Genomic DNA, 72089 nt, shown 5'->3' on the forward strand with positions numbered 1-72089 from the left:
CCTTGTCTCTCCCTCTCCCTTGTCTCTCCATTCTCTCTCCCTCTTCCTTCTCTCTCCCTCTTCCTTCTCTCTCCCTTTTCCTTCTATCTCCCTTTCCTTCTCTCTCCCTTTTCCTTCTCTCTCCCTTTACCTTCTCTCTCATTTTGCCTTCTCTCTCCCTTTTCTCTCCCTTTTCTCTCCCTTTTCTCTCCCTTTTCTCTCCCTTTTCTCTCCCTTTTCTCTCCCTTTTCTCTCCCTTTTCTCTCCCTTTTCTTTTCCTTTTCTCTCCCTTTTCCTTTTCTCTCCCTTTTCCTTTTCTCTCCCTTTTCCTTTTCTCTCCCTTTTCCTTTTCTTTCCCTTTTCCTTTTCTCTCCCTCACCCTTCTCTCTCCCTCTCCCTTCTCTCTCCATCTCCCTTCTCTCTACATCTACCTTCTCTCTCTCCGTATCCCTTCTTCCTCTCCCTATCCCTTCTCTCTCTCCCTATCCCTTCTCTCTCCCTATCCCTTATCTCTCCCTTTCCTTGTCTCTCCCTCTCCCTTCTCTCTCCCTTTTCTTTCTCTCTCCCTTCTCTCTCCCTTTTCTCACTCCCTTCTCTATCCCTCTGCCTTCTCTCTCCCTTCTCTCTCCCTATCCCATCTCTCTCCCTCTTCCTTCTCTCTCCTTCTTCCTTCTCTCTCACTTTCCATGCTCTCTCCCTTTTCCTTGTCTCTCCATTCTCTCCCTTTTCCTTTCCCCTCTCCTTTCCTTCGCTCTCCCTCTCCCTTCTCTCTCCCTCCTCTCTCCCTTGTCACTTCCATCTCTCTCCCTCTCCCTTTTCTCTCACTATCCCTTCTCTCTCCCTTTCCTTGTCTCTCCCTCTCCCTTGTCTCTCCATTCTCTCTCCCTCTTCCTTCTCTCTCCCTTTTCCTTCTATCTCCATTTCCTTCTCTCTCCCTTTTCATTTTCTCTCCCTTTTCCTTTTCTCTCCCTCTCCCTTCTCTCTCCCTCTCCCTTCTCTGTCCCTCCTCTCACACTTGTCTCTCCCTGCTTTCTCTCTCTCCCTTCTCTCTCCCTCTCTTCTCTCTCCCTCTCCCTTCTCTCTCCCTCTCCCTTCTCTCAATTTTTTTCTCTCTTACTCCCACTCTATCTCTTTCACTTCAACCCGTCTCTTGCTCTCACACACATTTCTTTCTTCCACTTCTCTCTCTCTCTTTTTCTTTCTCACACCCTCTCTTTCTCTCCCTGCTCTCTATTACTCTCCCTGACTAGCATCCCTGCTCCTTCTAAATCACCTGTATTTTACTCTCACAAATGTCCTTTCTTTCTCTCTCTCTTTCAAGGACTACCACTCTCCCCTCTCTCTCACAAACCCCTCTCTCACTCAGTCTAAGCATTGTTTATTTAGTCCATCAGTGAAAGAGGGTCCTCAACTGCATTGCTCTAAAGGGGATTGCATTATATTTTTTCACTTATCTTGGGTAAAATTTATTTGCAGTATGAAAATAGGTAAGTTCGTCTATCAAGATGATGTTCACAAAGGACATACTAACAAGGAGGTAAGTAGTTGAGGTAAGTGAGTACACCTACACAATGCATTGCTTTTATCTCTCAGGATATAAAGCTTTGAGTTGATTTCTCTCCCTTTACACGAGTGTGCCCTTTTAGAGTCAGGCAGTGAACTCTTCGCTACTGTCCCATCTGCAGCGCTAGCTCGACTGTAAATTGGGGGAAGAAAGCATACCCCTTTACGGACGATAGACAGTAGTGCTTCTTCACTCCTAGCATACGGCAGAGGAGAAGCTCCGCTCTGTACAAAACGGATCTAGTCCTCAATGTCCAAGTACTTAGTAGTGAGGTAAAAGCTAGCTCTTTACCTCTAAGGGTGCCTCTCGCTAACATGCAACGAATGCAAGAGTTTTCAAATTTTTGAATGACTAACTGCATATAAATGCAACATGTCAATTGGATAGGGAATAGAATATATACAACAAAATAGAAAGGGCAGGCTCACAGACTGATTCCATGCCCTCCCTCACCCGCTCTTGACCCATGTTCACTATCACCCACCACCTCATCCACCTTCACCCTCACACTCATCCACCTTCACCCACCCACCATTGCCCCCTCACCAACACCTTCACTCACCCACACCTTCACTCATCCCCCTACCTCACCTACATTCACCAACCTTTAACCCCACTTAAACACACCCTCCCTCTTCCACCTTAATCTTCACCCTCCCTCACCCATGTTCACTCTACCTTACTGGCCTCAACCTTACCTACAAAGCCTCCTATACCCATATTAACCATCCCTCACCCACCTTCAACATCACCTTCCCACACCCTCCTTCACCCAACCTCCCTCACCCACCTTCTACCCTCATCATCCATATTAAAATTCACCTTCACCACCCTTACCTGCACACCAATACCCAGCCTCACCCTTGCCCACTCACCCATACCTGAACTGACCCACACTTTTTTCACCCACCTTCATCCTCACCCTCCCAGACACATTTACTCACCCTCCCTAATCCACCTTCAACACCACCTACCCACTCTCTTCATCATCCACCTTCCCTCAAAAACCTTCAACCTCCTTACCCACACCCACCATACATCCCTAAACCTCCCTCACCCACCTACCCACAACCTCCCTCACGTTCTTACCCACTTACACTTTTTCTTACCACACTTTCAACCCCAAACCACACCCTCCCTAAATTGTTCAGAACTTAACTCTCATTGGCCAAGTACCTAAATGAGTCACATAACTAAAAATGTTCTATTCTTTTTTCACCAAACACAAATACAAAAATAATCGTAAGGGTCAACCCTAACCCTAACTTTCAACGCTAACCCTAACTCTTCTCTGATTGGTTAGTACCCAAATGAGTCACATACCTAAATTTTCGTATTCCCCTATAACCCTAACCCTAACCCTAACCCTAACCCTAACCCTAACCCTAACCCTAACCCTAACCCTAACCCTAACCCTAACCCTAACCCTAACCCTAACCCTAACCCTAACCCTAACCCTAACCCTAACCCTAACCCTAACCCTAACCCTAACCCAAATAGAAAAATAACCCTAACTTTCAACCCTAACTTTCAACCCTAACTTTCAACCCTAACTCTTCTCTGATTGGTTAGTACCCAAATGAGTCACATACCTAAATTTTCGTATTCCCCTATAACCCTGGGCCAAACAAAAATAGAAAAATAATCCTAAGTGTCAACCCTAACTTTCAACCCTAACTTTCAACCCTAACTCTTCTCTGATTGGTTAGTACCCAAATGAGTCACATACCTAAATTTTCGTATTCCCCTATAACCCTGGGCCAAACAAAAATAGAAAAATAATCCTAAGTGTCAACCCTAACTTTCAACCCTAACTTTCAACCCTAACTTTCAACCCTAACTTTCAACCCTAACTCTTCTCTGATTGGTTAGTACCCAAATGAGTCACATACCTAAATTTTCGTATTCCCCTATAACCCTGGGCCAAACAAAAATCGAAAAATAATCCTAAGTGTCAACCCTAACTTTCAACCCTAACTTTCAACCCTAACTTTCAACCCTAACTTTCAACCCTAACTTTCAACCCTAACTCTTCTCTGATTGGTTAGTACCCAAATGAGTCACATACCTAAATTTTCGTATTCCCCTATAACCCTGGGCCAAACAAAAATAGAAAAATAATCCTAAGTGTCAACCCTAACTTTCAACCCTAACTTTCAACCCTAACTTTCAACCCTAACTTTCAACCCTAACTCTTCTCTGATTGGTTAGTACCCAAATGAGTCACATACCTAAATTTTCGTATTCCCCTATAACCCTAACCCTAACCCTAACCCTAACCCTAACCCTAACCCTAACCCTAACCCTAACCCTAACCCTAACCCTAACCCTAACCCTAACCCTAACCCTAACCCTAACCCTAACCCTAACCCTAACCCTAACCCTAACCCTAACCCTAACCCTAACCCTAACCCTAACCCTAACTTTCAACCCTAACTCTTCTCTGATTGGTTAGTACCCAAATGAGTCACATACCTAAATTTTCGTATTCCCCTATAACCCTGGGCCAAACAAAAATAGAAAAATAATCCTAAGTGTCAACCCTAACTTTCAACCCTAACTTTCAACCCTAACTTTCAACCCTAACTTTCAACCCTAACTTTCAACCCTAACTTTCAACCCTAACTCTTCTCTGATTGGTTAGTACCCAAATGAGTCACATACCTAAATTTTCGTATTCCCCTATAACCCTAACCCTAACCCTAACCCTAACCCTAACCCTAACCCTAACCCTAACCCTAACCCTAACCCTAACCCTAACCTTCAACCCTAACCTTCAACCCTAACCCTAACTTTCAACCCTAACTTTCAACCCTAACTTTCAACCCTAACTTTCAACCCTAACTTTCAACCCTAACTTTCAACCCTAACTCTTCTCTGATTGGTTAGTACCCAAATGAGTCACATACCTAAATTTTCGTATTCCCCTATAACCCTGGGCCAAACAAAAATAGAAAAATAATCCTAAGTGTCAACCCTAACTTTCAACCCTAACTTTCAACCCTAACTTTCAACCCTAACTTTCAACCCTAACTTTCAACCCTAACTCTTCTCTGATTGGTTAGTACCCAAATGAGTCACATACCTAAATTTTCGTATTCCCCTATAACCCTGGGCCAAACAAAAATAGAAAAATAATCCTAAGTGTCAACCCTAACTTTCAACCCTAACTTTCAACCCTAACTTTCAACCCTAACTTTCAACCCTAACTTTCAACCCTAACTTTCAACCCTAACTTTCAACCCTAACTTTCAACCCTAACTTTCAACCCTAACTCTTCTCTGATTGGTTAGTACCCAAATGAGTCACATACCTAAATTTTCGTATTCCCCTATAACCCTAACCCTAACCCTAACCCTAACCCTAACCCTAACCCTAACCCTAACCCTAACCCTAACTCTTCTCTGATTGGTTAGTACCCAAATGAGTCACAAACCTAAATTTTCGTATTCCCCTATAACCCTAACCCTAACCCTAACCCTAACCCAAAAATAGACAAATAATCCTAACTTTCAACCCTAACTTTCAACCCTAACTTTCAACCCTAACTTTCAACCCTAACTTTCAACCCTAACTCTTCTCTGATTGGTTAGTACCCAAATGAGTCACATACCTAAATTTTCGTATTCCCCTATAACCCTGGGCCAAACAAAAATAGAAAAATAATCCTAAGTGTCAACCCTAACTTTCAACCCTAACTTTCAACCCTAACTTTCAACCCTAACTTTCAACCCTAACTCTTCTCTGATTGGTTAGTACCCAAATGAGTCACATACCTAAATTTTCGTATTCCCCTATAACCCTGGGCCAAACAAAAATAGAAAAATAATCCTAAGTGTCAACCCTAACTTTCAACCCTAACTTTCAACCCTAACTTTCAACCCTAACTTTCAACCCTAACTTTCAACCCTAACTTTCAACCCTAACTTTCAACCCTAACTCTTCTCTGATTGGTTAGTACCCAAATGAGTCACATACCTAAATTTTCGTATTCCCCTATAACCCTAACCCTAACCCTAACCCTAACCCTAACCCTAACCCTAACCCTAACTTTCAACCCTAACTTTCAACCCTAACTTTCAACCCTAACTTTCAACCCTAACTTTCAACCCTAACTTTCAACCCTAACTCTTCTCTGATTGGTTAGTACCCAAATGAGTCACATACCTAAATTTTCGTATTCCCCTATAACCCTGGGCCAAACAAAAATAGAAAAATAATCCTAAGTGTCAACCCTAACTTTCAACCCTAACTTTCAACCCTAACTTTCAACCCTAACTTTCAACCCTAACTCTTCTCTGATTGGTTAGTACCCAAATGAGTCACATACCTAAATTTTCGTATTCCCCTATAACCCTAACCCTAACCCTAACCCTAACCCTAACCCTAACCCTAACCCTAACCTTAATACCCTAACCCTAACCCTAACCCTAATACCCTAACCCTAACCCTAACCCTAATACCCTAACCCTAACCCTAACCCTAACCCTAACCCTAACCCTAACCCTAACCCTAACCTTCAACCCTAACCTTCAACCCTAACCCTAACTTTCAACCCTAACTTTCAACCCTAACTTTCAACCCTAACTTTCAACCCTAACTCTTCTCTGATTGGTTAGTACCCAAATGAGTCACATACCTAAATTTTCGTATTCCCCTATAACCCTGGGCCAAACAAAAATAGAAAAATAATCCTAAGTGTCAACCCTAACTTTCAACCCTAACTTTCAACCCTAACTTTCAACCCTAACTTTCAACCCTAACTTTCAACCCTAACTCTTCTCTGATTGGTTAGTACCCAAATGAGTCACATACCTAAATTTTCGTATTCCCCTATAACCCTGGGCCAAACAAAAATAGAAAAATAATCCTAAGTGTCAACCCTAACTTTCAACCCTAACTTTCAACCCTAACTTTCAACCCTAACTTTCAACCCTAACTTTCAACCCTAACTTTCAACCCTAACTCTTCTCTGATTGGTTAGTACCCAAATGAGTCACATACCTAAATTTTCGTATTCCCCTATAACCCTAACCCTAACCCTAACCCTAACCCTAACCCTAACCCTAACCCTAACTCTTCTCTGATTGGTTAGTACCCAAATGAGTCACAAACCTAAATTTTCGTATTCCCCTATAACCCTAACCCTAACCCTAACCCTAACCCAAAAATAGACAAATAATCCTAACTTTCAACCCTAACTTTCAACCCTAACTTTCAACCCTAACTTTCAACCCTAACTTTCAACCCTAACTCTTCTCTGATTGGTTAGTACCCAAATGAGTCACATACCTAAATTTTCGTATTCCCCTATAACCCTAACCCTAACCCTAACCCTAACCCTAACCCTAACCCTAACCCTAACCCTAACCCTAACCCTAACCCTAACCCTAACCCTAACTTTCAACCCTAACTTTCAACCCTAACTTTCAACCCTAACTTTCAACCCTAACTCTTCTCTGATTGGTTAGTACCCAAATGAGTCACATACCTAAATTTTCGTATTCCCCTATAACCCTAACCCTAACCCTAACCCTAACCCTAACCCTAACCCTAACCCTAACCCTAACCCTAACCCTAACCCTAACCCAACCCTAACTTTCAACCCTAACTTTCAACCCTAACTTTCAACCCTAACTTTCAACCCTAACTTTCAACCCTAACTCTTCTCTGATTGGTTAGTACCCAAATGAGTCACATACCTAAATTTTCGTATTCCCCTATAACCCTGGGCCAAACAAAAATAGAAAAATAATCCTAACTTTCAACCCTAACTTTCAACCCTAACTTTCAACCCTAACTTTCAACCCTAACTCTTCTCTGATTGTTTAGTACCCAAATGAGTCACATACCTAAATTTTCGTATTCCCCTATAACCCTGGGCCAAACAAAAATAGAAAAATAATCCTAACTTTCAACCCTAACTTTCAACCCTAACTTTCAACCCTAACTTTCAACCCTAACTTTCAACCCTAACTCTTCTCTGATTGGTTAGTACCCAAATGAGTCACATACCTAAATTTTCGTATTCCCCTATAACCCTGGGCCAAACAAAAATAGAAAAATAATCCTAACTTTCAACCCTAACTTTCAACCCTAACTTTCAACCCTAACTTTCAACCCTAACTCTTCTCTGATTGGTTAGTACCCAAATGAGTCACATACCTAAATTTTCGTATTCCCCTATAACCCTGGGCCAAACAAAAATAGAAAAATAATCCTAAGTGTCAACCCTAACTTTCAACCCTAACTTTCAACCCTAACTTTCAACCCTAACTCTTCTTTGATTGGTTAGTACCCAAATGAGTCACATACCTACATTTTCGTATTCCCCTATAACCCTGGGCCAAACAAAAATAGAAAAATAATCCTAACTTTCAACCCTAACTTTCAACCCTAACTTTCAACCCTTACTTTCAACCCTAACTCTTCTCTGATTGGTTAGTACCCAAATGAGTCACATACCTAAATTTTCGTATTCCCCTATAACCCTGGGCCAAACAAAAATAGAAAAATAATTCTAACTTTCAACCCTAACTTTCAACCCTAACTTTCAACCCTAACTTTCAACCCTAACTTTCAACCCTAACTCTTCTCTGATTGGTTAGTACCCAAATGAGTCACATACCTAAATTTTCGTATTCCCCTATAACCCTGGGCCAAACAAAAATAGAAAAATAATCCTAAGTGTCAACCCTAACTTTCAACCCTAACTTTCAACCCTAACTTTCAACCCTAACTCTTCTCTGATTGGTTAGTACCCAAATGAGTCACATACCTAAATTTTCGTATTCCCCTATCACCCTGGGCCAAACAAAAATAGAAAAATAATCCTAACTTTCAACCCTAACTTTCAACCCTAACTTTCAACCCTAACTTTCAACCCTAACTCTTCTCTGATTGGTTAGTACCCAAATGAGTCACATACCTAAATTTTCGTATTCCCCTATAACCCTGGGCCAAAAAAAAATAGAAAAATAATCCTAACTTTCAACCCTAACTTTCAACCCTAACTTTCAACCCTAACTTTCAACCCTAACTTTCAACCCTAACTCTTCTCTGATTGGTTAGTACCCAAATGAGTCACATACCTAAATTTTTGTATTCCCCTATAACCCTGGGCCAAACAAAAATAGAAAAATAATCCTAAGTGTCAACCCTAACTTTCAACCCTAACTTTCAACCCTAACTTTCAACCCTAACTTTCAACCCTAACTCTTCTCTGATTGGTTAGTACCCAAATGAGTCACATACCTAAATTTTCGTATTCCCCTATAACCCTGGGCCAAACAAAAATAGAAAAATAATCCTAAGTGTCAACCCTAACTTTCAACCCTAACTTTCAACCCTAACTTTCAACCCTAACTTTCAACCCTAACTCTTCTCTGATTGGTTAGTACCCAAATGAGTCACATACCTAAATTTTCATATTCCCCTATAACCCTGGGCCAAACAAAAATAGACAAATAATCCTAAGTGTCAACCCTAACTTTCAACCCTAACTTTCAACCCTAACTTTCAACCCTAACTCTTCTCTGATTGGTTAGTACCCAAATGAGTCACATACCTAAATTTTCGTATTCCCCTATAACCCTAACCCTAACCCTAACCCTAACCCTAACCCTAACCCTAACCCTAACCCTAACCCTAACCCTAACCCTAACCCTAACCCTAACCCTAACCCTAACCCTAACCCTAACCCTAACTTTCAACCCTAACTTTCAACCCTAACTCTTCTCTGATTGGTTAGTACCCAAATGAGTCACATACCTAAATTTTCGTATTCCCCTATAACCCTGGGCCAAACAAAAATAGAAAAATAATCCTAAGTGTCAACCCTAACTTTCAACCCTAACTTTCAACCCTAACTTTCAACCCTAACTTTCAACCCTAACTTTCAACCCTAACTCTTCTCTGATTGGTTAGTACCCAAATGAGTCACATACCTAAATTTTCGTATTCCCCTATAACCCTAACCCTAACCCTAACCCTAACCCTAACCCTAACCCTAACCCTAACCCTAACCCTAACCCTAACCCTATAACCCTGGGCCAAACAAAAATAGAAAAATAATCCTAAGTGTCAACCCTATCTTTCAACCCTAACTTTCAACCCTAACTTTCAACCCTAACTTTCAACCCTAACTCTTCTCTGATTGGTTAGTACCCAAATGAGTCACATACCTAAATTTTCGTATTCCCCTATAACCCTGGGCCAAAAAAAAATAGAAAAATAATCCTAACTTTCAACCCTAACTTTCAACCCTAACTTTCAACCCTAACTTTCAACCCTAACTTTCAACCCTAACTCTTCTCTGATTGGTTAGTACCCAAATGAGTCACATACCTAAATTTTTGTATTCCCCTATAACCCTGGGCCAAACAAAAATAGAAAAATAATCCTAAGTGTCAACCCTAACTTTCAACCCTAACTTTCAACCCTAACTTTCAACCCTAACTTTCAACCCTAACTCTTCTCTGATTGGTTAGTACCCAAATGAGTCACATACCTAAATTTTCGTATTCCCCTATCACCCTGGGCCAAACAAAAATAGAAAAATAATCCTAACTTTCAACCCTAACTTTCAACCCTAACTTTCAACCCTAACTTTCAACCCTAACTCTTCTCTGATTGGTTAGTACCCAAATGAGTCACATACCTAAATTTTCGTATTCCCCTATAACCCTGGGCCAAAAAAAAATAGAAAAATAATCCTAACTTTCAACCCTAACTTTCAACCCTAACTTTCAACCCTAACTTTCAACCCTAACTTTCAACCCTAACTCTTCTCTGATTGGTTAGTACCCAAATGAGTCACATACCTAAATTTTTGTATTCCCCTATAACCCTGGGCCAAACAAAAATAGAAAAATAATCCTAAGTGTCAACCCTAACTTTCAACCCTAACTTTCAACCCTAACTTTCAACCCTAACTTTCAACCCTAACTCTTCTCTGATTGGTTAGTACCCAAATGAGTCACATACCTAAATTTTCGTATTCCCCTATAACCCTGGGCCAAACAAAAATAGAAAAATAATCCTAAGTGTCAACCCTAACTTTCAACCCTAACTTTCAACCCTAACTTTCAACCCTAACTTTCAACCCTAACTCTTCTCTGATTGGTTAGTACCCAAATGAGTCACATACCTAAATTTTCATATTCCCCTATAACCCTGGGCCAAACAAAAATAGACAAATAATCCTAAGTGTCAACCCTAACTTTCAACCCTAACTTTCAACCCTAACTTTCAACCCTAACTCTTCTCTGATTGGTTAGTACCCAAATGAGTCACATACCTAAATTTTCGTATTCCCCTATAACCCTAACCCTAACCCTAACCCTAACCCTAACCCTAACCCTAACCCTAACCCTAACCCTAACCCTAACCCTAACCCTAACCCTAACCCTAACCCTAACCCTAACCCTAACTTTCAACCCTAACTTTCAACCCTAACTCTTCTCTGATTGGTTAGTACCCAAATGAGTCACATACCTAAATTTTCGTATTCCCCTATAACCCTGGGCCAAACAAAAATAGAAAAATAATCCTAAGTGTCAACCCTAACTTTCAACCCTAACTTTCAACCCTAACTTTCAACCCTAACTTTCAACCCTAACTTTCAACCCTAACTCTTCTCTGATTGGTTAGTACCCAAATGAGTCACATACCTAAATTTTCGTATTCCCCTATAACCCTAACCCTAACCCTAACCCTAACCCTAACCCTAACCCTAACCCTAACCCTAACCCTAACCCTAACCCTAACCCTAACCCTAACCCCTATAACCCTGGGCCAAACAAAAATAGAAAAATAATCCTAAGTGTCAACCCTATCTTTCAACCCTAACTTTCAACCCTAACTTTCAACCCTAACTTTCAACCCTAACTTTCAACCCTAACTCTTCTCTGATTGGTTAGTACCCAAATGAGTCACATACCTAAATTTTCGTATTCCCCTATAACCCTGGGCCAAACAAAAATAGAAAAATAATCCTAACTTTCAACCCTAACTTTCAACCCTAACTTTCAACCCTAACTTTCAACCCTAACTTTCAACCCTAACTCTTCTCTGATTGGTTAGTACCCAAATGAGTCACATACCTAAATTTTCGTATTCCCCTATAACCCTGGGCCAAACAAAAATAGAAAATTAATCCTAAGTGTCAACCCTAACTTTCAACCCTAACTTTCAACCCTAACTTTCAACCCTAACTCTTCTCTGATTGGTTAGTACCCAAATGAGTCACATACCTAAATTTTCGTATTCCCCTATCACCCTGGGCCAAACAAAAATAGAAAAATAATCCTAACTTTCAACCCTAACTTTCAACCCTAACTTTCAACCCTAACTCTTCTCTGATTGGTTAGTACCCAAATGAGTCACATACCTAAATTTTCGTATTCCCCTATAACCCTGGGCCAAACAAAAATAGAAAAATAATCCTAAGTGTCAACCCTAACGTTCAACCCTAACTTTCAACCCTAACTTTCAACCCTAACTTTCAACCCTAACTTTCAACCCTAACTTTCAACCCTAACTCTTCTCTGATTGGTTAGTACCCAAATGAGTCACATACCTAAATTTTCGTATTCCCCTATAACCCTGGGCCAAACAAAAATAGAAAAATAATCCTAAGTGTCAACCCTAACTTTCAACCCTAACTTTCAACCCTAACTTTCAACCCTAACTTTCAACCCTAACTTTCAACCCTAACTCTTCTCTGATTGGTTAGTACCCAAATGAGTCACATACCTAAATTTTCGTATTCTTCTATAACCCTGGGCCAAACAAAAATAGAAAAATAATCCTAAGTGTCAACCCTAACTTTCAACCCTAACTTTCAACCCTAACTTTCAACCCTAACTTTCAACCCTAACTTTCAACCCTAACTCTTCTCTGATTGGTTAGTACCCAAATGAGTCACATACCTAAATTTTCGTATTCCCCTATAACCCTGGGCCAAACAAAAATAGAAAAATAATCCTAAGTGTCAACCCTAACTTTCAACCCTAACTTTCAACCCTAACTTTCAACCCTAACTTTCAACCCTAACTTTCAACCCTAACTTTCAACCCTAACTTTCAACCCTAACTCTTCTCTGATTGGTTAGTACCCAAATGAGTCACATACCTAAATTTTCGTATTCCCCTTTAACCCTGGGCCAAACAAAAATAGAAAAATAATCCTAAGTGTCAACCCTAACTTTCAACCCTAACTTTCAACCCTAACTTTCAACCCTAACTTTCAACCCTAACTCTTCTCTGATTGGTTAGTACCCAAATGAGTCACATACCTAAATTTTCGTATTCCCCTATAACCCTGGGCCAAACAAAAATAGAAAAATAATCCTAAGTGTCAACCCTAACTTTCAACCCTAACTTTCAACCCTAACTTTCAACCCTAACTCTTCTCTGATTGGTTAGTACCCAAATGAGTCACATACCTAAATTTTCGTATTCCCCTATCACCCTGGGCCAAACAAAAATAGAAAAATAATCCTAACTTTCAACCCTAACTTTCAACCCTAACTTTCAACCCTAACTTTCAACCCTAACTTTCAACCCTAACTCTTCTCTGATTGGTTAGTACCCAAATGAGTCACATACCTAAATTTTCGTATTCCCCTATAACCCTGGGCCAAACAAAAATAGAAAAATAATCCTAAGTGTCAACCCTAACTTTCAACCCTAATTTTCAACCCTAACTTTCAACCCTAACTTTCAACCCTAACTTTCAACCCTAACTTTCAACCCTAACTCTTCTCTGATTGGTTAGTACCCAAATGAGTCACATACCTAAATTTTCGTATTCCCCTATAACCCTGGGCCAAAAAAAAATAGAAAAATAATCCTAAGTGTCAACCCTAACTTTCAACCCTAACTTTCAACCCTAACTTTCAACCCTAACTTTCAACCCTAACTTTCAACCCTAACTTTCAACCCTAACTCTTCTCTGATTGGTTAGTACCCAAATGAGTCACATACCTAAATTTTCGTATTCCCCTATAACCCTGGGCCAAACAAAAATAGAAAAATAATCCTAAGTGTCAACCCTAACTTTCAACCCTAACTTTCAACCCTAACTTTCAACCCTAACTTTCAACCCTAACTCTTCTCTGATTGGTTAGTACCCAAATGAGTCACATACCTAAATTTTCGTATTCCCCTATAACCCTGGGCCAAACAAAAATAGAAAAATAATCCTAAGTGTCAACCCTAACTTTCAACCCTAACTTTCAACCCTAACTTTCAACCCTAACTTTCAACCCTAACTCTTCTCTGATTGGTTAGTACCCAAATGTGTCACATACCTAAATTTTCGTATTCCCCTATAACCCTGGGCCAAACAAAAATAGAAAAATAATCCTAAGTGTCAACCCTAACTTTCAACCCTAACTTTCAACCCTAACTTTCAACCCTAACTTTCAACCCTAACTCTTCTCTGATTGGTTAGTACCCAAATGAGTCACATACCTAAATTTTCGTATTCCCCTATAACCCTGGGCCAAACAAAAATAGACAAATAATCCTAAGTGTCAACCCTAACTTTCAACCCTAACTTTCAACCCTAACTTTCAACCCTAACTTTCAACCCTAACTTTCAACCCTAACTTTCAACCCTAACTCTTCTCTGATTGGTTAGTACCCAAATGAGTCACATACCTAAATTTTCGTATTCCCCTATAACCCTGGGCCAAACAAAAATAGAAAAATAATCCTAAGTGTCAACCCTAACTTTCAACCCTAACTTTCAACCCTAACTTTCAACCCTAACTTTCAACCCTAACTTTCAACCCTAACTTTCAACCCTAACTTTCAACCCTAACTCTTCTCTGATTGGTTAGTACCCAAATGAGTCTTACCTAAATTTTCGTATTCCCCTATAACCCTGGGCCAAACAAAAATAGAAAAATAATCCTAACTTTCAACCCTAACTTTCAACCCTAACTTTCAACCCTAACTTTCAACCCTAACTTTCAACCCTAACTTTCAACCCTAACTCTTCTCTGATTGGTTAGTACCCAAATGAGTCACATACCTAAATTTTCGTATTCCCCTATAACCCTAACCCTAACCCTAACCCTAACCCTAACCCTAACCCTGGGCCAAACAAAAATAGAAAAATAATCCTAAGTGTCAACCCTAACTTTCAACCCTAACTTTCAACCCTAACTTTCAACCCTAACTTTCAACCCTAACTCTTATCTGATTGGTTAGTACCCAAATGAGTCACATACCTAAATTTTCGTATTCCCCTATAACCCTGGGCCAAACAAAAATAGAAAAATAATCCTAAGTGTCAACCCTAACTTTCAACCCTAACTTTCAACCCTAACTTTCAACCCTAACTTTCAACCCTAACTCTTCTCTGATTGGTTAGTACCCAAATGAGTCACATACCTAAATTTTCGTATTCCCCTATAACCCTAACCCTAACCCTAACTTTCAACCCTAACTTTCAACCCTAACTTTCAACCCTAACTCTTCTCTGATTGGTTAGTACCCAAATGAGTCACATACCTAAATTTTCGTATTCCCCTATAACCCTGGGCCAAACAAAAATAGAAAAATAATCCTAAGTGTCAACCCTAACTTTCAACCCTAACTTTCAACCCTAACTTTCAACCATAACTTTCAACCCTAACTCTTCTCTGATTGGTTAGTACCCAAATGAGTCACATACCTAAATTTTCGTATTCCCCTATAACCCTGGGCCAAACAAAAATAGAAAAATAATCCTAAGTGTCAACCCTAACTTTCAACCCTAACTTTCAACCCTAACTTTCAACCCTAACTCTTCTCTGATTGGTTAGTACCCAAATGAGTCACATACCTAAATTTTCGTATTCCCCTATAACCCTGGGCCAAACAAAAATAGAAAAATAATCCTAACTTTCAACCCTAACTTTCAACCCTAACTTTCAACCCTAACTTTCAACCCTAACTTTCAACCCTAACTCTTCTCTGATTGGTTAGTACCCAAATGAGTCACATACCTAAATTTTCGTATTCCCCTATAACCCTAACCCTAACCCTAACCCTAACCCTAACCCTAACCCTAACCCTAAATTTTCGTATTCCCCTATAACCCTGGGCCAAACAAAAATAGAAAAATAATCCTAAGTGTCAACCCTATCTTTCAACCCTAACTTTCAACCCTAACTTTCAACCCTAACTTTCAACCCTAACTTTCAACCCTAACTTTCAACCCTAACTTTCAACCCTAACTCTTCTCTGATTGGTTAGTACCCAAATGAGTCACATACCTAAATTTTCGTATTCCCCTATAACCCTAACCCTAACCCTAACCCTAACCCTAACCAGTGTCAACCCTAACTTTCAACCCTAACTTTCAACCCTAACGCTTCTCTGATTGGTTAGTACCCAAATGAGTCACATACCTAAATTTTCGTATTCCCCTATAACCCTAACCCTAACCCTAACCCTAACCCTAACCCTAACCCTAACCCTAACCCTAACCCTAACCCTAACCCTAACCCTAACCCTAACCCTAACCCTAACCCTAACCCTAACCCTAACCCTAACCCTAACCCTAACCCTAACCCTAACCCTAACCCTAACCCTAACCCTAACCCTAACCCTAACCCTAACCCTAACCCTAACCCTAACCCTAACCCTAACCCTAACCCTAACCCTAACCCTAACCCTAACCCTAACCCTAACCCTAACCCTAACCCTAACCCTAACCCTAACCCTAACCCTAACCCTAACCCTAACCCTAACCCTAACCCTAACCCTAACCCTAACCCTAACCCTAACCCTAACCCTAACCCTAACCCTAACCCTAACCCTAACCCTAACCCTAACCCTAACCCTAACCCTAACCCTAACCCTAACCCTAACCCTAACCCTAACCCTAACCCTTTTCTCTCCCTTTTCCTTTTCTCTCCCTTTTCCTTTTCTCTCCCTTTTCCTTTTCTCTCCCTTTTCCTTTTCTCTCCCTTTTCCTTTTCTCTCCCTTTTCCTTTTCTCTCCCTTTTCCTTTTCTCTCCCTTTTCCTTTTCTCTCCCTTTTCCTTTTCTCTCCCTTTTCCTTTTCTCTCCCTTTTCCTTTTCTCTCCCTTTTCCTTTTCTCTCCCTTTTCCTTTTCTCTCCCTTTTCCTTTTCTCTCCCTTTTCCTTTTCTCTCCCTCTCCCTTCTCTCTCCCTCTCCCTTCTCTGTCCCTCCTCTCACACTTGTCACTCCCTTCTCTCTCCCTCTCCCTTCTCTCTCCCTCTCCCTTCTCTCTCCCTCTCCCTTCTCTCAAATTTTTTCTCTCTTACTGCCACTCTATCTCTTTCATTTCAACCCGTCTCTTGCTCTCACACACATTTCTTTCTTCCACTTCTCTCTCTCTCTTTCTTTCTCACACCGTCTCTTTCTCTCCCTGCTCTCTATTACTCTCCCTGACTAGCATCCCTGCTCCTTCTAAATCACCTGTATTTTACTCTCACAAATGTCCTTTCTTTCTCTCTCTCTCTCAAGGACTACCACTCTCCCCTCTCTCTCACAAACCCCTCTCTCACTCAGTCTAAGCATCGTTTATTTAGTCCATCAGTGAAAGAGGGTCCTCAACTGCATTGCTCTAAAGGGGATTGCATTATATTTTTTCACTTATCTTGGGTAAAATTTATTTGCAGTATGAAAATAGGTAAGTTCGTCTATCAAGATGCTGTTCACAAAGGACATACAAACAAGGAGGTAAGTAGTAGAGGTAAGTGAGTACACCTACACAATGCATTGCTTTTATCTCTCAGGATATAAAGCTTTGAGTTGATTTCTCTCCCTTTACACGAGTGTGCCCTTTTAGAGTCAGGCAGTGAACTCTTCGCTACTGTCCCATCTGCAGCGCTAGCTCGACTGTAAATTGGGGGAAGAAAGCATACCCCTTTACGGACGATAGACAGTAGTGCTTCTTCACTCCTAGCATACGGCAGAGGAGAAGCTCCGCTCTGTACAAAATGGATCTAGTCCTCAATGTCCAAGTACTTAGTAGTGAGGTAAAAGCTAGCTCTTTACCTCTAAGGGTGCCTCTCGCTAACATGCAACGAATGCAAGAGTTTTCAAATTTTTGAATGACTAACTGCATATAAATGCAACATGTCAATTGGATAGGGAATAGAATATATACAACAAAATAGAAAGGGCAGGCTCACAGACTGATTCCATGCCCTCCCTCACCTGCTCTTACCCTCCTTGACCCATGTTCACTATAACCCACCACCTCATCCACCTTCACCCACCCACCATTGCCCATTCACCAACACCTTCACTCACCCACACCTTCACTCATCCACTTTCAACCTACCTCACCTACATTCACCAACCTTTAACCCCACCTAAACACACCCTCCCTCTTCCACCTTAATCATCACCCTCCCTTACCCACGTTTACTCTACCTTACTGGCCTCAACCTTACCTACAAAGCCTCCTATACCCATATTAACCATCCCTCACCCACCTTCAACATCACCTTCCCAAACCCTCCTTCACCCAACCTCCCTCACCCACCTTCTACCCTCCATCATCCATATTAAAATTCACCTTCACCACCCTTACCTGCACACCCATACCCAGCCTCACCCTTGCCCACTCACCCATACCTTAACTGACCCACACTTTTTTCACCCACCTTCATCCTCACCCTCCCAAACACATTTACTCACCCTCCCTAATCCACCTACAACACCACCTACCCACTCTCTTCATCATCCACCTTCCCTCACAAACCTTCAACCTCCCTTACCCACACCCACCATACATCCCTAAACCTCCCTCACCCACCTACCCACAACCTCCCTCACCTGCTTACCCACTTACACTTTTTCTTACCACACTTTCAACCCCAAACCACACCCTCCCTAAATTATTCAGAACTTAACTCTCATTGGTCAAGTGTGACTAAATGAGTCACATAACTAAAAATGTTCTATTCTTTTTTAACCAAACACAAATACAAAAATAATCATAAGGTCAACCCTAACTTTGAACACTAACCCTAACTCTTCTCTGATTGGTTAGTACCCAAATGAGTCACATACCTAAATTTTCGTATTCCCCTATAACCCTGGGACAAACAAAAATAGAAAAATAATCCTAACTTTCAACCCTAACTTTCAACCCTAACTTTCAACCCTAACTTTCAACCCTAACTTTCAACCCTAACTTTCAACCCTAACTTTCAACCCTAACTTTCAACCCTAACTCTTCTCTGATTGGTTAGTACCCAAATGAGTCACATACCTAAATTTTCGTATTCCCCTATAACCCTAACCCTAACCCTAACCCTAACCCTAACCCTAACTTTCAACCCTAACTTTCAACCCTAACTTTCAACCCTAACTTTCAACCCTAACTCTTCTCTGATTGGTTAGTACCCAAATGAGTCACATACCTAAATTTTCGTATTCCCCTATAACCCTGGGCCAAACAAAAATAGAAAAATAATCCTAAGTGTCAACCCTAACTTTCAACCCTAACTTTCAACCCTAACTTTCAAACCTAACTTTCAACCCTAACTCTTCTCTGATTGGTTAGTACCCAAATGAGTCACATACCTAAATTTTCGTATTCCCCTATAACCCTGGGCCAAACAAAAATAGAAAAATAATCCTAAGTGTCAACCCTAACTTTCAACCCTAACTTTCAACCCTAACTTTCAACCCTAACTTTCAACCCTAACTTTCAACCCTAACTTTCAACCCTAACTTTCAACCCTAACTTTCAACCCTAACTCTTCTCTGATTGGTTAGTACCCAAATGAGTCACATACCTAAATTTTCGTATTCCCCTATAACCCTAACCCTAACCCTAACCCTAACCCTAACCCTAACCCTAACCCTAACCCTAACCCTAACCCTAACCCTAACCCTAACCCTAACCCTAACCCAAACAAAAATAGAAAAATAATCCTAAGTGTCAACCCTAACTTTCAACCCTAACTTTCAACCCTAACTTTCAACCCTAACTTTCAACCCTAACTTTCAACCCTAACTCTTCTCTGATTGGTTAGTACCCAAATGAGTCACATACCTAAATTTTCGTATTCCCCTATAACCCTGGGCCAAACAAAAATAGAAAAATAATCCTAAGTGTCAACCCTAACTTTCAACCCTAACTTTCAACCCTAACTTTCAACCCTAACTTTCAACCCTAACTCTTCTCTGATTGGTTAGTACCCAAATGAGTCACATACCTAAATTTTCGTATTCCCCTATAACCCTGGGCCAAACAAAAATAGAAAAATAATCCTAAGTGTCAACCCTAACTTTCAACCCTAACTTTCAACCCTAACTTTCAACCCTAACTTTCAACCCTAACTTTCAACCCTAACTTTCAACCCTAACTCTTCTCTGATTGGTTAGTACCCAAATGAGTCACATACCTAAATTTTCGTATTCCCCTATAACCCTGGGCCAAACAAAAATAGAAAAATAATCCTAAGTGTCAACCCTAACTTTCAACCCTAACTTTCAACCCTAACTTTCAACCCTAACTTTCAACCCTAACTCTTCTCTGATTGGTTAGTACCCAAATGAGTCACATACCTAAATTTTCGTATTCCCCTATAACCCTGGGCCAAACAAAAATAGAAAAATAATCCTAAGTGTCAACCCTAACTTTCAACCCTAACTTTCAACCCTAACTTTCAACCCTAACTTTCAACCCTAACTTTCAACCCTAACTCTTCTCTGATTGGTTAGTACCCAAATGAGTCACATACCTAAATTTTCGTATTCCCCTATAACCCTGGGCCAAACAAAAATAGAAAAATAATCCTAAGTGTCAACCCTAACTTTCAACCCTAACTTTCAACCCTAACTTTCAACCCTAACTCTTCTCTGATTGGTTAGTACCCAAATGAGTCACATACCTAAATTTTCGTATTCCCCTATAACCCTGGGCCAAACAAAAATAGAAAAATAATCCTAAGTGTCAACCCTAACTTTCAACCCTAACTTTCAACCCTAACTTTCAACCCTAACTTTCAACCCTAACTCTTCTCTGATTGGTTAGTACCCAAATGAGTCACATACCTAAATTTTCGTATTCCCCTATAACCCTGGGCCAAACAAAAATAGAAAAATAATCCTAAGTGTCAACCCTAACTTTCAACCTTAACTTTCAACCCTAACTTTCAACCCTAACTTTCAACCCTAACTCTTCTCTGATTGGTTAGTACCCAAATGAGTCACATACCTAAATTTTCGTATTCCCCTATAACCCTGGGCCAAACAAAAATAGAAAAATAATCCTAAGTGTCAACCCTAACTTTCAACCCTAACTTTCAACCCTAACTTTCAACCCTAACTCTTCTCTGATTGGTTAGTACCCAAATGAGTCACATACCTAAATTTTCGTATTCCCCTATAACCCTGGGCCAAACAAAAATAGAAAAATAATCCTAAGTGTCAACCCTAACTTTCAACCCTAACTTTCAACCCTAACTTTCAACCCTAACTCTTCTCTGATTGGTTAGTACCCAAATGAGTCACATACCTAAATTTTCGTATTCCCCTATAACCCTGGGCCAAACAAAAATAGAAAAATAATCCTAAGTGTCAACCCTAACTTTCAACCCTAACTTTCAACCCTAACTTTCAACCCTAACTTTCAACCCTAACTTTCAACCCTAACTCTTCTCTGATTGGTTAGTACCCAAATGAGTCACATTCCTAAATTTTCGTATTCCCCTATAACCCTGGGCCAAACAAAAATAGAAAAATAATCCTAAGTGTCAACCCTAACTTTCAACCCTAACTTTCAACCCTAACTTTCAACCCTAACTCTTCTCTGATTGGTTAGTACCCAAATGAGTCACATACCTAAATTTTCGTATTCCCCTATAACCCTGGGCCAAACAAAAATAGAAAAATAATCCTAAGTGTCAACCCTAACTTTCAACCCTAACTTTCAACCCTAACTTTCAACCCTAACTCTTCTCTGATTGGTTAGTACCCAAATGAGTCACATACCTAAATTTTCGTATTCCCCTATAACCCTGGGCCAAACAAAAATAGAAAAATAATCCTAACTTTCAACCCTAACTTTCAACCCTAACTTTCAACCCTAACTTTCAACCCTAACTCTTCTCTGATTGGTTAGTACCCAAATGAGTCACATACCTAAATTTTCGTATTCCCCTATAACCCTGGGCCAAACAAAAATAGAAAAATAATCCTAAGTGTCAACCCTAACTTTCAACCCTAACTTTCAACCCTAACTTTCAACCCTAACTTTCAACCCTAACTTTCAACCCTAACTCTTCTCTGATTGGTTAGTACCCAAATGAGTCACATACCTAAATTTTCGTATTCCCCTATAACCCTGGGCCAAACAAAAATAGAAAAATAATCCTAAGTGTCAACCCTAACTTTCAACCCTAACTTTCAACCCTAACTTTCAACCCTAACTTTCAACCCTAACTCTTCTCTGATTGGTTAGTACCCAAATGAGTCACATACCTAAATTTTCGTATTCCCCTATAACCCTGGGCCAAACAAAAATAGAAAAATAATCCTAAGTGTCAACCCTAACTTTCAACCCTAACTTTCAACCCTAACTTTCAACCCTAACTTTCAACCCTAACTCTTCTCTGATTGGTTAGTACCCAAATGAGTCACATACCTAAATTTTCGTATTCCCCTATAACCCTGGGCCAAACAAAAATAGAAAAATAATCCTAAGTGTCAACCCTAACTTTCAACCCTAACTTTCAACCCTAACTTTCAACCCTAACTCTTCTCTGATTGGTTAGTACCCAAATGAGTCACATACCTAAATTTTCGTATTCCCCTATAACCCTGGGCCAAACAAAAATAGAAAAATAATCCTAAGTGTCAACCCTAACTTTCAACCCTAACTTTCAACCCTAACTTTCAACCCTAACTTTCAACCCTAACTCTTCTCTGATTGGTTAGTACCCAAATGAGTCACATACCTAAATTTTCGTATTCCCCTATAACCCTGGGCCAAACAAAAATAGAAAAATAATCCTAAGTGTCAACCCTAACTTTCAACCCTAACTTTCAACCCTAACTTTCAACCCTAACTTTCAACCCTAACTCTTCTCTGATTGGTTAGTACCCAAATGAGTCACATACCTAAATTTTCGTATTCCCCTATAACCCTAACCCTAACCCTAACCCTAAATTTTCGTATTCCCCTATAACCCTAACCCTAACCCTAACCCTAACTTTCAACCCTAACTTTCAACCCTAACTTTCAACCCTAACTTTCAACCCTAACTTTCAACCCTAACTCTTCTCTGATTGGTTAGTACCCAAATGAGTCACATACCTAAATTTTCGTATTCCCCTATAACCCTGGGCCAAACAAAAATAGAAAAATAATCCTAAGTGTCAACCCTAACTTTCAACCCTAACTTTCAACCCTAACTTTCAACCCTAACTTTCAACCCTAACTTTCAACCCTAACTTTCAACCCTAACTCTTCTCTGATTGGTTAGTACACAAATGAGTCACATACCTAAATTTTCGTATTCCCCTATAACCCTGGGCCAAACAAAAATAGAAAAATAATCCTAAGTGTCATTCCTAACTTTCAACCCTAACTTTCAACCCTAACTTTCAACCCTAACTTTCAACCCTAACTCTTCTCTGATTGGTTAGTACCCAAATGAGTCACATACCTAAATTTTCGTATTCCCCTATAACCCTGGGCCAAACAAAAATAGAAAAATAATCCTAAGTGTCAACCTTAACTTTCAACCCTAACTTTCAACCCTAACTTTCAACCCTAACTCTTCTCTGATTGGTTAGTACCCAAATGAGTCACATACCTAAATTTTCGTATTCCCCTATAACCCTGGGCCAAACAAAAATAGAAAAATAATCCTAAGTGTCAACCCTAACTTTCAACCCTAACTTTCAACCCTAACTTTCAACCCTAACTCTTCTCTGATTGGTTAGTACCCAAATGAGTCACATACCTAAATTTTCGTATTCCCCTATAACCCTGGGCCAAACAAAAATAGAAAAATAATCCTAACTTTCAACCCTAACTTTCAACCCTAACTTTCAACCCTAACTTTCAACCCTAACTTTCAACCCTAACTCTTCTCTGATTGGTTAGTACCCAAATGAGTCACATACCTAAATTTTCGTATTCCCCTATAACCCTGGGCCAAACAAAAATAGAAAAATAATCCTAAGTGTCAACCCTAACTTTCAACCCTAACTTTCAACCCTAACTTTCAACCCTAACTTTCAACCCTAACTTTCAACCCTAACTCTTCTCTGATTGGTTAGTACCCAAATGAGTCACATACCTAAATTTTCGTATTCCCCTATAACCCTGGGCCAAACAAAAATAGAAAAATAATCCTAAGTGTCAACCCTAACTTTCAACCCTAACTTTCAACCCTAACTTTCAACCCTAACTCTTCTCTGATTGGTTAGTACCCAAATGAGTCACATACCTAAATTTTCGTATTCCCCTATAACCCTGGGCCAAACAAAAATAGAAAAATAATCCTAAGTGTCAACCCTAACTTTCAACCCTAACTTTCAACCCTAACTTTCAACCCTAACTTTCAACCCTAACTCTTCTCTGATTGGTTAGTACCCAAATGAGTCACATACCTAAATTTTCGTATTCCCCTATAACCCTGGGCCAAACAAAAATAGAAAAATAATCCTAAGTGTCAACCCTAACTTTCAACCCTAACTTTCAACCCTAACTTTCAACCCTAACTTTCAACCCTAACTCTTCTCTGATTGGTTAGTACCCAAATGAGTCACATACCTAAATTTTCGTATTCCCCTATAACCCTAACCCTAACCCTAACCCTAAATTTTCGTATTCCCCTATAACCCTAACCCTAACCCTAACCCTAACTTTCAACCCTAACTTTCAACCCTAACTTTCAACCCTAACTTTCAACCCTAACTTTCAACCCTAACTCTTCTCTGATTGGTTAGTACCCAAATGAGTCACATACCTAAATTTTCGTATTCCCCTATAACCCTGGGCCAAACAAAAATAGAAAAATAATCCTAAGTGTCAACCCTAACTTTCAACCCTAACTTTCAACCCTAACTTTCAACCCTAACTTTCAACCCTAACTCTTCTCTGATTGGTTAGTACCCAAATGAGTCACATACCTAAATTTTCGTATTCCCCTATAACCCTAACCCTAACCCTAACCCTAAATTTTCGTATTCCCCTATAACCCTAACCCTAACCCTAACCCTAACTTTCAACCCTAACTTTCAACCCTAACTTTCAACCCTAACTTTCAACCCTAACTTTCAACCCTAACTCTTCTCTGATTGGTTAGTACCCAAATGAGTCACATACCTAAATTTTCGTATTCCCCTATAACCCTGGGCCAAACAAAAATAGAAAAATAATCCTAAGTGTCAACCCTAACTTTCAACCCTAACTTTAAACCCTAACTTTCAACCCTAACTTTCAACCCTAACTCTTCTCTGATTGGTTAGTACCCAAATGAGTCACATACATAAATTTTCGTATTCCCCTATAACCCTAACCCTAACCCTAACCCTAACCCTAAATTTTCGTATTCCCCTATAACCCTAACCCTAACCCTAACTTTCAACCCTAACTTTCAACCCTAACTTTCAACCCTAACTTTCAACCCTAACTTTCAACCCTAACTTTCAACCCTAACTCTTCTCTGATTGGTTAGTACCCAAATGAGTCACATACCTAAATTTTCGTATTCCCCTATAACCCTGGGCCAAACAAAAATAGAAAAATAATCCTAAGTGTCAACCCTAACTTTCAACCCTAACTTTCAACCCTAACTCTTCTCTGATTGGTTAGTACCCAAATGAGTCACATACCTAAATTTTCGTATTCCCCTATAACCCTGGGCCAAACAAAAATAGAAAAATAATCCTAAGTGTCAACCCTAACTTTCAACCCTAACTTTCAACCCTAACTTTCAACCCTAACTTTCAACCCTAACTTTCAACCCTAACTCTTCTCTGATTGGTTAGTACCCAAATGAGTCACATACCTAAATTTTCGTATTCCCCTATAACCCTGGGCCAAACAAAAATAGAAAAATAATCCTAAGTGTCAACCCTAACTTTCAACCCTAACTTTCAACCCTAACTTTCAACCCTAACTCTTCTCTGATTGGTTAGTACCCAAATGAGTCACATACCTAAATTTTCGTATTCCCCTATAACCCTGGGCCAAACAAAAATAGAAAAATAATCCTAAGTGTCAACCCTAACTTTCAACCCTAACTTTCAACCCTAACTTTCAACCCTAACTCTTCTCTGATTGGTTAGTACCCAAATGAGTCACATACCTAAATTTTCGTATTCCCCTATAACCCTGGGCCAAACAAAAATAGAAAAATAATCCTAAGTGTCAACCCTAACTTTCAACCCTAACTTTCAACCCTAACTTTCAACCCTAACTTTCAACCCTAACTTTCAACCCTAACTTTCAACCCTAACTCTTCTCTGATTGGTTAGTACCCAAATGAGTCACATTCCTAAATTTTCGTATTCCCCTATAACCCTGGGCCAAACAAAAATAGAAAAATAATCCTAAGTGTCAACCCTAACTTTCAACCCTTATTTTCAACCCTAACTTTCAACCCTAACTCTTCTCTGATTGGTTAGTACCCAAATGAGTCACATACCTAAATTTTCGTATTCCCCTATAACCCTAACCCTAACCCTAACCCTAACCCTAACCCTAACCCTAACCCTAACCCTAACCCTAACCCTAACCCTAACCCTAACCCTAACCCTAACCCTAACCCTAACCCTAACCCTAAATTTTCGTATTCCCCTATAACCCTGGGCCAAACAAAAATAGAAAAATAATCCTAAGTGTCAACCCTAACTTTCAACCCTAACTTTCAACCCTAACTTTCAACCCTAACTCTTCTCTGATTGGTTAGTACCCAAATGAGTCACATACCTAAATTTTCGTATTCCCCTATAACCCTGGGCCAAACAAAAATAGAAAAATAATCCTAAGTGTCAACCCTAACTTTCAACCCTAACTTTCAACCCTAACTTTCAACCCTAACTTTCAACCCTAACTTTCAACCCTAACTCTTCTCTGATTGGTTAGTACCCAAATGAGTCACATACCTAAATTTTCGTATTCCCCTATAACCCTGGGCCAAACAAAAATAGAAAAATAATCCTAAGTGTCAACCCTAACTTTCAACCCTAACTTTCAACCCTAACTTTCAACCCTAACTTTCAACCCTAACTTTCAACCCTAACTCTTCTCTGATTGGTTAGTACCCAAATGAGTCACATACCTAAATTTTCGTATTCCCCTATAACCCTGGGCCAAACAAAAATAGAAAAATAATCCTAAGTGTCAACCCTAACTTTCAACCCTAACTTTCAACCCTAACTTTCAACCCTAACTTTCAACCCTAACTCTTCTCTGATTGGTTAGTACCCAAATGAGTCACATACCTAAATTTTCGTATTCCCCTATAACCCTGGGCCAAACAAAAATAGAAAAATAATCCTAAGTGTCAACCCTAACTTTCAACCCTAACTTTCAACCCTAACTTTCAACCCTAACTCTTCTCTGATTGGTTAGTACCCAAATGAGTCACATACCTAAATTTTCGTATTCCCCTATAACCCTAACCCTAACCCTAACCCTAACCCTAACCCTAACCCTAACCCTAACCCTAACCCTAACCCTAACCCTAACCCTAACCCTAACCCTAACCCTAACCCTAACCCTAACCCAAAAATAGAAAAATAATCCTAAGTGTCAACCCTAACTTTCAACCCTAACTTTCAACCCTAACTTTCAACCCTAACTCTTCTCTGATTGGTTAGAACCCAAATGAGTCACATACCTAAATTTTCGTATTCCCCTATAACCCTGGGCCAAACAAAAATAGAAAAATAATCCTAAGTGTCAACCCTAACTTTCAACCCTAACTTTCAACCCTAACTTTCAACCCTAACTTTCAACCCTAACTTTCAACCCTAACTTTCAACCCTAACTTTCAACCCTAACTCTTCTCTGATTGGTTAGTACCCAAATGAGTCACATACCTAAATTTTCGTATTCCCCTATAACCCTGGGCCAAACAAAAATAGAAAAATAATCCTAAGTGTCAACCCTAACTTTCAACCCTAACTTTCAACCCTAACTTTCAACCCTAACTTTCAACCCTAACTTTCAACCCTAACTCTTCTCTGATTGGTTAGTACCCAAATGAGTCACATACCTAAATTTTCGTATTCCCCTATAACCCTGGGCCAAACAAAAATAGAAAAATAATCCTAAGTGTCAACCCTAACTTTCAACCCTAACTTTCAACCCTAACTTTCAACCCTAACTTTCAACCCTAACTCTTCTCTGATTGGTTAGTACCCAAATGAGTCACATACCTAAATTTTCGTATTCCCCTATAACCCTGGGCCAAACAAAAATAGAAAAATAATCCTAAGTGTCAACCCTAACTTTCAACCCTAACTTTCAACCCTAACTTTCAACCCTAACTTTCAACCCTAACTTTCAACCCTAACTCTTCTCTGATTGGTTAGTACCCAAATGAGTCACATACCTAAATTTTCGTATTCCCCTATAACCCTGGGCCAAACAAAAATAGAAAAATAATCCTAAGTGTCAACCCTAACTTTCAACCCTAACTTTCAACCCTAACTTTCAACCCTAACTTTCAACCCTAACTTTCAACCCTAACTCTTCTCTGATTGGTTAGTACCCAAATGAGTCACATACCTAAATTTTCGTATTCCCCTATAACCCTGGGCCAAACAAAAATAGAAAAATAATCCTAAGTGTCAACCCTAACTTTCAACCCTAACTTTCAACCTTAACTTTCAACCCTAACTCTTCTCTGATTGGTTAGTACCCAAATGAGTCACATACCTAAATTTTCGTATTCCCCTATAACCCTGGGCCAAACAAAAATAGAAAAATAATCCTAAGTGTCAACCCTAACTTTCAACCCTAACTTTCAACCCTAACTTTCAACCCTAACTTTCAACCCTAACTTTCAACCCTAACTCTTCTCTGATTGGTTAGTACCCAAATGAGTCACATACCTAAATTTTCGTATTCCCCTATAACCCTGGGCCAAACAAAAATAGAAAAATAATCCTAAGTGTCAACCCTAACTTTCAACCCTAACTTTCAACCCTAACTTTCAACCCTAACTCTTCTCTGATTGGTTAGTACCCAAATGAGTCACATACCTAAATTTTCGTATTCCCCTATAACCCTGGGCCAAACAAAAATAGAAAAATAATCCTAACTGTCAACCCTAACTTTCAACCCTAACTTTCAACCCTAACTTTCAACCCTAACTTTCAACCCTAACTCTTCTCTGATTGGTTAGTACCCAAATGAGTCACATACCTAAATTTTCGTATTCCCCTATAACCCTAACCCTAACCCTAACCCTAACCCTAACCCTAACCCTAACCCTAACCCTAACCCTAACCCTAACCCTAACCCTAAACAAAAATAGAAAAATAATCCTAAGTGTCAACCCTAACTTTCAACCCTAACTTTCAACCCTAACTTTCAACCCTAACTTTCAACCCTAACTCTTCTCTGATTGGTTAGTACCCAAATGAGTCACATACCTAAATTTTCGTATTCCCCTATAACCCTGGGCCAAACAAAAATAGAAAAATAATCCTAAGTGTCAACCCTAACTTTCAACCCTAACTTTCAACCTTAACTTTCAACCCTAACTCTTCTCTGATTGGTTAGTACCCAAATGAGTCACATACCTAAATTTTCGTATTCCCCTATAACCCTGGGCCAAACAAAAATAGAAAAATAATCCTAAGTGTCAACCCTAACTTTCAACCCTAACTTTCAACCCTAACTTTCAACCCTAACTCTTCTCTGATTGGTTAGTACCCAAATGAGTCACATACCTAAATTTTCGTATTCCCCTATAACCCTGGGCCAAACAAAAATAGAAAAATAATCCTAACTTTCAACCCTAACTTTCAACCCTAACTTTCAACCCTAACTTTCAACCCTAACTTTCAACCCTAACTCTTCTCTGATTGGTTAGTACCCAAATGAGTCACATACCTAAATTTTCGTATTCCCCTATAACCCTGGGCCAAACAAAAATAGACAAATAACCCTAACTTTCAACCCTAACTTTCAACCCTAAATTTCAACCCTAACTTTCAACCCTAACTTTCAACCCTAACTTTCAACCCTAACTCTTCTCTGATTGGTTAGTACCCAAATGAGTCACATACCTAAATTTTCGTATTCCCCTATAACCCTGGGCCAAACAAAAATAGAAAAATAATCCTAAGTGTCAACCCTAACTTTCAACCCTAACTTTCAACCCTAACTTTCAACCCTAACTTTCAACCCTAACTTTCAACCCTAACTTTCAACCCTAACTTTCAACCCTAACTTTCAACCCTAACTCTTCTCTGATTGGTTAGTACCCAAATGAGTCACATACCTAAATTTTCGTATTCCCCTTTAACCCTGGGCCAAACAAAAATAGAAAAATAATCCTAAGTGTCAACCCTAACTTTCAACCCTAACTTTCAACCCTAACTTTCAACCCTAACTTTCAACCCTAACTCTTCTCTGATTGGTTAGTACCCAAATGAGTCACATACCTAAATTTTCGTATTCCCCTATAACCCTGGGCCAAACAAAAATAGAAAAATAATCCTAACTTTCAACCCTAACTTTCAACCCTAACTTTCAACCCTAACTTTCAACCCTAACTCTTCTCTGATTGGTTAGTACCCAAATGAGTCACATACCTAAATTTTCGTATTCCCCTATAACCCTGGGCCAAACAAAAATAGAAAAATAATCCTAAGTGTCAACCCTAACTTTCAACCCTAACTTTCAACCCTAACTTTCAACCCTAACTTTCAACCCTAACTCTTCTCTGATTGGTTAGTACCCAAATGAGTCACATACCTAAATTTTCGTATTCCCCTATCACCCTGGGCCAAACAAAAATAGAAAAATAATCCTAAGTGTCAACCCTAACTTTCAACCCTAACTTTCAACCCTAACTTTCAACCCTAACTCTTCTCTGATTGGTTAGAACCCAAATGAGTCACATACCTAAATTTTCGTATTCCCCTATAACCCTGGGCCAAACAAAAATAGAAAAATAATCCTAAGTGTCAACCCTAACTTTCAACCCTAACTTTCAACCCTAACTTTCAACCCTAACTTTCAACCCTAACTTTCAACCCTAACTCTTCTCTGATTGGTTAGTACCCAAATGAGTCACATACCTAAATTTTCGTATTCCCCTATAACCCTGGGCCAAACAAAAATAGAAAAATAATCCTAAGTGTCAACCCTAACTTTCAACCCTAACTTTCAACCCTAACTCTTCTCTGATTGGTTAGTACCCAAATGAGTCACATACCTAAATTTTCGTATTCCCCTATAACCCTAACCCTAACCCTAACCCTAACCCTAACTTTCAACCCTAACTTTCAACCCTAACTTTCAACCCTAACTTTCAACCCTAACTCTTCTCTGATTGGTTAGTACCCAAATGAGTCACATACCTAAATTTTCGTATTCCCCTATAACCCTGGGCCAAACAAAAATAGAAAAATAATCCTAAGTGTCAACCCTAACTTTCAACCCTAACTTTCAACCCTAACTTTCAACCCTAACTTTCAACCCTTACTTTCAACCCTAACTCTTCTCTGATTGGTTTGTACCCAAATGAGTCACATACCTAAATTTTCGTATAACCCTAACCCTAACCCTAACCCTAACCCTAACCCTAACCCTATGTCACTTATGTGACCCGCATGGCTTTGTATGGGTTACACTGGGTGGAGGGCTCTGAGGCCAAGACTTACCAACGCCTGCTGGACCTCATCTTTCAGGAGCAGCTCATGCAGCAGTGCCCGCCGGCGGTGAGGGCTTTTGTGTATGATAAAAAGCCCAAGACCTACACCGAGGCGGCGAGGATGGCAGATGACTATGTGGTCAGCCGGTCCCAGATGACCGCCAAGGTACCAGCCAAAGCGGTAACCCCACCGGCGCCGGCCAAGAAAGCTGTGAGTACCCCCCAGTGGACCCAAAAGCCGCCTGCGGGCAGCGGGTCACAGAAGGCGGGAGAGCTCCGGCATGAGCGCTGGTGCTACAATTGCAACAGCACTGGTCACATCAGACCAGATTGCCCGGAACCCCTGCGTTCCAACGGACCCTATCGAGGGCAACGCACCCCAGCTGCAAAGCCGGTAGCCCGCGTGCGGGTGGCTTCCACCAAAGAACCAGGACCGGTCATGGAAACAACTCCCAGCGAGACGTCCCATGTCACCCCTACCCCGGTTTCTTCAGTGCCTACAGCCAGGAGCGGAGGACATCACAGCGCAGACCTGCAGCAGACGGACGGCAGGAGCAAGCATCTCACCCCGGTCACAGTCGGTGACCGGCAAGCAGTTGGCTTACTTGATTCAGGAGCTGCAGTGACCCTGGTCCGACCTGATATGATCCGGCCAGAGGAATTGATCCCAGGCCCTGGGATACAGATCACTGTGGCTGACGGAGAGCCACGTTTCCTGCAGGTGGCCCGCATTTTTTTGGATTGGGGGGTGGGCAAGGGTGTGCGGGAGGTGGGGGTTTTACCAGGTTTGGATGCTGAAATTCTTTTGGGCAATGACCTGGGACCGATGACCTGCACCTACGACCGTGTGCCCCAGCCCGCTGCAGTGGCGGCGGTTACCCGGAGCCAGACCGCAGCAATGTCGGCGGTGGCCACCCCAGTCCCCCAGCCTTTGGGACCAACGTTAGCGGAGGGCACAGAGGAGCCCAGGGAGGTAAGCCAGGATCAGTTGCAACCACAGGCTGACTTACTGTTCCCCCTTACCGTGTCCCCTTCCCCTGACAATGACATGACTGGGGGGGGGGTAGATTTAGGAGCCCAGTTTAGGGAGGCAGTGAAGGCAGACCCTACCCTGGCCGGCGTGAGACTTCGGGCGTCCGAATCTCAGGCAGGGGAGGGCACTGAGCGCTGCCTATGGCATAAGGGACTCCTATACAGAGAAGAAGGGAACCCGAGAATAGAGAAGGGATTGACCGGTAAGCGACAGCTAGTAGTACCCCAGGGGTACCGACAGCAATTGTTACGGGTAGCTCACTCTATTCCGTTAGCGGGACATCAGGGGGTCACCAGAACGCGAGCCCGGTTATTGCAGCGTTATTTCTGGCCGGGGGCATCCAGGGATGCGGCTGATTTCTGCCGCTCCTGTGATGCCTGCCAGCGAGTAGGTAAGGCGGGCGACCGTGTGAAGGCACCCCTGAGACCCCTACCGATAATAGGGGAACCCTTCCAGAAGGTAGCGATGGACCTGATAGGACCCCTCATGATTCCTAGCAGGTCAGGGAAGTGCTACATCCTCACGGTGGTGGATTTTGCCACCCGGTACCCTGAGGCGGTAGCGCTGGGCACCATAAGTGCCAAGACAGTGGCAGCAGCTTTGCTGAACATTTTTGCTAGGGTAGGTTTCCCTAGTGAGATCCTAACTGATCAGGGGTCGCAGTTCATGAGTGAACTGTTACATTGTCTCTGGGATGCCTGCGGTGTACAGCACCAGCGCACTTCCCCTTACCATCCCCAAACAAACGGATTATGTGAGAGGTTTAATGGTACCCTGAAGCAGATGCTTCGGACCTTTATAGAGGTGGAGGGGAAAGACTGGGAGATTCACCTGCAGCACTTGCTGTTTGCATACCGAGAGGTACCGCAAGAATCTACAGGCTTCTCCCCCTTCGAGCTACTATATGGCCGCAGGGTACGTGGACCTCTGGACCTCTTCCGTGAGGGATGGGAGGGGGAGACTACTGCTACTGATGCTTCAGTGATCCAGTATGTAGTAGATCTCAGAGACCGGTTAGAGATGCTTATGGGGGTGGCCCAGGACCACCTCAGGGCTGCTCAGACCAAGCAGAAGCAATGGTATGACCAGCAGGCCGTAGCAGAGAATTCATCCCAGGACAGCAGGTGCTTGTTCTCAAACCCACTCGGGAGAACAAGCTGATGGCTGCCTGGTCGGGACCGTACCCGGTTATCCGAAAGGTGAATGAGTGCAACTATGTTGTACAGGTAGCGCCTGAGAGGCACAAGACATATCACATTAATATGTTAAAGGAATACAGAGCACCGAGTATGGGAGCAGTAATGGCCATTTGTAGCCCACTGCTGGAGGATCCGGCGAGCAATGCTCTGCCTGATCTCCTAGGGGAGGCAAAGCAAGGAAACACTGTTGAGCAGGTAGAGATCGGGGCACAGTTGAGTGCTAGGCAGAAGGGAGAAGCCAGGGACATGCTAGCTCAGTATAGCGCCCTCTTCACTGACATGCCAGGGACCACACATCTCACCAAACACCCAGTACACACAGGGGACCTGCAGCCTCTGCATAAGCACGCTTATAGAGTGTCAGCAGAGGTCAAGACAAGTATGGAGAGAGAGATTGAGGAGATGCTGACCCTAGGGGTAATTACTCCGTCCCAGAGCCCTTGGGCAAGTCCAGTAGTCCTAGTGCCTAAGAAGGACAAAACCACCCGGTTTTGTGTGGACTACCGGTTGCTCAACGCTGGGACGGTGTCAGATGCTTACCCCATGCCCCGCATGGATGAGTTACTAGATGAACTCGCGGGGGCAAAGTATCTGACCACCATGGATCTGAGCAAAGGCTACTGGCAGATTCCCCTGACCCTGGAGGCTAGGGAGAAGTCAGCATTCTTCACTCCAAGTGGCCTCTATGAGTTTTTGGTGATGCCATTTGGGATGAAGAATGCCCCGGCTACCTTCCAACGCCTGGTCAATAGGTTACTGGAAGGGATGCAGAGCTATGCCAGGGCTTACTTAGATGACATTGCTGTCTTTAGTAATTCCTGGGAATCCCACATAGGACATGTAGCTGCGGTGCTGGATAGAATCAGGGAGGCTGGGCTTACCTTAAAACCCACTAAGTGTATGGTAGGTATGGCAGAAGTCCTGTACTTAGGGCACAGGGTGGGTGGAGGGCATTTCAAGCCAGAGCCAGCCAAGGTAGAAGCCATAGTTCAGTGGCCTGTTCCAAAAACCAAGAAACAGGTCATGGCCTTTTTGGGCACCGCAGGGTACTACAGGAAATTTGTCCCACAGTACAGCGCCGTGGCCAAACCCCTGACTGATCTGACTAAGAAGCAACTGCCTGTGCTTATTACCTGGTCTCCTGCTGTGAAACTGCTTTCCAGGCACTGAAAGCTGCGCTTGCTGAGGCCCCCATCCTGGCTGCCCCAGATTATACCAAGCATTTTCTTATTCAGACTGATGCCTCAGACTTTGGTGTGGGGGCTGTGTTGAGCCAGGTGGGGGACGACGGCAAAGAGCACCCTGTGGTGTATCTCAGTCGCAAACTGCTCCCCAGGGAGGTGGCATATGCCACCATTGAAAAGGAGTGCTTGGCCATTGTGTGGGCACTCAAAAAGCTCCAGCCCTATGTCTATGGGAGCGCTTTCACGGTCATTACCGACCACAATCCCCTGAGCTGGCTACAGAGGGTATCAGGGGAAAATGCCAAACTGCTGAGATGGAGCTTGGCTTTGCAAGAATTTGAATTCACCATTCAGCACAAAAAGGGTAGTGAAAACAGCAATGCTGATGGACTTTCACGCCAGGACTATCCCTCTGAGACTGAATTCATTAATGGTGCCAGCAGTGCCCCACTCCCCGTCAGGGCCAGTGGGCCACAGGACACGCATTAAGAAGGGGAGGTGTAGAGGGAGAGAGGGGGTGGCCCGGTATTAAAGGGGTTGCACCCCATTTGGCCACCCCTGACCGCACCAGGGAGACAAGGGGTTAACTGGGCTGAGGTCCAGAAATGTGATGTAACCCTTGTTATGACATGTAAATGTATTTTCCCCTGTTCCATTGTAATGTCTGGTTACTCAGTGTTTGCATCACACACACACTAGAATCCATCCGGGAGCACAAGGGTTAATAATTCTTTAATGATTATAGCTCTTTGTGTAAGTTTCCCGCCTTTTCGGGCACCATTTTGCAGGTCCCCATTGGCCGCCATTAGGGCTCAATGCATTTCAATAGGAATTTGTGCTGTTTTCGTCCTGTTTCCTGTAGTGACCAGCAGGTGGCGTCCGAGAGGGAGAGCGGCGGTTTCCCATTGAAAGTCAATGGGCTCATTGACTTCAATGGAGATGCCTCGAGGTAACCTAGTTGGCTGCCGTCCAGACCGCAAAGCGGATACAATGTCCTTCAAAAGAGCTAAAATCACTGGGTCAAGTTCAACGTCAATTAGCGGGGAAATAAACTGTTTTAGGGCACCTAGGGATAAAATTCTTTTTGCCCCTAGTTCCTAAGCGTCCCCCCACTCGACCACCACCGGGTCCCCGAATCCTGGACCCCCGATAAGGGTCGAACCAGATAGAGCGGGTCGCGCCATAGGCTTTGCCGGCGGCGGCAGAAACGGCTCAGAAAAATGACTAAGTGAGAAATGCTGAATTTTAGGAATCCATATCTCCGGTTCCGGAGGGTTCAGCGGATCAGGGTTTGGGGTATCTGTAGCCACTGCTCCGGCATCGCTGCAGAACCATCCTTGACCCGCTTGGACCAACCCGACGGAGTATGGACCCCCTTGAAGTTCGGGACTTTTCCCATAAACTTCAATGGCAGAAAACCCCCATTGACTTCAATGGCGGCGATTTACCATTGAAAGTCTATGGCGGAGCTGCCCGTTGTTTTCAATGGGGATTTAGTGAAAAGCTGAGATTTCTTTTTCAATGGAGATTTTTGTATTAAAATGATTTAATGTGCATTGGTGTAACTTCGGTTTCTTAGGTCGTAGCAAGTCGCTTTTTGGACCATATGGTGTCCCAGTTCTGGCAATGCGAACTGGGAAGTTTGGACCTGCTAAACCTAACGGAACCGGATATTTTAATACGTTTATGTTTTATGCTTAATAGTGTATCTTAAGGTATGGACAAAGACCCAGAAGAGATTCTTTTGGGCCATAAGGTAGCAGATGGCCCTGGTGACGCCGCTATGTCTAGGATTTAAGTGCTGTTCAAAGAGTTTTATCACCCTCACTGTTTATCCGAAGCCCAAACCAGGGCAGGTCTTAAGTGTTCCAGTTAACACCTTTCAACAAAGGTTTTCCTGCCAGAACTCCAAATGGTAGACTGTCTGGCATTCCTGACGTAAATGTGGGGCTTCAGAAATGAGACCCCCAGAGTTCTACTGCGCATGTGCCAACTAGCAGGGGGGCATGGGTCAGAATGCTTTCCCACGTTAGTGAGTGGCTGGAGGTAATTGTAAACCAATCCCCTGTGCTTAAGGTTAAGAATAGAAGGAGAATGGTTTATAAACTGCTGTCCACCCATATATCCTTTGTCTTCGTTTGCTGATATGGTTACCTGATATCACCTGAATGATTTCCTCACTGCTGAAAGAAATGCTACATCATACTTCTCATTCCCCAACCCTTAAGTAAGTGTACTTCTTGTTCGTTACTGTATTATCTGTTGTGTTCACCTATATTCTAAGGAATAAATACAATTTATTATATCTTAAGCCTCGTTCAGTTCAAACCCAATTATTTTTGTGTAATATTAATAAGCCTGTGGAAGCTATCGTCACAAGGAGGTATTATAGTGTGTATTGTGGGGAGAATTAGTGTGTGTGTTGTTTGGGAGTGATATTCGGGAGGATTGTGTGTGCAGAAGGAAGAATGAGTGAGGGGGGAGTAAGGGAGCAGGATTGAATGAGAGGGGGTCATTGAGTGATAGCGGGGAGGGGAGGGAAGAGTGAGGAGAGTGGGTGTAGGAGGGAGCAGTGCAAGAGACCGTCGGGGGCAGAATACATGGTGAGAAGGGAGGCTGCCTAGAAGCATAAAAATCTACTTCACCACTGTTCTGTACTCTCTTCAATACTCTGTGTTACAGATCTCTCTGGCAAGAAATGGGGTCCAATGGCAAAGACTGCTCTAAATAAGATAGTATAAATGAACACAGAGAGAAATTCCAAAGAGTAACCCAAGAAAATACAAGTGAAATCTAATCGTAAGGTAATTAGTCCCATTAAGTGAAATACATAAAGGAATAGTCCATAAAAAAGCACAAAGGAAAAAAATAGGAGTACTTTATTGTGATGTTACATTTCAGAGAATATAAAATTATAGGAAAACAATTCCACTTTGTTCAGAAAACCAGAAAGTCTTGGTCCCAGGTGGACTGAATTTTTATTGCAAATAAGTTCCTTAATACACAAGTAAAGAATATAGTTACTTATTCTATTCTCTACTGTAAGACGTGCCACATTGCCCAATATTTGGGTACAGTGCCCAGATTGTGACCATGCACTACAGAGGTGAGATTCCCCCAACTCCAATTTGCTACACACTCCAAGAGAGATTATTGTGATCAGAGGTGGAATGAGAGGGGTGAGAAGGGTCGCTGCCCAGGGAGTAGCCTGACAGGGGGTACAGAAATCTCTTTTGGTGCATATATTGCGGAGCTGCATTGATTGACTTGTCAATCAGCTCTGCTGCCTATCCCATTGACATCATGATCCGGCACTGTGATCAGCTGCAGCGCTGACCCAGGTGTGTTAGTGCAGCACTTTACAGGGAGGGAACAGAGGTTGTGGATGACAGATGCTGGGGATAGGCCATGAGTACGGGCCAGAGTAAGGTGGAGACTTTCTGTACTCTGCATACAGGACACTGCATGCATGACAGTGTCTGTGTGTGTGTGTGTGTGTGTGTATTCCAAGTGTCAGTGTGCATAAGTAAGTGTGCTCTGTAAGTATGCCTGTGTGGCAGGTATAGGGGGGTGGTTCAGCTGGAGGAACTTATCCAGGCACAAAAGCACATAGATGCCCCAGATTATACCACCCCAAATGCTGATAATATCCTGCTGCACTTTACAGAAGATGATGCAGATGTCAGTGGGTGGTGGGTTCATTAAATCCATCCATCATATCATAGCCACACTGTGCATATGATGTACTGAATCAATCACAGGAAGACATCTCCATGGTAGGGGTAGAAGTTAACAGAATATGTCCAGCACTGTGGTGTGTAGCCCATAAATAATAATTGTGCACATTACAGAACATACTTGCAACTGCAAGATCATTTTGCTGCTTGTAGTGTTTGCTCTTGTCCTGTGCAGTGTTGTCGTAGATCCGTCTCTTCAGTGTTCACTGCAATAAAAGTAAGACATTGCATTAATATTACAGAAGTTTGGGAGCTGAAATCCCACTATGCTGCAGACATTTTCCCTTTGCATAAGATTCTTGTGATTATATCTCAATGATGATCAATAACAACTACATCATAACACAGCCGCTCAATACAAAATATGTATTTGCTATCAATGGTCATGGAGGCCAAACGTCACACAATGTACAGATATACTGCTGCGGCCGAGTTTATTCGAGCATTTGCCCGTTCTTGGCCGCAGCAGTAACCTGGCGCGCGCCGGAGGGTGCCGGGCGCACGCCGAAGCAGCGGAGGAGCGCCCTCCGATCGGGGCTTTCTCCCTTCCGCTGCCGGGTCCGTCGGGTCCCCCGGAACCCCCTGCCGCTGTCCCCCACATCGCGGGACACCAGTGCTCCCTCGGGGAGCCCTGGACGCGCGTGCAGGGGGCGCAGGCACCCGATGACGCGTGACCGTGCATCGGTGATGCGCGGCACGCTGAGGGAGTGCGGCTAGCACGCCGGGGCATCCCCCGGCTTGCGGTGCTAGCCGTGCTTCAATAAAACGTGTCGGTAGTGTAGCAAGGATTATTTCTTCCTCTGGTGCATTATGATGGGATGTGTTGTAAGATTCTGCATTATTAGCATCACTGAATCTTTTGGAAACTGAGTAATATTCTATGTTTTAATGCAATATTATGGATGATCAGCCGGTAAAATAAAGCTTACTGTATCTGTAGCCATGCTCTACCCATGATGTGCTGAATCAATGACTGCAGAGTGATTCAGAGTGGTAAACATGACTGGAACTCATCTCTGAATAGAGGACAGAACAGCAGTGCAGAGTAGGAGGTGAATGTATCTCAAATGGAAGACTTAGTAGCTGTGTGGGGAGTAGACAGTACAGACTGATCAAATAAATAGTTAAAGGAGTATCTTCAACATTACTTGGCTTTGTTATCAACATTGAAGTTTCTCTTGTTTTTTCTGTTCTTTAAATCACTACTACTGATGCCATGTGTAACCTGTACTGAGAGATATACTCTACTGGCCTAGATGAAACCATATGATGCAAACAGGATTCATCCCACTCCAGATTCATATGATTGCACCACTTCAACCTTTAATAAAACACATAGAACTACAGCAGTGCGCTACTGCACATGTTCTTGTTATGAATGGTAGTAGATGTGGTCCTTGGGTCAATACTTCATACAGCAGCCACACTCTACTCATGATGTATTGAATCAACAAAAACCTGCATGGTACAGATCACAGGAAGGGTAGAGTAGAGGGGAATATGTCCAATGCGAAACCCTTAGCAGCTGGATTGTGTGGAGTCAACAAAACGACAAATACTAAATGAGAAATATACACATTGCTTATCTGTCTCTGTGTAGTCATTTTCCTCCTCTTCAACTGTCTTTCAAAATTTCTCTTCTGACAGAAAAGAAACACATGGCTTCAATATTCACTGTTCTTCCCTCCTGAAATAAAAGTTAAGCATTGCATGGTTATGATCATACATACAATGAACCTTGCGCCAAACCATGTGATCCAAAGTAAATCCACCTCCCTCCCATAGCTGTGTTCCTTCTAGAGCTTCTACCACACAAGTCATTAATGTTCGTGACACTGTACTGCAGTCACAGTCTGCACACAAAGTACTGAATCAATTACATCACACTGAAAAGGCAGTCTACATGATGCAATAGTTAACCATAATAACTCTGTCATGCAAATGACAGGAAAACCTATATGTATATCATTAGGGGAGAGGGGAAAAATAATTAAAAAATAAGTGCGAAAAATAAAAACAGATTATAGGAAAGTAAATCCTTGCCCTGGGAACTTTACAATCTAATAGAAATGTTAGAAGACTTAAAGAGAGGCAGCAGTTGGGGGAAGAAGTGCAGTAGATGACAATGCTTGTCCTTAATGGTGGGTACAATTAGTAGAAAGCACATCTTGGGAACAATAGTTGTTAGCAGTGACTGTGGGTGTGGGACAGTAGCCACGAGTCAAAGTTTTTTAAATGCTTGATTTAAGTCGTGAATTTTAAGATTGGTCTTACATGTGGGTGGAAGAGGTTATGTTGGCATATACTGAGTGTGAGGAAGTTTCACATGTACGGTGCAGTGATGGAAAATGGTTTCAGGCAAGTGAGAGAACAGTAGAGGTGAAAGAAGTTTACAGGAGACAGTTATGGTTATAGTGCAAGAGACAAGCAAGGGCATAACGAGAGATCAAAGATGATATGCAAGAAGGAGCAGATTAATGGAGAGCCTTAACAAAAAGGTAAGGAGGAGAACTTTGTAGGTGATACAAAAACTTGATGGGATGCCAGGACAGGGATTTAAGGAGATGAGCAGAGACTGTTGTGGGAGAAAGTGAGATAATTCAAGCAGCAGAGTTTTGCATAGGAGAAAGTTGTGAAGCATGGAGGCCTGTTAGTAGTATGTTAAAATAACCTATAGGATAACAGTATACATTGGAGTTTTAGCAGTAGGTTGAGAGGGGAAAGGGAAGATCTTGGCAATATTACAGAGAAAGAGGCAACACATTTTACCCATAGCCGTGCATGTGAATGGAGATGGAATTGAAGAGCCAAATGTTACTCCTATGCAACATGTTTGATGACAAGATAGATGGTAGTACTGTTTACTGTGATGGAGAAAGGGGATAATATGAGCCCAGTGTTAGACATTAAGTTTAAGGCAGTGGAGTGCCATCCATGAGCATATAGCCAGGAGACAACCCAAGAGTAGGGACTGGATTGCAGGAGTGAGAACAGGGGTGGATAGATTTGTGTGTGTATCATCCGCATAGAGATTATATCTAAGGCCAAAAGCATTGATGAAGTCACCAAATGATAGTATGTAGAGAGAAAGAGAGATCTCAGAACAGAGCCCTGATGTATACCCACAGACAGATCAATAGAAGACGAAGACATGTTAGCAACAGAGATGGAGAATGTGTGACAGGAAAGTTATGATGAAAACCAGGATAGAACTTTGTTACTGATACCAAGAGAGAGTTTAGAATATGAAGGAGGAGAGTGATTGAGAGCATCAAACGCAGCCGATAGATCAAGTAGGATTAGTAGGGAAAAACCTTGGGAATTAGCTTTAAGCACAGTCTGTAGAACGTGCTGTACGAAAGGCAGGTTGTAAAGGATCCAGGAGGGCATGTGATTTAAGAATGTTGACACTAGCAATTAGAAGGCAAACAGCATGAGGGATACAGAGCGGTAGTTAGTAAGGCACATAGGGTGTAGTTTGTTTCTGACAAAAGGGTGACCGCTACAGGCTTAAAGTAAGAGGGCAAAAATCCAGAGAATAGGGAGAAATTGAAGATGTGGGTGAGAGTGGGGACTAAGAGATGCAGTAAGGTGTGAGGGGATACGATCTAGAGGGCATGTGGTAGAGGGAGAATAGAAGATGATTAGCTTCCAGCTCTGTAAGAGAAGAAAAGGAGTCAAGTGCAGAAGGAGATTTGGGAAGAAGGAGAGAAGGGGGAAGGGACAGAAGGAATCTCCTTTTGGGTGGCATCCACCTTGCCTCTGAAGTAGTCAAATGCTTGAGGAGAAGTGAAGGAAGGATGGCAAGTGGGAGGAGAAGGTCAGTGGAGGGAGTCAAATACAGAGAAAAAAAACAGCGTAAATTAAATTTGAGTGTTGATGAGTGTGGAAAAAAGTAGTGTATTTAGCCCTAGAGAGCAGCTTTATACAGGACAGGAGACATTTTTACTGTAGAAAAATCAAACAAAGTGTGAGATTTCCTCCGTAGGTATTAAGAACAGCGAGTGGAAGTGTGATGAGTGTGTTTGGGAATTTAGCCAAAGGTGTGGGTTAGAGGGATGAGTGTGTCAGAGCCTATAGGGGGCATATAGATAGGAGGATAGCATTGTAAGAGTTAATAAGATTGTTAGTTTAAGCAGAAAGAAAGAGAGAGAAGAGAGAAGAGAGGTTAGAGTAGATGTCAGAGGAGAGTTTAATTAAGCAGAGGCAAATCAGTGGGACAGGTAAGATGCGGTGAGGGGAATGACTGATTGTGACTGATGAGAGCAGAAGAGGTTATGTACAACTAGAGCCTTGTTAGTAAGAGTGGACATTCCAGAGGGCACAGGAGAAGGGAAGAGAAAAGTAAGGAAAGGAATGTGGATTACATTAGATAGGTTAACACTCTTAGTAGGGAGGCCTGATGTGTATATGAGCCGGTCCAAGATTATAAGAGATATCCCCCAACATCAGCGAGCATAGAAGGAGACACAGAGATAGGTGTAGAGAGAGACAGAGATAGGGATATGTAGAGAGAGAAGGGCGTCAAGAGAATGAGACAGATAGGCGTAGAGAGAGGAGACATAGAGAGAGGGGGCTTTGAGAGGGGGGCGTAGAGAATGAGGGAAGGTGGAAGAGAATAGGATGTGCAGGAGTGCATTTCATTGAGCAGTGCAGAAATAGCTGCAATAGAGGTCTGTACAAATGGTGCTTTGTGTAGACACATGCAAAGGTAGGGGAAGGAAAGTGTATAGAACATGTGGATAAAAGCAGGAGTGTGGAAGTTAGAGAAATTAGAAAAGTTTTACAGAGGAGTGAGGAAACAGTAAACAGAAAGAACAAGAGAGAGGTTACATTGGGATGACGTGCTGTGGTAGAGAGAAATGCTAGGAGAGAGCCTCCAGATATTAGAGGACATGAATTGAGAGAGCAAATGTATAAATCAAAACCGGAGGGGGAGGTATAGCACGAAAGCTTGCACAGCAGTTGATGAAGATTATAGTCTTAAAGTTGCGTGTACCTGTCAGGGCACTCAAGAAGGTCAATGCTCACAAGTGCAGAGTTCATGAAGAAATGCTGAATCCAGTTCCCCTCCAATTTAATTTTAATATAACTTTTTCATTCTTCATTACTGCAAAAAGCAAACAAAACAAAACCACATTGCATTACTATTTTCAAAATGGATTGAATGACATATTCAACAGTAACTGTGTGATGCCAATATTGCCTTCTCACTCGTAGGCCAGTACGGTCAGGTACCCAGTACTGATAAAACAATAAGTGCCCGTACTAAGTACCAATATGAATTATAAGGAAATGTAAAATCTCCAGGTCTCTCTCCATCTCTGCAACAGATATATGGATAAGCCCATATTAAGGCATCACGTGACCGGAGCCGTCACTGACTGGGTATACGCAAAGATGCAGGGAGATGCAAAGAAAGGGAGGGAGAGAGACAGGGAGAAGATGGGAAACGGAGGGAGGCACGGATGGCAGGCCTCTCTCTTTCACTGGTGCATGCAAGGAGCTGGTCCCAACATCCACAAAGTGTGTGTGTATTATTGGTTGTGTTTTATGGCGGTAGGAGGATAGTGTGTATATTGTGTGTGTGTGGGAGTATTATATTGTGTGTAGGGTATTATAGTGTGTATATTATGTTGAGGTGCAGAGGAGAGTGTTAGATTGGGTATCTTGTGTTAGGGGGTATTGTGTATATTGTGTTTAAGACTATAATATTATTGGGGAGATTATTATTGAGGAGGTATTAAAGTGTGTATTGTGGGGAGTATTAGTGTATGTATTATTTGTGGGTGACAGATGCTGTGGGTAGGCCAAGAGTACGGGCCAGACTAAGGTGGAGACTTTCTGTACTCTGCATACAGGACTCTACATGCACTGCAGAGGTGAAATTCCCCCAACTCCAATTTGCTACACTCTCCAAGAGAGAATATTGTGATCAGAGGTGGAAGATGAGCAGGGTCACTGCCCAGGGAGTAGCCTGTCAGGGGGCATGGAAATCTCTTTTGGTGCGTATGTTGCCACGTGGCATTGATTGACCGGTCAATTAGCACTGCTTCCTATCACAGTGACATGATCCGGTGCTGTGATCGGTTGCAGCGCTGACCAAGGTGTGTTAGTGCAGCAATTTACAGGGAGGGAACAGAGGTTGTGGGTGACAGATGCTGGGGGTAGGCCAAGAGTACGGGCCAGAGCAAGGTGGAGATATTCTGTACTCTGCATGCCCATCCTGCATGCCCAGGACTCTGCATGCATGCCAGTGGCTGTGGGGTGTGTGTGTGTAGGTATGCCAAGTGTCAGTGTGCATAAGTAAGTGTGCTGTGTGTGTAAGTAAGTTTGCCTGTGTGGCAGGAGGTGTAGGGGGGTGGGGGGCGGGGGGCGGTTCAGCTGGAGGACTTTACCCAGCACAAAAGCACATAGATGCCTCTGATTATATCACCCCAAATGCTGATAATATCCTGTTGTAGATGCACTTTACAGAAGATGATACAGATGTCATCAGTGTTTGGTGGGTTCATTAAATCAATCCATCATATAATAGCCACACTATGCATATGATGTACTGAATCAGTAACACCAATCACAGGAAGACATCTCCATGGTAGGGGTAGTGTTGAAGTTAACAAAATATGTCCAGCACTGTGGTGTGGAGCCCATACATAATAATTGTGCACATTACCAGAACAACATATTGTCAACTGCATGATCATTTTGCTGCTTGTAGTGTATACTCTTGTCCTGTGCAGTGTTGTAGTAGATCCGTCTCTTCGGTGTTCACTGCAATAAAAGTAAGACATTGCATTAATATTACAGAAGTTTGGGGGCTGAAATCCCACTATGCTAATGACAGTTTCCCTTTGCATAAGATTCTTGTGATTATATCTCAATGATGATCAATAACAACTACATCATAACACAGCTGCTCTATACAGAATATGTATTTGCCATCAATGGTCATGGAGGCAATATGTCACACAATGTACATATATAGCAAGGATTATTTCTTCCTCTGGTGTATTATGATGGGAGGGTGAGATTCTGCATTATCAGCATCAGTAAATCTGTAGGAAACTGAGTGATATTCTATTTTTTAATGCAATATTAGGGTAAAATAAAGCTTGCTGTATCTATAGCCATGCTCTACCCATGATGTGCTGAATCAATGACTGCAGAGCGATTTAGAGTGGTAAACATGACTTGAACTCATCTCTGAATAGAGGGTAGCACAGTAGTGCAGAGTAGAAGGTGAATGTATCTCAAATGGAAACCCTTAGCAGCTGTGTGGGGAGTAGACAGTACAGACTGACCAAGTAAATAGTAAAAAGTAGTAACTTCAACATTACTTGGTTTTGTTCTCCACTCCTGTTTTTCTGTTCTTTAAATCACTAATACTGATGCCATATGTAACCTGTACTGAGAGTTATATACTCTACTGGCCTAGATCAAATTAAATGATGCAAACAGGATCCCTCCCACTCAAGATTCATATGATTGCACCACCTCAACCTTTCATAGCAATAACATAGAACTGCAGCAGTGCGCTACTGCACATGTTCTTGTTATGAATGGTAGTAGATGTGGTCCTTGGGTCAGTACTTCATACTGTAGCCACACTCTATTCATGATGTATTGAATCAACAAAAATCTGCATGGTACAGATCACAGGAAGGGGTGGAGTAGAGGTGAATATGTCCAATGCGAAACCCTTAGCAGCCGGATTTTTTGGAGTCAATAAAACGACAAATACTAAATGAGAAATATACACATTGCTTATCTGTCTCTGTGTAGTCATTTTCCTCCTCTTCAACTGTCCTTCAATTTTCTATTTTGCAAGAAAATGAACACATGGCTTCAATATTCACTTCTGTTCTGCAGTCTTTCCTCTTGAAATAAAAAAGTTAAGCATTGCATTATTATTATTATAATTATTATTGACGATACATACAATGAACCTTGCTCCAAACCATGTGATACAAAGCAAATCCACCTCCCTCCCACAGCTGTGCTCCTTCTAGAGCTTCTACCACACAAGTTATTCATGTCAGTGAAACTGTACTGCAGTCCCGGTCTGCACACAATCTACTGAATCAATGACATCACACTGTGTCACACAATGTCATGCTAACGACAGGAAACAATCTTTGTATATATCTTTGTATATATAATAATAATAATAATAATAATAATAAAAAAAATAAGACAGGACAGACACTCCTACATTGCAATCAATAGAAAATAACTGGGACAGGCACTTCAAGGATGCATACGGTCCCGGATAAACTGTAGCTACCTATACACGTGTGCCTTGTCTCTAGACTCTGCATATATCTCTATTTATATACCACCCATTGTGTACTCAGCGCTTTACAAGAGAGACCAAAAAGTACAGGAAATTATTATACAATAAGTTCAACAAACAAAAACAGACAATAGGAAAGTAAATCCCTGTCCTGGGTAGTTTACAATCTAAGAGAAATGTAAGGAGACTTACAGAGAGACAACAGGTGGGGGAACAAGTGCAGTAGATGACAATGCTTGTCCTTAATGGTGGGTACTTGTAGTATAAAGCACTTCTTGGGAACAATAGTTAGTGACTGAATGAGTGACAGTAGCAACGAGTAAAAGCTATTGAAATGCTTCATTTAAGTTGTGAATTTTAAGGTTGATCTTAAATGTGGGTGGAAGAGGGTATGTTGGCATATACTGAGTGTGTGTGAGTTTCACAGGTAAATTGATGGGAAAGGGTTTCAGGCAAGAGAGCGAGTGCGCAGTAGAGGTGTAAGAAGTATAATGGAGACAGCTATTAGTAGAGCTTAGGAGACGAGGAAGGGCATAACGAGACCAAAGATGATATGTAGGAAGGAGCAGATGAATAGAGAATAGTGTTGGACTGGGTCCTCAACTATAAAAAAATGGGTAACGGGTACCCGGCCAAAATGAAAGGTTCTACCCGGTCGGGTACACGGTTTGGCACTTACCTTCCGGGTGGCGGTGACATCTAGGATCAGCAGCAGTCCTGTGACGGTGGCAGCATCTGTGGTGTCTTCAGCCGGCGGGGGAGCTGCAGGCTCACAGACACAGCTTACCTGCTTCGGTGCTGTGGAAGTGATTCCTGCAGCTCCCCCCGCCAGGTGAAGACACCTCTGATGCTGCCAACATCAGAGGACTGCTGCTGCTGATCCTAGATGTCTTAGGAAAGGTAAGTATAAAAGATTATTTCCAGCTGCCCTGACATTACCCGACGCCGGGTATTACCCGGCCAAGTCCACTTCTCAGTGGCCGGTTTCGAGTAATGTCCGGGTAGCTGGAAATGTGTCGGGTAACGCCGGGTACTCGGTACACCACTAATAGAGAACCTTAACAAAAAGGTAAGGAGGAGAACTTTGTAGGTGATCTGAAACTTGATGGGAAGCAAGGAGAGGGATTTAAGGAGGAGGAGGAGATGAGCAGATACTGTTGTGGGAGAAAGGGAAATTATTCAAGCAGCAGAGTTTTGGATAGATTGCAAATGAGAAAGTTGTGAAGCAGGGAGCCCTGTTAGCAGTATGTTAACCCATACGATAAGGGCATGCATTGGCGTTTTAGCAGTAGATTGACAGAGAAAAGGGCAAATCTTGGAAATATTACAGAGAAAGAATCGACAAACTTTAGCCAGTGTCGTGAATGAAGATGGAAAGGGAAGAGTCAAATGTTACTCCTAGGCAATGTGCTTTCATGACAGGATGATGGTAGTACTGTTTACTGCGATGGAGAAAGGTGATATTAGGCCAGATTTAGGGGGAAATATGAGGAGCTCAGTTTTAGACATTAGGTTTAAGGCAGAAGAGTGTCATCCATGGAGGATATAGCCAGGAGGCGACCCGAAACTAGGAACTAAATTGCAGGAGTGACGGTAGGGTGGATAGGTGTGTGTATCATCTGCATAGAGATGATATCAAGGGACAAAATAGTTGATAAGGTCAACTAGTGATAGTATGTAGTGAGAGAGGTCCCAGAACAGAGTCCTGAGGTATACCAACAGACAAAACAACAGGAGACAAAGACACGTTAGCAACAGAGATGGAGAATGTGTGATGGAGAAGTATGATGAAAACCAGGATATAAGTTTGCTGCGGATACGAAGAAAGAGTTTAGAATATGAATGAGAAGAGTGATTGACAGTATCAAAAGCAGAAGAGAGATCAAGCAGGATTAGTAAGTAAAATGGACCTTGGGAATTTTCTTTATGTACATAATTGGTTACATTGGGAAAGGCAGATTGTGAAGGGCCCAGAGGAGCATGTGATTTAAGAATGTTGATCAAACGGGAGATCACAAGACGTTCTAGCAATTAGGAGGCAAATGGTAGGACGGATACAGGGCGATAGTTAGAAATTCACACAAGGTCAAGGTTATTTTTGAGAATAGGGGTGACCACTGCATGCTTAAAAGGAAGAGTTGAAAGAGCCAAAGGATATGGAGGAATTGAAGATGTGGGTGAGAGTGAGAATATAGGATTGAGAGGGCATGTGGTAGAGGGAGAAGAGAAGATCAGGTTCCAGCTTTGTGACAGGAGAAAAGGAGTCAAGAGTGCAATGAGATCTAGATAGAAAAAGAGAGAGGGGGAAGGGAGAGAACGAATCTACTTGTGGATGGCATCCACCTTGCCTCAAGTGAGCAAAGGCTTGAGGAGAAATAAAGGATGGATGTTAAGTGGGAGGAGAAAGTCAGTGGTGGGACTCAAATACATAGAAGACAGTGTGAATGAAATTGGAGTGTTGATGAGTGAGGAAAAAGTAGTGTTTGACCTTAAAAAAAGGAGCAGAGTTTTACAGAACAGGACAAAGGTTTAGTGTAGAAAATCAGACTGTGAGATTTCCTCCATAGGTGTTAAGAGCAGCAGTGTGATGTGATGAAGTGTGATGAGAGCGTGCTTGTGAATTAAACCAATGCATGGGTTAGGCTGCGTCTATAGTAAGCACGCAACAGATGGCAAAGTTAGCGCATGCCTGTCGCTCCAGCAATCCCTGCACTGAGGTCCGAGGCGACGGGGAGGCCCTGCATCGCTCGCACGCACTGTGGACAACCAAGCGTGTGCCCATGATAATCACGGCCTTAGAGGGATGAGTGTGTCAGAGCCTAGAAGGGGCATATAGATGATGGAGGAGGAGGGAGGAGGAGATGATAGCATTGTAAGAGTTAACAAGATAGCTAGTTTAAGAAGAAAGTGAGGAGAGGTTAGAGATAAGGGTAGATGTCAGAGGAGAGAGTTCAATTAAGCTGAGGTATCGAGTAGGACAGGGGTGAGGGGAATGAGAAGTGGTGGATGATGAGAGCAGAAGAGGTCATGTACAAATAGACCATGTTAGTCGTAGAGCAGACATTCCAGAGGGCACGTGAGAAGGGAAGAGTAAAGTGAGACAAGGAATGTGGATTACATTAGATGGGTTAATACGCTTAGCAGGGAGGTGGAGAGAGAGGCAAGAGGCAGAGGGTGGTGTAGGGGTAGAGGAAGAGATGTTGCATGTACCTTGTCAGAACATTAAAGAACGTCAATTCACACTGGTGCAGAGTTGATGATGAAATGCTGAATCCAGTTCACGTCCAATTCAATTTTAACAGAACTTTTTCATTCTTCATTACTGCAAAAAAAAATTAAAAAACAATGCATTACTATTTTCAAAATGGATTGAATTCCCCCACCAATGACTATGTGTTACCAATATATCCCTCTCAGTCCCACTGCAGCACATACTGTACCAGTGTGAAAGTAAGAAGGTACACAGTACCGGTAAAACAATACGTGCCGGTACTATGCACCATATGAATTATAAGGGGATGTAAATCTCCCAGTCTCTCTCCATATCCGCAACAGAGCGGGCTCCGGTCAGTGGCATGGATGCCCATATATGGGTATGCTCATATTTGGGCATCCCATGTCACTGACCGGAGCCGGCTCTGAGTATAGGGATATATGCGGAGACGCACAGGTGCAAGGAAATGGGAGGAGGCACGGTGAGAAACAGGGAGAGACCACAGGAAGATAGAGGGCAACAACTTCCACAAGGTACTTGTATGGGTATAATTGTTTGTATTTTGTGCAGAGGGGGTAATTTCAGATAAAATACAATTCTCCACCCTCTACGAAACAATTCCACTTTGTTCAGTAAGCCAGAAAGTCTTGGTCCCATGTGGACTGAATTTAATGCAAATAAGGTCCTTAATACACAAGTAAAGAATAAAGTTACTTATTCTCTACTGTAAGAAGTGCCACATTGCCCACTATTTGGGTCCTGTGCCCAGATTGTGACCATGCATGGCAGAGGTGAGATTCCCCCAACTCCAATTTGCTACACTCTCCAAGAGAGATAATTGTGATCAGAGGTGGAACTAGGGGAGGGTGTGAGCAGGGTCACTGCCCAGGGAGTAACCTGACTGGGGGCACGGAAATCTCATTTAGTGCATATGTTGCGGCACTGCATTGATTGACCGGTCAATCTGCACTGCTGCCTGTCACAGTGACATCCTGATCGGGCACTGTGATCAGCTATAGCACTGACCCAGGTGAGATAGTTCAGCACTTTACAAGGAGGGAACAGATGTTGTGGGTGACAGATGCTGGAGGTAGGCCAAGACTGTTGGCCAGAGTAACGTGGAGACTTACTGCACTCTGCATGCCCATCCTCTCCCTGACATCAGGGGAAGGAAGTGGCCCTGGGGTGTGTGTAGGTATGCCAGATGTCAGTGTATGCATAAGTAAGTATGCCTGTGTAGTGGGAGGTGTAGGGGCGTTAAGCTGGAGGACTTAAAACAGGCACAAAAGCACATAGATACCTCTGATTATACCGCACCAAATGCTGATAATATCATGCTGTAGCTGCACTTTACAGAAGATGATGCAGATGTCATCATTGGTTGGTGGGTTCATTAAATCAATCCATCATATCATAACCACACTGTGCATATGATGTACTGAATCAGTAACACCAGGAAGACATCTCCATGTTAGGAGTAGAGTTGAAGTTAACAGAATATGTCCAGCACTGTGGTGTGTAGCCCATAAATAATAATTGTGCACATTACCAGAACAACATACTGTCAACTGCAAGATCATTTTGCTGCTTGTAGCGTATGCTCATCCTGTACAGTGTTGTAGTAGATCCGTCTCTTCAGTGTTCACTGCAACAAAAGTAAGACATTGCATTAATATTACAGACGTTTGGGGGCTGAAATCTCACTTCGCTGCGGACAATTTCCCTTTGCATAAGATTCTTGTGATTATGTCAATGATGATCAATAACTGCATCATAACACAGCCGCTCTATACAGAAGATGTACTTGCTCTCATTGGTCATTGAGGTAATACGTCACACAATGTACAGATATAGCAAGGATTATTTCTCCCACTTGTGCATTATGGCATTATGATGGGAAATGTTGTGAGATTCTGCATTATCAGCATCACTGAATCTTTTGGAAATTAAGTGATATTCTATGTTTTAATGCAATATTATGGGTGATCAGCCGGTAAAATAATAATAGCTTGCTGTATCTGTAGCCATGCTCTACCCATGATGTGCTGAACCAATGACTGCAGAGAGATTCAGAGTGCTAAACATGACTGGAACGCATCTCTGAATAATGGGCAGCAAAGCAGTGCAGAATAGGAGGTGAAAGTATTTAAAATGGAAGATCCTTAGCAGCTGTGTGGAGAGTAGACAGTACAGACTGACCAAGTAAATGGTAAAAGGAGTAACTTCAACATTACTTGGCTTTGTTCTCCACATTGAAGCTTTCCTCCTCTTTAAATCACTAATACTGATGCCATGTGTAACCTGTACTGAGAGTTATATAATCTACTGGCCTAGATGAAACCATATGATGCAAACAGGATCCATCCCACTCCAGATTCATAGAATTGAACCACCTCAACCTTTCATAACAATCACATAGAACTGCAGCTGTGCGCTACTGCACATGTTCTTGTTATGAATGGTAGTAGATGTGGTCCTTGGGTCTTTACTTCATACTGTAGCCACACTCTACTCATGATGTATTGAATCAACGAAAACTTGCATGGTTCAGATCACAGGAAGGGGTAGAGTAGAGATGAAAATATTCAATGTGAAACCCGTAGCAGCCCCGCAGGTTGTAAAGGATCCAGGAGGGAATGTGATTTAAGAATGTTGACATTCTAGCAATTAGGAGACAAACAGCAGGAGGGATACAGGGCGGTAGTTAGTAAGGCACATAGGGTGTAGGTTGTTTCTGAGAAAAGGGTGACCACTACAGGCTTAAAGTAAGAGGGTAAAGAGCCAGAGAATAGGGAGGAATTGAAGATGTGGGTGAGAGTGGGGACTAAGAGATGCAGTAAGGTGTGAGGGGATACGATCTAGAGGGCATGTGGTAGAGGGAGAAGAGAAGATGATTTGCTTCCAGCTCTGTAAGAGAAGAAAAAGAGTCAAATGCAGAAGGAGAATTAGGTAGAAGGAGAGAAGGGGGAAGGGACAGAAGGAATCTCCTTGTGGGTGGCATCCACCTTGCCTCTGAAGTAGTCAAATGCTTGAGGAGAAGTGAAGGAAGGATGGCAAGTGTGAGGAGAAGGTTAGTGGAGGGAGTCAAATACAGGGAAAAAAAGACAGCGTAAATTAAATTTGAGTGTTGATGAATGTGAAAAAAAAGTAGTGTGGTTTGGCCCCAGAGAGCAGCTTTATACAGGACTGGAGACATTTTTACTGTAGAAAAATCAAATATCAATTGTGTGATTTCCTTCATAGGCATTAAGAACAGCGAGTGGAAGTGTGATGAACATGTTTGGGAATTTAGCCAAGGGTGTGGGCTAGAGGGACAAGTGTGTCAGAGCCTAGAGGGGGCATATAGATAGGAGGATAGCATTGTAAGAGTTAATAAGATTGTTAGTTTAAGCGGAAAGAGAGAGAGAGCAGAGAGGTTAGAGTAGATGTCAGAGGAGAGTTTAATTAAGCAGAGGCAAATCAGTGGGACAGGTAAGATGGGGTGAGGGGAATGACTGATTGTGAATGATGAGAGCAGAAGAGGTCATGTACAACTAGAGCCTTGTTAGTCAGAGAACGGACATTCCAGATGGCATAGGAGAAGGGAAGAGAAAAGTAAGGAAAGGAATGTGGATTACATTAGATAGGTTAACACTCTTAGCAGGGAGGCAGAGGCAGGGAGGCCCGATGTGTATATGAGCAGGTTCAAGATTATAAGAGATATCCCACACATCAGCAAACATAGAAGGAGACACAGAGATAGGTGTAGAGAGAGACAGAGATAGCTCTATGTAGAGAGAGAGGGACGTAGAGAGAATGAGACAGATAGGCGCAGAGAGAGGGGGCGCAGAGAGAGGAGGCGCCAAAAGAGGGGGCGCAGAGAGAGGGGGCACAGAGAATAGGATATTAAAGAGTGCTTTTCATTGAGCAGTGCAGAAATAGCTGCAATAGAGGTCTGTACAAATGGTGCAGTGTGTAGACACATGCAAAGGTAGGGGAAGGAAAGAGGAGAACATGTGGATAAAAGCAGGAGTGTGGAAGTTAGAGAAATTAGAAAAGTTTAACAGAGGAGTGAGGAAACAGCCAGCAGAAAGAACAAGAGAGAGGTTACATTGGGATGACGTTCTGTGGTAAAGAGAAAATGCTAGGAGAGAGCTTTCAAATATTAGAGGACATGAATTGAGGGAGCAAATGTATAAATCAAAACCTGAGGGGGAGGTATAGCACGAAAGCTTGCACAGCAGATTATAGTCTTAATGTTGCGTGTACCTGTCAGGGTATTCAAGAAGTTAAATTCTCACAAGTGCAGAGTTCATGATGAAATGCTGAATCTAGTCCCCCTCCAATTTAATTTTAATATAACTTTTCCATTCTTCATTACTGCAAAAAGCAAACAAAACAAAACCACATTGCATTACTATTTTCAAAATGGATTGAATGGCATATTCAACAGTGACTGTGTGATGCCAATATTCCCCACTCACTCGTAGTGAAGCACATATTGTACTAGTGTTGAAAGTAGGCCGGTAGAGTCAGGTACGCAGTACTGATAAAACAATAAGTGCCCGTCGTAAGTACCAGCTCCGCAACAGTGCGGGCATCACATTAGTGACGTGGATGAACATATATGGATAAGCCCATATTAAGGCATCACGTGACCAGAGCCGTCACTGACTGGGTATACGTAAAGACGCAGGGAGATGCAAGGAAAGGGAGGGAGAGAGACAGGGAGAAGATGTGAAACGGAGGAAGGCACGGATGGAGGGAGTTCTTCCGAGCTTCTGCGGGCCTCTCTCTTTCACTGGTGCATGCCGGGAGCTGGTCCCAACATCCACAAAGTGTGTGTGTATTATTGGTTGTATTTTATGGGGGTAGGAGGGTAGTGTGTATATTGTGTGTGTGGGAGTATTATATTGTGTGTAGAGGTGCAGAGGAGAGTACTAGATTGTGTATCTTGTGTAAGGGTGTTGTGTATATTGTGTTTGGAGCTATAATATTATTGGGGAGATTAGTATTGAGGAGGTATTATAGTGTGTATTGTGGGGAGTATTAGTGTGTGTATTGTTTGTGGGTGACAGATGCTGGGGGTATGCAGCAATCCCTGCACTGAGGTCCGAGGCGGCTCTGCATCGCTCGCACGCACTGTGGATGACCAAGCATGTGCCCATGATAATCATGGCCTTACAGGGATGAGTGTGTCAGAGCCTAGAAGGGGCATATATATGATGGAGGAGGGAGGAGGAGGAGGGAGGAGGAGGAGATGATAGCATTGTAAAAGTTAACAAGATAGTTAGTTTAAGCAGAAAGTGAGGAGAGGTTAGAGATAAGGGTAGATGTCAGAGGAGAGAGTTCAATTAAGCTGAGGTATCGAGTAGGACAGGGGTGAGGGGAATGAGAGGTGGTGGATGATGAGAGCAGAAGAGGTCATGTACAAATAGACCTTGTTAGTCAGAGAGCAGTCATTCCAGAGGGCACGTGAGAAGTGAAGAGTAAAGTGAGACATGGAATGTGGATTACATTAGATGGGTTAATACGCTTAGCAGGGAGGTGGAGAGAGAGAGGCAAGAGGCAGAGAGTGGTGCAGGGGTTGAGGAAGAGATGTTGCATGTACCTTATCAGAACATTAAAGAACATCAATTCACACTGGTGCAGAGTTGATGATGAATCCAGTTCACCTCCAATTCAATTTTAACAGAAATGTTTCATTCTTCATTACTGAAAAAAAAGAAAAGTAAAAAACATTTCATTACTATTTTCAAAATGGATTGAATTCCCCCAACAATGACTATGTGTTACCAATATATCCCTCTCAGTCCCACTGCAGCATATACTGTACCAGTGTGAAAGTAGGAAGGTACACAGTACCGGTAAAACAATACGTGCCGGTACTATGCACCATATGAATTATAAGGGGATGTAAATCTCCCAGTCTCTCTCCATATCCGCAACAGAGCGGGCTCCGGTCAGTGGCATGGATGCCCATATATGGGTATGCTCATATTTGGGCATCCCATGTCACTGACCGGAGCCGGCTCTGAGTATAGGGATATATGCGGAGACGCAGAGGTGCAAGGAAATGGGAGGAGGCACGGTGAGAAACAGGGAGAGACCACAGGAAGATAGAGGGCAACAACTTCCACAAGGTACTTGTATGGGTATAATTGTTTGTATTTTGTGCAGAGGGGGTAATTTCAGATAAAATACAATTCTCCACCCTCTACGAAACAATTCCACTTTGTTCAGTAAGCCAGAAAGTCTTGGTCCCATGTGGACTGAATTTAATGCAAATAAGGTCCTTAATACACAAGTAAAGAATAAAGTTACTTATTCTCTACTGTAAGAAGTGCCACATTGCCCACTATTTGGGTCCTGTGCCCAGATTGTGACCATGCATGGCAGAGGTGAGATTCCCCCAACTCCAATTTGCTACACTCTCCAAGAGAGATAATTGTGATCAGAGGTGGAACTAGGGGAGGGTGTGAGCAGGGTCACTGCCCAGGGAGTAACCTGACTGGGGGCACGGAAATCTCATTTAGTGCATACACTACCGACACACTTTATTGAAGTGTGGTCGGTACCGCAAGCCGGGAAATCTCCCGGCTTGCTAGTGGCCGCCCCTCGGCGTGCCGCGCGTCATAGACGCGCGGTCACGCGTCATCGGGAGCGTGCGCCCGCTGCACGCATGTCCAGGGGCTCCCCGAGGGAGCCCTGGTGTCCCGCGATCGCGGGACAGCGGCAGGGGGTTCCGGGGAACCCGGCGGACCCGGCAGCGGTAGGGAGAGCGCCCCGATCGGAGGGCGCTCTTCCGCTGCTTCGGCGTGCACCCGTCACACTCGGGCGCGCGCCAGGCTACTGCTGCGGCACAGAACGGGCAAATGCTCGAATAAACTGTGCCGCAGCAGTATGTTGCGGCACTGCATTGATTGACCGGTCAATCTGCACTGCTGCCTGTCACAGTGACATCCTGATCGGGCACTGTGATCAGCTATAGCACTGACCCAGGTGAGATAGTTCAGCACTTTACAAGGAGGGAACAGATGTTGTGGGTGACAGATGCTGGAGGTAGGCCAAGACTGTTGGCCAGAGTAACGTGGAGACTTACTGCACTCTGCATGCCCATCCTCTCCCTGACATCAGGGGAAGGAAGTGGCCCTGGGGTGTGTGTAGGTATGCCAGATGTCAGTGTATGCATAAGTAAGTATGCCTGTGTAGTGGGAGGTGTAGGGGCGTTAAGCTGGAGGACTTAAAACAGGCACAAAAGCACATAGATACCTCTGATTATACCGCACCAAATGCTGATAATATCATGCTGTAGCTGCACTTTACAGAAGATGATGCAGATGTCATCATTGGTTGGTGGGTTCATTAAATCAATCCATCATATCATAACCACACTGTGCATATGATGTACTGAATCAGTAACACCAGGAAGACATCTCCATGTTAGGAGTAGAGTTGAAGTTAACAGAATATGTCCAGCACTGTGGTGTGTAGCCCATAAATAATAATTGTGCACATTACCAGAACAACATACTGTCAACTGCAAGATCATTTTGCTGCTTGTAGCGTATGCTCATCCTGTACAGTGTTGTAGTAGATCCGTCTCTTCAGTGTTCACTGCAACAAAAGTAAGACATTGCATTAATATTACAGACGTTTGGGGGCTGAAATCTCACTTCGCTGCGGACAATTTCCCTTTGCATAAGATTCTTGTGATTATGTCAATGATGATCAATAACTGCATCATAACACAGCCGCTCTATACAGAAGATGTACTTGCTCTCATTGGTCATTGAGGTAATACGTCACACAATGTACAGATATAGCAAGGATTATTTCTCCCACTTGTGCATTATGGCATTATGATGGGAAATGTTGTGAGATTCTGCATTATCAGCATCACTGAATCTTTTGGAAATTAAGTGATATTCTATGTTTTAATGCAATATTATGGGTGATCAGCCGGTAAAATAATAATAGCTTGCTGTATCTGTAGCCATGCTCTACCCATGATGTGCTGAACCAATGACTGCAGAGAGATTCAGAGTGCTAAACATGACTGGAACGCATCTCTGAATAATGGGCAGCAAAGCAGTGCAGAATAGGAGGTGAAAGTATTTAAAATGGAAGATCCTTAGCAGCTGTGTGGAGAGTAGACAGTACAGACTGACCAAGTAAATGGTAAAAGGAGTAACTTCAACATTACTTGGCTTTGTTCTCCACATTGAAGCTTTCCTCCTCTTTAAATCACTAATACTGATGCCATGTGTAACCTGTACTGAGAGTTATATAATCTACTGGCCTAGATGAAACCATATGATGCAAACAGGATCCATCCCACTCCAGATTCATAGAATTGAACCACCTCAACCTTTCATAACAATCACATAGAACTGCAGCTGTGCGCTACTGCACATGTTCTTGTTATGAATGGTAGTAGATGTGGTCCTTGGGTCTTTACTTCATACTGTAGCCACCCTCTACTCATGATGTATTGAATCAACGAAAACCTGCATGGTTCAGATCACAGGAAGGGGTAGAGTAGAGATGAAAATATTCAATGTGAAACCCGTAGCAGCCGGATTGTGTGGAGTCAATAAAACGACAAATACTAAATGGTAAATGAGAAATATACACATTGCTTATCTGTCTCTGTGTAGTAATTTTCCTTCTCTTCAACTGTCCTTCAAATTTTCTCTTTTGCAAGAAAAGGAACACATGGCTTCAATATTCACTTCTGTTCTGCAGTCATCCCTCCTGAAATAAAAGTTAAGCATTGCATTGTTATTATGATAATACATACAATAAACCTTGCTCCAAACCATTTGATGCAAAGCAAATCCACCTCCCACCCACAGCTGTGCTCCTTCTAGAGCATGCATGTCAAACTCCAGTCCTCGAGGGTCCCAAACAGGCCAGGTTTTCAGTAGGGATATCCTGAAAACCTGGCCTGTTTGCTGCCCTCGAGGACTGGAGTTTGACATCCTTGTTCTTGAGCTTCTACCACGCAAGTCATCCATGTGAGTGACACTGTACTGCAGTCCTGGTCTGCACACAATCTACTGAATCAATGACATCACACTGTAAAGGCAATCTACAAGATGTATTAGTTGTCCACACTTCCGAAATGTTACTTTTATGTCCAAATCACTTATTCCCATGACCTGATATTTGTATTTGTTATTTATAGGATTGTCACAAAGAGTTGATGAGGTCACCAAATGATAGTATGTAGAGAGAAAGAGAGATCTCAGAACAGAGCCCTGATGTATACCCACAGACAGATCAATAGAAGACGAAGACATGTTAGCAACAGAGATGGAGAATGTGTGACAGGAAAGTTATGATGAAAACCAGGATAGAACTGTGTTACGGATACCAAGAGAGAGTTTAGAATATGAAGGAGGAGAGTGATTGAGAGCATCAAACGCAGCAGATAGATCAAGTAGGATTAGTAGGGAAAAGTGACCTTGGGAATTTGCTTTAAGCACAGTCTGTAGAACGAGCTGTACGAAAGGCAGGTTGTAAAGGATCCAGGAGGGAATGTGATTTAAGAATGTTGACATTCTAGCAATTAGGAGACAAACAGCAGGAGGGATACAGGGCGGTAGTTAGTAAGGCACATAGGGTGTAGGTTGTTTCTGAGAAAAGGGTGACCACTACAGGCTTAAAGTAAGAGGGTAAAGAGCCAGAGAATAGGGAGGAATTGAAGATGTGGGTGAGAGTGGGGACTAAGAGATGCAGTAAGGTGTGAGGGGATACGATCTAGAGGGCATGTGGTAGAGGGAGAAGAGAAGATGATTTGCTTCCAGCTCTGTAAGAGAAGAAAAAGAGTCAAATGCAGAAGGAGAATTAGGTAGAAGGAGAGAAGGGGGAAGGGACAGAAGGAATCTCCTTGTGGGTGGCATCCACCTTGCCTCTGAAGTAGTCAAATGCTTGAGGAGAAGTGAAGGAAGGATGGCAAGTGTGAGGAGAAGGTTAGTGGAGGGAGTCAAATACAGGGAAAAAAAGACAGTGTAAATTAAATTTGAGTGTTGATGAATGTGAAAAAAAAGTAGTGTGGTTTGGCCCCAGAGAGCAGCTTTATACAGGACTGGAGACATTTTTACTGTAGAAAAATCAAATATCAATTGTGTGATTTCCTTCATAGGCATTAAGAACAGCGAGTGGAAGTGTGATGAACATGTTTGGGAATTTAGCCAAGGGTGTGGGCTAGAGGGACAAGTGTGTCAGAGCCTAGAGGGGGCATATAGATAGGAGGATAGCATTGTAAGAGTTAATAAGATTGTTAGTTTAAGCGGAAAGAGAGAGAGAGCAGAGAGGTTAGAGTAGATGTCAGAGGAGAGTTTAATTAAGCAGAGGCAAATCAGTGGGACAGGTAAGATGGGGTGAGGGGAATGACTGATTGTGAATGATGAGAGCAGAAGAGGTCATGTACAACTAGAGCCTTGTTAGTCAGAGAACGGACATTCCAGATGGCATAGGAGAAGGGAAGAGAAAAGTAAGGAAAGGAATGTGGATTACATTAGATAGGTTAACACTCTTAGCAGGGAGGCAGAGGCAGGGAGGCCCGATGTGTATATGAGCAGGTTCAAGATTATAAGAGATATCCCACACATCAGCAAACATAGAAGGAGACACAGAGATAGGTGTAGAGAGAGACAGAGATAGCTCTATGTAGAGAGAGAGGGACGTAGAGAGAATGAGACAGATAGGCGCAGAGAGAGGGGGCGCAGAGAGAGGAGGCGCCAAAAGAGGGGGCGCAGAGAGAGGGGGCACAGAGAATAGGATATTAAAGAGTGCTTTTCATTGAGCAGTGCAGAAATAGCTGCAATAGAGGTCTGTACAAATGGTGCAGTGTGTAGACACATGCAAAGGTAGGGGAAGGAAAGAGGAGAACATGTGGATAAAAGCAGGAGTGTGGAAGTTAGAGAAATTAGAAAAGTTTAACAGAGGAGTGAGGAAACAGCCAGCAGAAAGAACAAGAGAGAGGTTACATTGGGATGACGTTCTGTGGTAAAGAGAAAATGCTAGGAGAGAGCTTTCAAATATTAGAGGACATGAATTGAGGGAGCAAATGTATAAATCAAAACCTGAGGGGGAGGTATAGCACGAAAGCTTGCACAGCAGATTATAGTCTTAATGTTGCGTGTACCTGTCAGGGTATTCAAGAAGTTAAATTCTCACAAGTGCAGAGTTCATGATGAAATGCTGAATCTAGTCCCCCTCCAATTTAATTTTAATATAACTTTTCCATTCTTCATTACTGCAAAAAGCAAACAAAACAAAACCACATTGCATTACTATTTTCAAAATGGATTGAATGGCATATTCAACAGTGACTGTGTGATGCCAATATTCCCCACTCACTCGTAGTGAAGCACATATTGTACTAGTGTTGAAAGTAGGCCGGTAGAGTCAGGTACGCAGTACTGATAAAACAATAAGTGCCCGTCGTAAGTACCAGCTCCGCAACAGTGCGGGCATCACATTAGTGACGTGGATGAACATATATGGATAAGCCCATATTAAGGCATCACGTGACCAGAGCCGTCACTGACTGGGTATACGTAAAGACGCAGGGAGATGCAAGGAAAGGGAGGGAGAGAGACAGGGAGAAGATGTGAAACGGAGGAAGGCACGGATGGAGGGAGTTCTTCCGAGCTTCTGCGGGCCTCTCTCTTTCACTGGTGCATGCCGGGAGCTGGTCCCAACATCCACAAAGTGTGTGTGTATTATTGGTTGTATTTTATGGGGGTAGGAGGGTAGTGTGTATATTGTGTGTGTGGGAGTATTATATTGTGTGTAGAGGTGCAGAGGAGAGTACTAGATTGTGTATCTTGTGTAAGGGTGTTGTGTATATTGTGTTTGGAGCTATAATATTATTGGGGAGATTAGTATTGAGGAGGTATTATAGTGTGTATTGTGGGGAGTATTAGTGTGTGTATTGTTTGTGGGTGACAGATGCTGGGGGTATGCAGCAATCCCTGCACTGAGGTCCGAGGCGGCTCTGCATCGCTCGCACGCACTGTGGATGACCAAGCATGTGCCCATGATAATCATGGCCTTAGAGGGATGAGTGTGTCAGAGCCTAGAAGGGGCATATATATGATGGAGGAGGGAGGAGGAGGAGGGAGGAGGAGGAGATGATAGCATTGTAAAAGTTAACAAGATAGTTAGTTTAAGCAGAAAGTGAGGAGAGGTTAGAGATAAGGGTAGATGTCAGAGGAGAGAGTTCAATTAAGCTGAGGTATCGAGTAGGACAGGGGTGAGGGGAATGAGAGGTGGTGGATGATGAGAGCAGAAGAGGTCATGTACAAATAGACCTTGTTAGTCAGAGAGCAGTCATTCCAGAGGGCACGTGAGAAGTGAAGAGTAAAGTGAGACATGGAATGTGGATTACATTAGATGGGTTAATACGCTTAGCAGGGAGGTGGAGAGAGAGAGGCAAGAGGCAGAGAGTGGTGCAGGGGTTGAGGAAGAGATGTTGCATGTACCTTATCAGAACATTAAAGAACATCAATTCACACTGGTGCAGAGTTGATGATGAATCCAGTTCACCTCCAATTCAATTTTAACAGAAATGTTTCATTCTTCATTACTGAAAAAAAAGAAAAGTAAAAAACATTTCATTACTATTTTCAAAATGGATTGAATTCCCCCAACAATGACTATGTGTTACCAATATATCCCTCTCAGTCCCACTGCAGCATATACTGTACCAGTGTGAAAGTAGGAAGGTACACAGTACCGGTAAAACAATACGTGCCGGTACTATGCACCATATGAATTATAAGGGGATGTAAATCTCCCAGTCTCTCTCCATATCCGCAACAGAGCGGGCTCCGGTCAGTGGCATGGATGCCCATATATGGGTATGCTCATATTTGGGCATCCCATGTCACTGACCGGAGCCGGCTCTGAGTATAGGGATATATGCGGAGACGCAGAGGTGCAAGGAAATGGGAGGAGGCACGGTGAGAAACAGGGAGAGACCACAGGAAGATAGAGGGCAACAACTTCCACAAGGTACTTGTATGGGTATAATTGTTTGTATTTTGTGCAGAGGGGGTAATTTCAGATAAAATACAATTCTCCACCCTCTACGAAACAATTCCACTTTGTTCAGTAAGCCAGAAAGTCTTGGTCCCATGTGGACTGAATTTAATGCAAATAAGGTCCTTAATACACAAGTAAAGAATAAAGTTACTTATTCTCTACTGTAAGAAGTGCCACATTGCCCACTATTTGGGTCCTGTGCCCAGATTGTGACCATGCATGGCAGAGGTGAGATTCCCCCAACTCCAATTTGCTACACTCTCCAAGAGAGATAATTGTGATCAGAGGTGGAACTAGGGGAGGGTGTGAGCAGGGTCACTGCCCAGGGAGTAACCTGACTGGGGGCACGGAAATCTCATTTAGTGCATATGTTGCGGCACTGCATTGATTGACCGGTCAATCTGCACTGCTGCCTGTCACAGTGACATCCTGATCGGGCACTGTGATCAGCTATAGCACTGACCCAGGTGAGATAGTTCAGCACTTTACAAGGAGGGAACAGATGTTGTGGGTGACAGATGCTGGAGGTAGGCCAAGACTGTTGGCCAGAGTAACGTGGAGACTTACTGCACTCTGCATGCCCATCCTCTCCCTGACATCAGGGGAAGGAAGTGGCCCTGGGGTGTGTGTAGGTATGCCAGATGTCAGTGTATGCATAAGTAAGTATGCCTGTGTAGTGGGAGGTGTAGGGGCGTTAAGCTGGAGGACTTAAAACAGGCACAAAAGCACATAGATACCTCTGATTATACCGCACCAAATGCTGATAATATCATGCTGTAGCTGCACTTTACAGAAGATGATGCAGATGTCATCATTGGTTGGTGGGTTCATTAAATCAATCCATCATATCATAACCACACTGTGCATATGATGTACTGAATCAGTAACACCAGGAAGACATCTCCATGTTAGGAGTAGAGTTGAAGTTAACAGAATATGTCCAGCACTGTGGTGTGTAGCCCATAAATAATAATTGTGCACATTACCAGAACAACATACTGTCAACTGCAAGATCATTTTGCTGCTTGTAGCGTATGCTCATCCTGTACAGTGTTGTAGTAGATCCGTCTCTTCAGTGTTCACTGCAACAAAAGTAAGACATTGCATTAATATTACAGACGTTTGGGGGCTGAAATCTCACTTCGCTGCGGACAATTTCCCTTTGCATAAGATTCTTGTGATTATGTCAATGATGATCAATAACTGCATCATAACACAGCCGCTCTATACAGAAGATGTACTTGCTCTCATTGGTCATTGAGGTAATACGTCACACAATGTACAGATATAGCAAGGATTATTTCTCCCACTTGTGCATTATGGCATTATGATGGGAAATGTTGTGAGATTCTGCATTATCAGCATCACTGAATCTTTTGGAAATTAAGTGATATTCTATGTTTTAATGCAATATTATGGGTGATCAGCCGGTAAAATAATAATAGCTTGCTGTATCTGTAGCCATGCTCTACCCATGATGTGCTGAACCAATGACTGCAGAGAGATTCAGAGTGCTAAACATGACTGGAACGCATCTCTGAATAATGGGCAGCAAAGCAGTGCAGAATAGGAGGTGAAAGTATTTAAAATGGAAGATCCTTAGCAGCTGTGTGGAGAGTAGACAGTACAGACTGACCAAGTAAATGGTAAAAGGAGTAACTTCAACATTACTTGGCTTTGTTCTCCACATTGAAGCTTTCCTCCTCTTTAAATCACTAATACTGATGCCATGTGTAACCTGTACTGAGAGTTATATAATCTACTGGCCTAGATGAAACCATATGATGCAAACAGGATCCATCCCACTCCAGATTCATAGAATTGAACCACCTCAACCTTTCATAACAATCACATAGAACTGCAGCTGTGCGCTACTGCACATGTTCTTGTTATGAATGGTAGTAGATGTGGTCCTTGGGTCTTTACTTCATACTGTAGCCACACTCTACTCATGATGTATTGAATCAACGAAAACTTGCATGGTTCAGATCACAGGAAGGGGTAGAGTAGAGATGAAAATATTCAATGTGAAACCCGTAGCAGCCGGATTGTGTGGAGTCAATAAAACGACAAATACTAAATGGTAAATGAGAAATATACACATTGCTTATCTGTCTCTGTGTAGTAATTTTCCTTCTCTTCAACTGTCCTTCAAATTTTCTCTTTTGCAAGAAAAGGAACACATGGCTTCAATATTCACTTCTGTTCTGCAGTCATCCCTCCTGAAATAAAAGTTAAGCATTGCATTGTTATTATGATAATACATACAATAAACCTTGCTCCAAACCATTTGATGCAAAGCAAATCCACCTCCCACCCACAGCTGTGCTCCTTCTAGAGCATGCATGTCAAACTCCAGTCCTCGAGGGTCCCAAACAGGCCAGGTTTTCAGTAGGGATATCCTGAAAACCTGGCCTGTTTGCTGCCCTCGAGGACTGGAGTTTGACATCCTTGTTCTTGAGCTTCTACCACGCAAGTCATCCATGTGAGTGACACTGTACTGCAGTCCTGGTCTGCACACAATCTACTGAATCAATGACATCACACTGTAAAGGCAATCTACAAGATGTATTAGTTGTCCACACTTCCGAAATGTTACTTTTATGTCCAAATCACTTATTCCCATGACCTGATATTTGTATTTGTTATTTATAGGATTGTCACAAAGAGTTGATGAGGTCACCAAATGATAGTATGTAGAGAGAAAGAGAGATCTCAGAACAGAGCCCTGATGTATACCCACAGACAGATCAATAGAAGACGAAGACATGTTAGCAACAGAGATGGAGAATGTGTGACAGGAAAGTTATGATGAAAACCAGGATAGAACTGTGTTACGGATACCAAGAGAGAGTTTAGAATATGAAGGAGGAGAGTGATTGAGAGCATCAAACGCAGCAGATAGATCAAGTAGGATTAGTAGGGAAAAGTGACCTTGGGAATTTGCTTTAAGCACAGTCTGTAGAACGAGCTGTACGAAAGGCAGGTTGTAAAGGATCCAGGAGGGAATGTGATTTAAGAATGTTGACATTCTAGCAATTAGGAGACAAACAGCAGGAGGGATACAGGGCGGTAGTTAGTAAGGCACATAGGGTGTAGGTTGTTTCTGAGAAAAGGGTGACCACTACAGGCTTAAAGTAAGAGGGTAAAGAGCCAGAGAATAGGGAGGAATTGAAGATGTGGGTGAGAGTGGGGACTAATCGATGCAGTAAGGTGTGAGGGGATACGATCTAGAGGGCATGTGGTAGAGGGAGAAGAGAAGATGATTAGCTTCCAGCTCTGTAAGAGAAGAAAAGGAGTCAAATGCAGAAGGAGAATTAGGTAGAAGGAGAGAAGGGGGAAGGGACAGAAGGAATCTCCTTGTGGGTGGCATCCACCTTGCCTCTGAAGTAGTCAAATGCTTGAGGAGAAGTGAAGGAAGGATGGCAAGTGTGAGGAGAAGGTTAGTGGAGGGAGTCAAATACAGGGAAAAAAAGACAGCGTAAATTAAATTTGAGTGTTGATGAATGTGAAAAAAAAGTAGTGTGGTTTGGCCCCAGAGAGCAGCTTTATACAGGACTGGAGACATTTTTACTGTAGAAAAATCAAATATCAATTGTGTGATTTCCTTCATAGGCATTAAGAACAGCGAGTGGAAGTGTGATGAACATGTTTGGGAATTTAGCCAAGGGTGTGGGCTAGAGGGACAAGTGTGTCAGAGCCTAGAGGGGGCATATAGATAGGAGGATAGCATTGTAAGAGTTAATAAGATTGTTAGTTTAAGCGGAAAGAGAGAGAGAGCAGAGAGGTTAGAGTAGATGTCAGAGGAGAGTTTAATTAAGCAGAGGCAAATCAGTGGGACAGGTAAGATGGGGTGAGGGGAATGACTGATTGTGAATGATGAGAGCAGAAGAGGTCATGTACAACTAGAGCCTTGTTAGTCAGAGAACGGACATTCCAGATGGCATAGGAGAAGGGAAGAGAAAAGTAAGGAAAGGAATGTGGATTACATTAGATAGGTTAACACTCTTAGCAGGGAGGCCCGATGTGTATATGAGCAGGTTCAAGATTATAAGAGATATCCCACACATCAGCAAACATAGAAGGAGACACAGAGATAGGTGTAGAGAGAGACAGAGATAGCTCTATGTAGAGAGAGAGGGACGTAGAGAGAATGAGACAGATAGGCGCAGAGAGAGGGGGCGCAGAGAGAGGAGGCGCCAAAAGAGGGGGCGCAGAGAATAGGATATTAAAGAGTGCTTTTCATTGAGCAGTGCAGAAATAGCTGCAATAGAGGTCTGTACAAATGGTGCAGTGTGTAGACACATGCAAAGGTAGGGGAAGGAAAGAGGAGAACATGTGGATAAAAGCAGGAGTGTGGAAGTTAGAGAAATTAGAAAAGTTTAACAGAGGAGTGAGGAAACAGCAAGCAGAAAGAACAAGAGAGAGGTTACATTGGGATGACGTTCTGTGGTAAAGAGAAAATGCTAGGAGAGAGCTTTCAAATATTAGAGGACATGAATTGAGGGAGCAAATGTATAAATCAAAACCTGAGGGGGAGGTATAGCACGAAAGCTTGCACAGCAGATTATAGTCTTAATGTTGCGTGTACCTGTCAGGGTATTCAAGAAGTTAAATTCTCACAAGTGCAGAGTTCATGATGAAATGCTGAATCTAGTCCCCCTCCAATTTAATTTTAATATAACTTTTCCATTCTTCATTACTGCAAAAAGCAAACAAAACCAAACCACATTGCATTACTATTTTCAAAATGGATTGAATGGCATATTCAACAGTGACTGTGTGATGCCAATATTCCCCACTCACTCGTAGTGAAGCACATATTGTACTAGTGTTGAAAGTAGGCCGGTAGAGTCAGGTACGCAGTACTGATAAAACAATAAGTGCCCGTCGTAAGTACCAGCTCCGCAACAGTGCAGGCATCACATTAGTGACGTGGATGAACATATATGGATAAGCCCATATTAAGGCATCACGTGACCAGAGCCGTCACTGACTGGGTATACGTAAAGACGCAGGGAGATGCAAGGAAAGGGAGGGAGAGAGACAGGGAGAAGATGTGAAACGGAGGAAGGCACGGATGGAGGGAGTTCTTCCGAGCTTCTGCGGGCCTCTCTCTTTCACTGGTGCATGCCGGGAGCTGGTCCCAACATCCACAAAGTGTGTGTGTATTATTGGTTGTATTTTATGGGGGTAGGAGGGTAGTGTGTATATTGTGTGTGTGGGAGTATTATATTGTGTGTAGAGGTGCAGAGGAGAGTACTAGATTGTGTATCTTGTGTAAGGGTGTTGTGTATATTGTGTTTGGAGCTATAATATTATTGGGGAGATTAGTATTGAGGAGGTATTATAGTGTGTATTGTGGGGAGTATTAGTGTGTGTATTGTTTGTGGGTGACAGATGCTGGGGGTATGCAGCAATCCCTGCACTGAGGTCCGAGGCGGCTCTGCATCGCTCGCACACACTGTGGATGACCAAGCATGTGCCCATGATAATCATGGCCTTAGAGGGATGAGTGTGTCAGAGCCTAGAAGGGGCATATATATGATGGAGGAGGGAGGAGGAGGAGGGAGGAGGAGGAGGGAGGAGGAGGAGATGATAGCATTGTAAAAGTTAACAAGATAGTTAGTTTAAGCAGAAAGTGAGGAGAGGTTAGAGATAAGGGTAGATGTCAGAGGAGAGAGTTCAATTAAGCTGAGGTATCGAGTAGGACAGGGGTGAGGGGAATGAGAGGTGGTGGATGATGAGAGCAGAAGAGGTCATGTACAAATAGACCTTGTTAGTCAGAGAGCAGTCATTCCAGAGGGCACGTGAGAAGTGAAGAGTAAAGTGAGACATGGAATGTGGATTACATTAGATGGGTTAATACGCTTAGCAGGGAGGTGGAGAGAGAGAGGCAAGAGGCAGAGAGTGGTGCAGGGGTTGAGGAAGAGATGTTGCATGTACCTTATCAGAACATTAAAGAACATCAATTCACACTGGTGCAGAGTTGATGATGAATCCAGTTCACCTCCAATTCAATTTTAACAGAAATGTTTCATTCTTCATTACTGAAAAAAAAGAAAAGTAAAAAACATTTCATTACTATTTTCAAAATGGATTGAATTCCCCCAACAATGACTATGTGTTACCAATATATCCCTCTCAGTCCCACTGCAGCATATACTGTACCAGTGTGAAAGTAGGAAGGTACACAGTACCGGTAAAACAATACGTGCCGGTACTATGCACCATATGAATTATAAGGGGATGTAAATCTCCCAGTCTCTCTCCATATCCGCAACAGAGCGGGCTCCGGTCAGTGGCATGGATGCCCATATATGGGTATGCTCATATTTGGGCATCCCATGTCACTGACCGGAGCCGGCTCTGAGTATAGGGATATATGCGGAGACGCACAGGTGCAAGGAAATGGGAGGAGGCACGGTGAGAAACAGGGAGAGACCACAGGAAGATAGAGGGCAACAACTTCCACAAGGTACTTGTATGGGTATAATTGTTTGTATTTTGTGCAGAGGGGGTAATTTCAGATAAAATACAATTCTCCACCCTCTACGAAACAATTCCACTTTGTTCAGTAAGCCAGAAAGTCTTGGTCCCATGTGGACTGAATTTAATGCAAATAAGGTCCTTAATACACAAGTAAAGAATAAAGTTACTTATTCTCTACTGTAAGAAGTGCCACATTGCCCACTATTTGGGTCCTGTGCCCAGATTGTGACCATGCATGGCAGAGGTGAGATTCCCCCAACTCCAATTTGCTACACTCTCCAAGAGAGATAATTGTGATCAGAGGTGGAACTAGGGGAGGGTGTGAGCAGGGTCACTGCCCAGGGAGTAACCTGACTGGGGGCACGGAAATCTCATTTAGTGCATATGTTGCGGCACTGCATTGATTGACCGGTCAATCTGCACTGCTGCCTGTCACAGTGACATCCTGATCGGGCACTGTGATCAGCTATAGCACTGACCCAGGTGAGATAGTTCAGCACTTTACAAGGAGGGAACAGATGTTGTGGGTGACAGATGCTGGAGGTAGGCCAAGACTGTTGGCCAGAGTAACGTGGAGACTTACTGCACTCTGCATGCCCATCCTCTCCCTGACATCAGGGGAAGGAAGTGGCCCTGGGGTGTGTGTAGGTATGCCAGATGTCAGTGTATGCATAAGTAAGTATGCCTGTGTAGTGGGAGGTGTAGGGGCGTTAAGCTGGAGGACTTAAAACAGGCACAAAAGCACATAGATACCTCTGATTATACCGCACCAAATGCTGATAATATCATGCTGTAGCTGCACTTTACAGAAGATGATGCAGATGTCATCATTGGTTGGTGGGTTCATTAAATCAATCCATCATATCATAACCACACTGTGCATATGATGTACTGAATCAGTAACACCAGGAAGACATCTCCATGTTAGGAGTAGAGTTGAAGTTAACAGAATATGTCCAGCACTGTGGTGTGTAGCCCATAAATAATAATTGTGCACATTACCAGAACAACATACTGTCAACTGCAAGATCATTTTGCTGCTTGTAGCGTATGCTCATCCTGTACAGTGTTGTAGTAGATCCGTCTCTTCAGTGTTCACTGCAACAAAAGTAAGACATTGCATTAATATTACAGACGTTTGGGGGCTGAAATCTCACTTCGCTGCGGACAATTTCCCTTTGCATAAGATTCTTGTGATTATGTCAATGATGATCAATAACTGCATCATAACACAGCCGCTCTATACAGAAGATGTACTTGCTCTCATTGGTCATTGAGGTAATACGTCACACAATGTACAGATATAGCAAGGATTATTTCTCCCACTTGTGCATTATGGCATTATGATGGGAAATGTTGTGAGATTCTGCATTATCAGCATCACTGAATCTTTTGGAAATTAAGTGATATTCTATGTTTTAATGCAATATTATGGGTGATCAGCCGGTAAAATAATAATAGCTTGCTGTATCTGTAGCCATGCTCTACCCATGATGTGCTGAACCAATGACTGCAGAGAGATTCAGAGTGCTAAACATGACTGGAACGCATCTCTGAATAATGGGCAGCAAAGCAGTGCAGAATAGGAGGTGAAAGTATTTAAAATGGAAGATCCTTAGCAGCTGTGTGGAGAGTAGACAGTACAGACTGACCAAGTAAATGGTAAAAGGAGTAACTTCAACATTACTTGGCTTTGTTCTCCACATTGAAGCTTTCCTCCTCTTTAAATCACTAATACTGATGCCATGTGTAACCTGTACTGAGAGTTATATAATCTACTGGCCTAGATGAAACCATATGATGCAAACAGGATCCATCCCACTCCAGATTCATAGAATTGAACCACCTCAACCTTTCATAACAATCACATAGAACTGCAGCTGTGCGCTACTGCACATGTTCTTGTTATGAATGGTAGTAGATGTGGTCCTTGGGTCTTTACTTCATACTGTAGCCACACTCTACTCATGATGTATTGAATCAACGAAAACTTGCATGGTTCAGATCACAGGAAGGGGTAGAGTAGAGATGAAAATATTCAATGTGAAACCCGTAGCAGCCGGATTGTGTGGAGTCAATAAAACGACAAATACTAAATGGTAAATGAGAAATATACACATTGCTTATCTGTCTCTGTGTAGTAATTTTCCTTCTCTTCAACTGTCCTTCAAATTTTCTCTTTTGCAAGAAAAGGAACACATGGCTTCAATATTCACTTCTGTTCTGCAGTCATCCCTCCTGAAATAAAAGTTAAGCATTGCATTGTTATTATGATAATACATACAATAAACCTTGCTCCAAACCATTTGATGCAAAGCAAATCCACCTCCCACCCACAGCTGTGCTCCTTCTAGAGCATGCATGTCAAACTCCAGTCCTCGAGGGTCCCAAACAGGCCAGGTTTTCAGTAGGGATATCCTGAAAACCTGGCCTGTTTGCTGCCCTCGAGGACTGGAGTTTGACATCCTTGTTCTTGAGCTTCTACCACGCAAGTCATCCATGTGAGTGACACTGT

At 42.6% G+C, this 72089-nt stretch overlaps 1 long non-coding RNA gene across 3 annotated transcripts; it reads right to left on the minus strand.

Moving 5' to 3' along the window:
* Positions 1-37655: 37655 nt before the first annotated feature.
* LOC142485000 (uncharacterized) lies at positions 37656-50157 on the minus strand. 3 transcript variants are annotated; one of them, XR_012798334.1, is made up of 6 exons: positions 50041-50157; positions 46297-46414; positions 45211-45308; positions 43534-43644; positions 40112-40221; positions 37656-38740 (listed from the first exon to the last, which is right to left on the minus strand). It is a non-coding gene; the product is annotated as an uncharacterized LOC142485000 (long non-coding RNA). The 3 variants fall into 3 exon arrangements; XR_012798335.1 differs by having other exon boundaries at positions 39464-40221; XR_012798333.1 differs by lacking the exon at positions 37656-38740 and having other exon boundaries at positions 39017-40221.
* Between the last annotated feature and the right edge of the window lie 21932 nt (positions 50158-72089).

Source organism: Ascaphus truei, unplaced genomic scaffold (assembly GCF_040206685.1).
Source record: "Ascaphus truei isolate aAscTru1 unplaced genomic scaffold, aAscTru1.hap1 HAP1_SCAFFOLD_506, whole genome shotgun sequence".
In the NCBI taxonomy this organism is placed as follows: Eukaryota; Metazoa; Chordata; class Amphibia; order Anura; family Ascaphidae; genus Ascaphus; species Ascaphus truei.